The 71,881-nt window shown below is 47.8% G+C and overlaps 1 long non-coding RNA gene across 2 annotated transcripts; it reads left to right on the forward strand.

Annotated features, from left to right (window-relative positions):
* Positions 1-13,504: 13,504 nt before the first annotated feature.
* On the forward strand, positions 13,505-41,303 carry LOC118555917 (uncharacterized). Of its 2 annotated transcripts, none has more exons than XR_013443928.1 (3): positions 13,505-13,764; positions 21,839-21,962; positions 40,258-41,303. It is a non-coding gene; the product is annotated as an uncharacterized LOC118555917 (long non-coding RNA). The 2 variants fall into 2 exon arrangements; XR_004927219.2 differs by lacking the exon at positions 40,258-41,303 and adding an exon at positions 31,989-32,014.
* Positions 41,304-71,881: the final 30,578 nt, after the last annotated feature.

Genomic DNA, 71,881 nt, shown 5'->3' on the forward strand with positions numbered 1-71,881 from the left:
GTACAGCGTCCAGGGCCCAGCACCCTTTCCTGCCTCTCCCCACCTCGCACCCCTTTTGCTGGTGATGTTCCACTCACAGCACATCCCATACTTGTCCCCTGAGCCCGATTCCAGAAATGCCTCTTCCTCCTGCCCTCGCCGGCTGAGCCTTAGCCATCCTCATGGCTCCACTCAAGCTGGGAGACTGTCCCAGCCCCTCCAGCTGGCTGAGTGGCTGTCCTCAGCCCCCACGGCCCTCGGGGCATGTGGTCCCAGCACCCCACAGATACCGAAACTTTATTAAGCTTAAATCAGCCGCATGATCTGATTCTAGGGATGTTTCTAATGGCTGATAATTTGCACATGAGAAGGAAGAGTATAATGGATTCTAGCTAGGCTCTCATACTCAACAAAATAAACTTGGGTGTACAAACCTGATAGAATCTAGCCAGCTCTCAATTTTCTGTTGAAATAGCAGACAAGTCACACAGCCTCTCCGGACTTCAGTTTCTTTGTCGGTAAATCAAAGGATTTGAACAGGATCTGTGGGAAGCCCAGATGAGGGACCTTGGTCCTACTACTGCGGTGAGGGAAGCCTAGCAGGTAAGGCTCCAGGTCCCCCAACATACATCCTTCGGTCAGGGAAATTCTACTCTTATTTGTTTTATCAGTGGGGCTTCTACATAAGGGATCATTTGAACAGAAGACCTTGCGGCTAGTGAAAACTAAGAAAACCACTTACCCTATGTCAGTGCTAAGTGGGGGCATTTGGGGAGGACCCAGGGTGTCTCTCCTCACCCCTCCAACCTCGCTTGTGGCCTCAAAGAGTGAGGCTCCTTGAATATAAGCAGGCAGTGTTAAGTCGGGCATCTCTCAGTCCAATAAGGAGCCCGAAGAAGCTTCTCTTTCCTTGTGACCTTTGAGAATCCCCGGGGACCTCAGGCACCAAAGGCTAGGCTGGGCAGAAAAGTTCAGGCTGTCAGCCGAGCATCTGGGTTGGCGAGGCTGTAATTACAGAGAGCGCAGGGAGCCGGCAGGGCACCAGGGAGGAAGGGCAGGGGCTCCGTGGCACTAGGAGGACGTCACTCGGAGCCCACGGCAACCTCCAGCGCCATCAGCTGCTACCTCTCGGGGGCTGGTCACCAGGGGACTAGGGAAGACACCAAAGTGCCCCCCATTTGTACAGACCCCCCATTTGTACAGAACCCAACGGAGCCATTTTCGGGCACTCACAGGTGCAAATACCTTGTTCCAGGTACAAATGGGCGTGTTCAGGGTGGAGTGAGGGATGTGGGAGAAGCGCAGCCTCTTCCTGGAAGGGGGACCCCCACCTCCTGGGCATGAGTCACAGCCTTCCTGCTCTCTCCTGGCCGTGTCTGTGGCACACCTGGGACCGACCACACAACACATTCCCTGGGTCTGGAAGGGCGTAGGCGAGAGAATCAGACATGCTCGGATTTAAACCCCAGCCCTACCACTCTGCCGGATCTGAAACCTTTGTGAGGCAAGTGCACCTCTTTGATCCTCAGGGCGCTGGCCCCGTAAGATGAGACTGGGTCAGATGAACTGTCTGCACTTCAGTTTTCTCATCATAAAAGGGGAAATATAAACGATACCAATATCCCTGTTTGTAAGAAGATAATACATGGAAAGAAAACCCTTAGGACATGCCTGATTCCAATAAGTTAAATTATGAGGCTGCTGATCTGAGCCTTCTCCACCGATGTTGACCAGTGGTGTGGCGTGTTCTTCTCCCGTCGAGACCCCCCCGAGTTCAGCCCGGTGCTGGGACCCTGAAAAGCTGTCTGTCCTCATTCCCTATTTTCCCCTTTCCTCTCTCCCTTCTGCCCTGTCACCCACGGGCGGACAGCCTGGGGTGCTCCCCCACGTGCATTTGTAGACTTTCTGGAACAACCCTCCCCACAGGCCTCCTTGAGGACCCTGGGGTCGGAACAGCACCAGACTCCAACACAAACTCAACATCAAGTTTGAGCAGCCGCTTGGTGAGAGCCAGGCCACCTCTCAAGGCAGCCCACGGGGTCAGCCAGACCTCCACCGTGCCTAAAGCCATGGGCTGTGTGGCACCCAGGGAGGATGCACTGAGCCGCCCTCCAGAACCTTCCTGAGCGCTTTCCTTTCCTTCCTGGTGGGTCAGGGCTAGGCTCTCGATCTAGGCGCCGGGGTTGGGCCAGGGTGTAGCGCCTAGATCGAGAGCCTAGCCCTGACCCACCAGGAAGGAAAGGAAAGCCGGCTTCCCCGTTGGCAGCTCCGGGGTCCGAAGCCCCAGCTGTTTGCAGGGCAATGCCCACAAAGCCTTGGGATACTGCTAAGCGTACATAGACCCTGAGCTGGCCTTTCCCAGGCTTTCCTCTGAAAACACACCTGTCATCTTTACCAAGCTTTTCTATGAGCCAGGTGACGTGCAAAGATCATGCCGTGCAGAGCTGTCACCTTTATTCTAGTTGGTTTGTTTATAGTCCAAAGGCTGAGGGAGGATGGCGGGGGGGTGGCGGCCAGAAGGAGGGGCCTGGTTAGATGCAAATGCTAGACTACACTGCCCCCAGGGCAGGGCCGCTCAGGAAAGAGAGGGCCTGGGCCACTTCCCTCCTGGAGCTTCCGGCATATTAAAAAACAAGAAAGACCAAAGCAGAGTTTCAAAACCTGTTTTATTTTAGTGTTTACTTTCGAGAAAACCCTCTTGACACGTGGCGCACAAATACAATGCAGCATAATTGTGTAGTTTGCAACGCAGTTACAGGATTTATTTTAAAAATTGCTTATCAGTCGATAGGGCGCTGTATTCAGCATAATATAGTCAATGGGGTGCAACTCTAAAATAGTATAACGAACATTTCTTCCAGGTCGGCCAGGACAGCTTTGTGGTTGCATATCCAGTCTTGTAGATAATATGCAGGTCTCCAGCCGGGGGCCTCTCGGAAAGGCCCTACTATGGTGCCAGGATGCTGGCTGAGAGGGATGATGGGGAGGGAGTCGGGACCCAAGGGCATGTGGGTTTCATGAGATCAGAAGGACACCTGGGAAGGTGAGCTAGCCCACGCACCACCCACCCCAGAAACTGCCCCACACCACTTGTTTTCCTGAGGCTGCTACCTCCCCCGTGGCTCAGCTGTGTGATCTGGACCAGTTGCTTGCTCTCTCTGTGCCCTGGACTTCCTCAACTGGGATCAATAAGAGTCTATGAGTGCATACTATTTTGGGGTTGTTGTGAGCACCAGATGACATAATACAAAAGAGTGCTTGGAACAGCACCTGGTAATAGTTACTATTACTAGGTTTAGCCGGGAGTGCGGGCCTATTATTGCCAAATCTCACTTTGTTAAGAGGAGCCAAAAATCCAGGATTTTCATGTGAATTTTTTGAATTTTGAAGCACTGGCTCTTTTTTAAGCACTGTGCAGGTTAAACAGAATAGGTCTGCCGCCGGATGGGCCCACATCTGGTCTGCGGCCTTGGGTTTCACACCCGCCTCCCTTGGGCTGCGATCAGGAGCCCCCCACTGCTCCCGCCCGCCTCACCTCAGCATGTGTCTGCAGGAGAAGGGACTCCAAGTGGGGAAGGCAGCGGTGAGGAGGGAGGGAAAATGGAAAGCCCGTGCATCTGGATGGCGATTTCTCCCGTTCAAAACGTTGATCGGCCAGCCCGAGTGATGTATTGAGTTCGTTTCTGTGGGTAATTGTTTAAATGTTATAGCAGCTTTAACATGTTGTCTGTTAAAACGTATTGGTGAGGCAGCCATTCCAAACTTGTAATGTGGGTAATATTTAGATGATTTACTAGGTGAGCTGCAGTTTCTGATTCAATCAGAGTTGCATTTGATTCAATAGGTGATGCATCTAATCCGACTGGGAGCCCATCGAATCCAGAGGTGATGTGTTTGATTCACGGGCTGATGTACCTGATTTAGAAGGTGATGGATCTAGTCCATGCTGAAGGATTCCAATTCTCCCACGCCGGGTATTTGCTTCAGAGCGTGATGTATGAGTTTTAATAATCAGACACGCTTTGGGGATGGTGAGGGCACCAGCTCCTCCCGCTGCCTGGCATGTCTGTGGCTGCAGCCGGCTCCTTGCAGAGGCTGTAGGACCCGAGGGGCCAAGGAGGGGCAGAACCCTATTCCCCAGGTGTGACCCGAGCCTCCACACGTCCCGTCTCTGCCATTCTTCTAAGATCCATAGATGATCTTCTGCCTATCTGTCTAATTGTCGAGAGGTCCACAGTTAGAACCATTGTGTTGACAATCTGGTTCCTCGCTTGTGGGGGGCCTTCGGGGATGCACCTGTCAATTGAGAGATTCTCATCCTCTGTAGGTCCTGCCTGAGCCTTGCCCGACAATTCATGGGGTCCCGGTGCAGCCTTCCTGAGCCAGCCATGTCTCTGGTCAATGTTTAAGGGACTGGATTTTCATGCTCCAATTAGGGACGTAGGGAAGGGTTCTCCTGAACTACATTTCAGTCCCTACCCCATTACCCTTCCTTCCCTACCGTGATTGGCAATGACCTCCCGAGAGAGGAGATGCTTCTGTTGCATTCTCTCTTCCCAGAATGCCTTCTCACTCTTCCTCGGCATGGCAGAAAGCTGTGCCTCCTGTCCAGAGTCCCTGCCTTCTGTAACCCCACCTAACAGAAGCCGCTCCAGCCCCACGCCCCAGCTCGGCCCCAGACAAGGCCTGCCCTCATTTTCCATGTCTCCTGGCCACATCTCTGTGAAAACACTTGTCACATAAGTTGCCTTTGGCAGAGAGGTCTGTCTCTTCCTCACGCTGCTGTCCCCAGCACCCGGCTCGGCACCTGACGGATGGCTGACATGGAACCTTCGAGGAGGGGTTAGAGTGAATCGTTAATGATAATCAATAATAATAATAATAATAATAATAATAATAGCTCACATGTATTGAGCTCCAGGTATGTTCTAAGTGCAGACAGGCCTGAGATGTTACAGATCCCTGCCATATATGATAAGAACTATCATTACCTCCATTTGCGCAGCTGGAGAAACAGAGGCTCAGTGAGGTAAATGATCTCCCCAGGGTTACACATCAGCAGAAGTGGATTGGAAGCTAGGTCTCTTGGATCCAAAAACCAAGCTCTTAACTGTCACATCATTATCTGGCTTCCCAGGACCAGACAAGCTGCTCCCTCCCAGCCCAGCACAGGGAGACTGGGGTCCTTGGAGATGTAGAGATACCCTCAGGGAGACAGAGCCATGACATGAGGCACAACAACCTGATCGGTAAACTGAGGCACGGGGGCATTAGAAGAAGGAGAAATTAAGGAAGGCTTCCTGGAGGAAGAGAAGAAGAGAAGTGTGGCCATCAGCTCTGCTGATGTTCATTCTCAGCTGCTCTTGGCCCAGTGCTTGGTCCTCAGGCTCCCCGAAGCATGGGTGAGTCAGTGAGGCTGAATTGGCAGCAACTAGTCTTTCGGGTAATGGCTCCCCCCACCAGAGCTCTGTGTGGTCAAAAGCTGGGCCTGGGCTGGTGCTACAGACAGGGGTCTCACCCCCGCCCAGAAGAGACTAGCCAGCTCACCATCTTCCGGGAGGGAGACGTTGAGCCTGAGCTCAGGTGAGCCCTGGATATTCCTGTGATACCGGGGATGGTCCTGATCCCACTTCTCCTCCCCAAGCATGTAACCCGTAGCTCTTCTTCCCTCACTCTTGTCACTGTCTTGCTTCCCCAGAACCCTGGTCCGCCTTCAGGGGGGAGGTCCTCTGTAGCATGCTCTTACCAGGGCAGCAGAGTTTCCAGAAGATAGCTTTGGCGGTGTACACGCTGCCCAGGATCAGGTAGAGGGGAATGCCACAGGGGGAGGGGCCCAAGGCAGGGATCTGCTTCAAAGGGACCTGGACCACACAGCCTGTCCTCCTGAGTCCGCCCTCCAGGCTGTGGCCCAGGAGTCTGCATGTAACAAGCCCTCCACTGGAGTGGGACAGTGACCACGCTGGGCCGTGTGGGGGGCACCTGGCAGGGGGCAGCCGGGGCCTGGGCCATCCCCCCAGTTCTCTGCTATGCCTACTGTTCAGCTCCCCTGTTCTCTCCATCCAGAATCCCAAGAAAGCAAATCTGCTGGTTCCGGGCAGTGTATGGATCGGTCCCTCTGGGGAAAGAGGACGCTGCAGGTACCACCGGCTGAAGGTCAGAGCTCAGGGGGGCCATAATGCACGCCTGGCCACATGCTGGGTGCCCGGTACGCCCACGTCCTTGATCCCGTCTGATGACCTCAGTCCTGAATCCCGGCCCCATTTTACAGGGACCAAACTGAGGCTTGGAGAAGTCAGGGGGCTTACCCAGGGCCGGATAGCAAGTACTTGGAGAAATGAAGGCGGAAGTGATATCCACCCTCTCCTTCCGTGTCTCTCTCCATCTCTCTCTAATGGCGGGTCACCAGGCCCCCTGACAGGCTGGTGTGGGAGATAGTTGGCTCAAGTACATCTTCGTGTCCTCTGGTCTCACCACCCAGGCAGAGGTTGCCGATGGGCCAGACAGGCTGAGTCCGTGGAGGCTGCATGCTGAACAGCTGCCACTCCAAGAGGCCACCGTGGCCCCGACTGCCCATAGTTTCCCAGGCTGTGGCCGAAAGTGGGGGGTCCCCAGACCCAGACAAAGGAATAGCTCAACCTTGCAAATGACTTCGAAAATGGGGCTGCGGGGATTCCCCTTGGCTGACACGCTCTGCCCTGGCCCAGGCCTCATCCCCCAGACACGTCCCCCGGCCCCTGTCGGCCAGCTGTTTCTCCCACCGCTGCCCACACCCAAGCCCTAACCACACAGACGTGGCTACTCAGCCCAGAATTCCCCGTCACACCCCTTCCCATGCAGGGAGGGGCAGGCGGCAGGGACAGGGGCAGCAGGGACTGTGGGGGCTGACTCAGCACTGACATCAGACATGGATCACAGACCCTCCCTGGGCACCCCCGGTGGGCCAAGCCCCGCATGAGCCGAGCAAGGTGTTCACGAGGGACTTGCCCGCCATTCCTATCTCAGATGAGACCTCAAGCCCAACACCGAGGGTGTCAATGCTAATGAGGGGCATTGGGCCATCTATGCAGAACCTGTGAGGGGCGACCACAAAAGACACAGCGCCCGTTGGCCTAGCGGTCTTCCATTTGGGTGCCCTGGGGACTCAGGGAGACATTCCCAAGAACACACAGGCACAGACAGCCCTGAAGACATCTTTCCAGCCCCTCTCTTTTGGCATTCTTTCCAAAACTAAAGTGTCTGAGCACACACTGGTGGTTTCCAGTTTTCCCACTAGAACAAAGAAAGGCCTTGCGCATCCCAAACCCTGGCTGTGGGGCATCTCCCTGGGGTATAAAATCCTCAGGGCACCAAATGCAGGACTACAAGGAAGAGCCCAGTAAAAATCCAAGCCAGGGATATTTCATACAAGTGACAAACCACCACAAACCACCTCCTGCCTACCTACCTGTCTATCTTGGGATAAGAATGCAGGGGTTTATGGGGCGCCTGGGTGGCTCAGTCAGTTAAGTCAGGTCATGATCCCAGCGTCCTGGGATCGAGCCCCGCATCCGGCTTCCCGCTCAGTGGGAAGCCTGCTTCTCCCTGTTCCTCTGCTGCTCCCGCCTGCCTGTGTTCTCTCTCTCAAATAAATAAATAAAATCTAAAATTAAAAAAAAAAAGAATGCAGGGGTTTCCAGTACATATTAACTTTTATATTATGTTAATATAATATTTTCACTTTTTCAAGTGAAATCAGAATTTTCCTTTTTTAGAAAAAGTTTTGATTTAAGTCTTTGATTTTGCCAAGTTAAGTTAAACAGTAGCTATGTTGCATACATCGGATGACCGAAACCAGCAACTTCAGGGTCTTGGTGAAAAGTATTTAAAGTGCGTATGTCATGTTCAGTGCACCAGAAATCTCATCCTTTGGAACTGTTTAAACTTATGATGTAAAATTTTAGATGTCAATCTTAAATGTTTAGTAGTAAAAGCATTTAAAATGCTTAAAGATGCTTGAAAGGCTACATAGTTTTCCAAAATCCTTTTAGGAAGTAGTCAAACAAGATAGTTTGAAGACCATTCTCTTCGTCCACCCCCTCCTCTAAAGCACAGAGGAGGACCAATCGGCAGAGACTGGAGCAGAGAACGTCCAACGTTGTCAGCAAGACTGCTCCTCTGCTCACTCTCAGGCAGGGAGAGAGGGGGACTTCGGGAGGACCATGCTTACAGAACAGGCGTGATTCCCATGAGAAGACAGTGAACTCACCCTTCTGGCCAGAGGCTCACTGAGCTACAGAAATCTGAGAGATGGTGACACCAATAACTGGGGACCCTCAGGAAGGGACTCCTTGAGAGAGCCTGACCTGAAGCACCAGAGAGAGAGACACTGGGTGGATCCCTGAAGCTTGCCTGGAGAAGTCTGAAGGCAAGTGGCTGGATGACCACAGCCTGATGCGGGAGACTGAGAAGGTGACAGTGGGTACAAGCTATGCTTCACCCAAGGTGAAGAAAGGACAGGCAATTGTCTGGGGGCCACGTGGACCTACGGCAGGCAGCAGGTTGGGTTCTGTCTTGACAGGATCTCCAGCCAAGCCGGCTTCCTGACAGAGCTAAGGCAACTCCAGCAGAGAGAGATTGGAGGTGGCCCATAGGGTGCGCCACAGAACGGAGGTCGAGCAGGGCTGGCCATAAGCTGTCGGCTAGGGATGGTGTCTCCCATGCCAAGTAAGGGCACAGCCCGCGAACCCTAGGAGGACCCACAAATGCTCGTTAGAAGGAAATGAGCCAGTATTTGTGTGCGTGCCAGGATCCCCAGTGCCAGATGGCAATAGGCCAGGAGAGAAAGACTTCTGTCCTCTGTCACCCCTCTTCCTCTGCTCCAACCCCAAGACCCCAGAAGCTGCACATGGAAGCTAAACACAGCCTCTTCCCCTGAGATGGGGCTCAGCTGGGACAGGGAGACCTTAAATTGGGTGAGAGGGTGAAACTCTTGGATTAGACGGGACTGGACTTTTTTTCTTTTTAAGATTTTTATTTATTTTTTTATTTGAGAAAGAGAGAGAGAGGGAGAGAGAAATTGAGCATGAGTGGGGGGGAGGGGCAGAGGGAGAGGGAGAAGCAGGTTCCCCACTCAGCAGGGAGCCAGACATGGTGCTCAATCCCAGGACCCTGGGATCATGACCTGAGCTGAAGGCAGAAGCTTAACCGACTGAGTCACCCAGGTGCCCCTGGCCTGGACATATTTTGAAGTTGTTTGGTAATCACAGAAAGTGACAATGAAATCCACCAAAGCTGAGATGCTGCCCAGGGCACGGGCAGGACAGACAGAGGTAAACTGTGCAGGCCTGTTTGATCTTTTGCTCTGCTAGCCTCCCATCGAGTCCGACCTTACGAGGCAGCCAGAGGGGGCCATCAAAGCCTGGCTGCTCCTGGACGGACTGCAGAGAAAGCACCATGGGAGACAAGACCCTGTGAGTGACGTCAGCCGCAGGATCAGGCCAGGGGGTCAGCATGGGAGGAGGATGGTGGGGCGGGGGAGAGCAGTCTGCCCCATCTCCGTTCTTCTCTCCAGAGCCAGCACACACACACACACACACACACACACACACACGCGCGCATCCATACCATCCTGGGCACACGCACACTACGGGTGGTGCTTGGTTCGGCTATCAAGGTCTGGGGGAAGAAGCAAAGCCAAGTATGGTTTGTATCGTAGGCCCTCACTCGCCAGACATATCCATTTTTAGAAAGGCATCCAGGGATGGGGAGGAAAGTAGCCTGGGCGCATCTCATCCCCCCTGGAAGGCTGGGGCCCAGGTGGCTGGTGAGTCTTGCCTCTGACCCTCTCCCTCGAGCACGTGAACCCTGAAACTTCGTGCCCCCTCAGCACTCTCTTCCCCCCCGACAGAGGAGGCCACTGCAGGTCAAGAGCATTTAGGGTCATGTGGTCTCATTGGCCTGGCGACACCCAGTGGCCCATGATCCCGTGGGTCCCCTAGGGTCCTGCTCTGTCCCCTCATCTGTCCGCCATATGGAAGGAATGCCCGCTCCCTTAATCAGGACTAAATGCGTTCTAGGCAGGAGAGTCTCCGATAGGGAAGGGCAGCTGATCAAGTGACCAGCACTGTCTCTGCATTTGACCTTCTCCTGGGTTCGCTCCCTTTCCCACAGCTTGTCAACCCCAGGGGAATGCTGTTCTGATTGCTCTGAGTCTATGCCTAAACAAAAGCACCTGGGTTGTCTGGAATGATCCTGGTGCTCACTCCAGATTGCTGAAGCAATGATCTTGCAGGCACCAAGGGCCCCGAATCTGCCAGTGGGGAGGGCCTGTGGCTGAGCTCAGGTGTCCTCAGTCACAGGGTCTCAAGGGCTCCAGGTCCTAGGAGCTGATGTCCCCAGACAGCTCTGGTAAATGCTGGCCCCCGAGGCCAGTCTGCCTTGTACTAAAGTGGTCTGATTGCTGCCCCCAGTGATAAGGTTCCTCTCTTGCTTGTTCTATAAGAAGGAAGGATCCTCAGGAAGGGCCGACTTGCCACATGGCAGTGAACACCTCCCCAGCCCAGGACACCACCCCACGGGCACAGTGGGAGAACGGGGACCCAAGCCTTTGCTGGCCTTAAAATTTCCCCTTTCCCATAAAACCTCTGGCTTAGCCCCTGTATTGTGACATCTGGCCCCACCCTGGTGCATGAGAGGTGGTGCCCGCCAACAGGCCGATGGTATTAGTCAGCTCAGGCTGCCATAACAAGACACCACGGGCTGGGTGCGTCACACTGCAGAAGTTCATTTTCTCACAGTCCTGGAGGCTAGAAGTCCAAGATCAGGGTGCCGGCAGAGCTGGTTGCTGGTGAGAGCCCTCTTCCTGGCTGGCTGACAGCCACCTTCTCGGTGTGTCCTCACATGGTCTCTTCTCCATGGCGGGTGGAGAGAGTGGTCTCTGGCATCTTTTCTTATAAGGACACCAGCCCATTGCATTAGGCCCTACCCTTGTGACGTCATTAATCCTTAATTACTTCCTTACAGGCCCATTTCTAAATATCATCACATTGAGGATTAAGGCTTCGAAGTATGAATTTGAGGGAAAGGAGGGCTCAGTTTGGTCCGTAATACCAACCTTGCCTTGGTTCCCGTGACTGCAAGTCCCCAAAGTGTTCCTTACCCACTAGGGGAGAGTGGCAGAAAGAACAGGAGAGACAGCCTCAGGCTGTCGGTGGAGCCCTGCGCCTCCCCAAGGGTTCACAGGCCTTTTCCCAGCCCTCTTGGGCTCCCAGGGGAAGCAGATGCTGCTTCCAGAATTTTCTCACCTCCGTTTATTCCTTAGACACCTCCCCAGCGTCTGGTCTGAAGTTCACACCTGTGCCCCATGCCCATTACCAGGAATTGCCTCACCATTCCTGGCAAGAGCCCGAACTCTCCTCAGGCAGCACTGCTGGGCCTTCTGGGCTTCACATGACCGTTGGATGTCGACAGGACACTGGGCCATTGCAGGCGGGTGACAGAAGACAAAATTCAGCGGTGGCCAGGCAGGCACGGGACAGAGAGAGAGAGGGGATGCGAGTCGGGGAGGTTTCCAAAGACAGTTCTTCGGGCCGGCGTGGTGGGCAGAGATCTCAGGCTTCCCTTTGTTTACATCTGTCCCGTTGCAGGCAGAGGGCACGTGTGATGTTTTCACCTTCCCGGATGTGAGAGATGGTCGTTCCCTGTACACCAGCGTCCCGGGTGCAGTCTGAGCATCTAAGACACAGAAGGGTGGAGGGTGAGCGCTAAGAGGGGCACCAGGGAAGGACTGAAATATGTTGCCTGCCCTTAAGGAGCTGATCACCTAGAGGGAGAGTCAGATACGGAACTGACCAACCATCTCACGACGTGGAAAGTGCCTGATCAAGTTACAGTACTGGATGCTTGGGGATCCCAGAGAAGGACCGATTCATTCTGCCTTGGGGAAGGGCGCAAAGAAGATCTTTCGCGTTTTGGATAAGGAAACTGAGGCCCAGAGAATATCAAGAGAGAAAAGGTGATTTTTTTTTTCCCCCAAGGTCAGTGGCAAAACCTGAGAGAGACCCCGGGGCCCTGACACTCAGGCCAGCGCCTCTGTCTGTTTCTCAGGGACCAGTTTGTGCCGTGGACTGCCTCCTACACTTTGATAACCCCGACGCTCAGCGTCCCAAGAGATGCTGGTAGGGGCTCTGCTGGGCGCTGGGCCGAGGCTCTGAAATGCTGGAAGGGTACCGAGCAGCGGTGCCCTCCCTGTACTCTGCCACCTGGACAGTGTTGCAGGCGTCCGGGGCGAGGGCAAGGAGTCCACCTGCTCTGGCCTCCTGGCCCCGGGAAGTGTCCTCCCTCCTGGGCTCATCTGAGCAGCTGTTGCTTGCTCCGCCTGGCTCGGATAAACAGGCAGATGTCCTCGGGGCGACCTCCCTGACTCAGAGAGTTTGGGAACTGAGGTATTCAGCCCCTGGGTGGGAGATTGGGGGGGTAGGAGGCAAGGACAGGACTTGTGCTGCTGACTCACTCTTCTCAATGCCTCTGTTCCGATTCTCGGGGAGGCAGGAAAGACCTGGGAAATGAAGGAGCTGTCTGCACAGGATGGGATCCAGGACAGAAGAAGGGCGTATTGTCCTTCCTCCCACCCTTGCTCTCCCTTGGCTCCTCCAAGATGGCCATGGGCCTGGGGCAATTTCTCGCATTCGTGACACAGCAAACCTTGCAAGGTCTTCGGGTGGTAGAGCAGATGGGACGAGGAGGGAGATGATCCTATGACACCAGACAGAGGCAGAGCCAGGTGGAGAGAGGTTGCCGCACGTATTTTCTGGGTGACAGATAAATTATAAATATGCAAAATGAGGATGACAGCAGAAAAGCAACTTTCCTGGACAATAGAGCGTGAAGGGGCATTAGACATCATTTTGTCCCACCCTACCCGAGGGCTGGCTTCATGGGTGTGCGGCCTGTGAGGACACACACAGCCCCACACTAGGAAGGGTCCCGCTCTGGGGTTAACGATCTGCTGTTGCCATCTTGAAATTCGTAGGCATTTTTTTAACCAGAGGCCCCCATTTTCATTGTGTGCTATGCCCCAAAGATTAGGTACCCGGTCCTGCCCCTGGCCTTCCCAGTGAATAAAGGAGCCCAGGGAGGGAAAATGCTGCTCAGGGTCACACTGCTCATTTTTACTGTCAAACCAGGGTAAACAGCCAGTCCAGAGTTCTCCACCAGTCTCACTCTGCTGTCTCTGTTCAGGGCCTCCTCACACCGAGGGTCCTGTGCTCTGTCGCCTCGCCTGCTCCAGGTGGGCGCCTGGGGGGAGGTTGGGGGGTCCGAGGTGGCCCAGCCTGGGCCTAGTGTTCGTTGACAGGCCTGCAGCTCCGGGTACCCGAGAACTCAGGCAATGAGGATGGGATCTCAGGTCTGCCCTTTCTGCCTCTGAACCTCCCTCTGAGCATCTCTGATCATTGTACCTATTGTGAGCAATATCGCAAGAACTAGAGAGAACGTACGTCGGGAGCCCCGCCATGCCAGCTCCCCTGGGCTTTCAGTAGCACGTGGCCTGGCATCTGGCCTAGTGCACATGCTCGATAAAGCTTTCCGGGGCTGATTTTGTCTCTAGCTCTGCTTGTCCTGGCCTAAGATTGTGGCTGGAGACAGCCCTGCTGTCACCCCTAACACTGCCCTCTAGTACCTGCTGTTCAAACTAAGGTCTGGGGGCCAGCAGCAGCTGCCTCCCCTAGGAACTCCTCAGAAATGCTGACTCTCAGGCCCCACCCCAGACCTACTGAATCAGACTCTGCACTTCACCAGGATTCCCAGGTGAGTCACATGGGAACGAACCGTTTGCGAAGCAGTGTGATTTCTGGTGCATACAGCTGGGCCTCTCTTGCCCTGCCCCGGGGGGAAGCGGGGGTGAGTCACTTCCTAGTCCCGGCCAGAATTACTCTTAAAAAGGCAGAGCCCTGGCCTCCGGGATGGATTGGACCAGAGTCCGAGTCACTTCCCGGAGGCTTGCAGAGTGGCCGGGGTGGGCCGTGTGAGGAGGCATTAGTGAGACGGGCATCGACAGGGGGAAGGAGCGGCGGTCGGGAAGCCACCGGAGACACTGCAGTGATCCCAGCAATCGGGGGCCAGGAGCGTGGGGACAAGGGGCTGAGTTATGGAGTTCTACCTGATGTGGAATCCAGCAGACCTAGCAAGCAGGTAGACGTGACAGGTGACATGGGAGAAGGAAGGATGGAGGACAACTCTGAGATCCTGGATTGAGATCATTGATAGAGACACGGTTGGCCAGAAGGACGAGGATAAGGGGCAGACGATCAAGGGAAAGGATGCATACTTTTCGTTTTGGACGCAGTGATTTGGGTGCCAGTAGGACATTAGTAAAGGTTTTCTGTAAGAAGAGTGGGCTTGTTGTGGTAATTCAGTCACTTCTCTTTGCAGTACTCCTCATTCTGGAGGTAAATACTGCCTCCTCTTGACTAAATGGCCCAGAGCATTCGCTGGGTTTGAGTGCTGAGGGGCTCTGGAGCTAAAAGGGTGTGGGTTCAAATTCTGGCTCTCCCACTCTGGAGCTGTTTTCTTGGGCAAGTTAATAAACCTCTCTGAGCCTCAGTTTTTACCCTTGTAGGATTACCTATTTCAGACAGTTGCAGTGAGGATTAAATGAATTAATACATGTGAAGTGTCTCGAACCACGCCTGTTACATAGTGAACATTCAATAAATACTATCCATTCTATAACCGCCTGTTTACTTTGAAACTGTGAGGTCCTTGGGGGCAGGGACCTCAACGGAAATCGCCTTTGTGTTGTGTAACGCTTTGCACAAAGCAGGTATACAATATGGTCTGCAGAAACCATAACATATGCTGTTCATTAAAGGTGGCCCCGTGGGCCAGTGTGGTAGCTGTGCACGGCCGAATACAGATGTTGTATCCCTTTACAAATGTTCATGCCTTCCTCTCTCCCTTTTTTCTAATCATAACTTAATGACTTGTAGGTAATGAGAATCTGCGCTCATTCGTTTCTCAGCCCAAGCTCATCTATGGGCCACTCTGATAACCAAGCCTGGCTTTGGGGGTAAATCCCCTCTCCCCAAAGATCAGTACTGACCCCCTGAGTTGGGGGAGACCTGTCCTCTGAAGATTCTTGCTTTCACTTGACGAAGATTACCTGTGTGCCTGTCAATAATAATGACAATCACTTCCATTTCTGAGTTTGAGTAAGACTAAGACTTTCCTCGCTCTAGAGCTCAGGCTCATCAGGGAGAAAGACAAGAAAGCAGAGTATTATTAAAAAAAAAAAAGTGTGATTGGTGTATGTGACAGTAGAGGTAGACACGGGGTGCTGGGGGGTCACGAGAGAGAGAGGCACCCCAGTCTGATCATTTGAGATCTGGCTCCTCTGTGAGAGGACCAAAACAAAATCGCACCCCTGCGTGAATATCTATCCTTCCCACAACACTGTAAGGCTTTTCTCCTTCACTATCACGCTGGGCTTGGTGACAACAGGGCCTGGGAGCCAAATGAGGGCAGAAACCAGGCCCCAAGCACAAATCCCTTGACGGAATTCAAGGCCAGGCATAAATCTAAGTCAGACAATGACTTCGGCCCGTTTTCCTAGGAGCAGAGCTTGCGATAAGGATTGAGTACAGCTGATTTATCAAGGGGGTGGTGCTCCTCAAGGAAAACTGATAAGGGAGAGAGGAAGGAAAATTAAAGAAGGAAAAGAGAGGAGAAAAGTCTGGCTTTTGCCAGATCCTTGGGGTCAGAGGATGAAGAAACCTTGCCCAGGCAAGGCACTCCCTCAGTCAGCTCAGTGGAGAAGGTGGGCAGCTGTGAGCTGTCAATAGCCCACAGAGCATCTGGGTGGGCAAACAGGCCCAGTAAAGGGAACCTGGGCGTCAACATTCTAGGCACAGGCAGGTTGGGGTCAAAGTACCAGCATCGGGTCCACTTTCCCCCACGATCACTGTAGCCTATCTGTGACCGCCTTTGTGAACTGGAGTGGGCTGACTGGCTCCTTTAAGAACCTCAGTCTGGGCTTGGTGTGGAGCTTGCTGGTGACCAACCTCTTCAAGTCTTTTCCACAAGTGCTGCTACCAAGCACATCTCCCTCATTCTGCTGGTGCATCTGGAATTTGCCTACGAAACATGACTTTGGGTGGTAGGGACAAGATGGTTTGCCCACACAATTTGGTATGAACACTGGGTGTCTGGGGCATTGTTTATACATTGCTGCTCACAAATTATCAGCCACGAACTTGAGTGTGCAAGAGGAGAAGGCTAATTGTTTTCAACCACCAAGGCAACCTGGCCTCTTCTGGCAATTGTGAGTCATCCCGTATTACTTCAATAAATTCCTTTTCTGCTTAACTCATCCAGAATCCGTTTCTGTTGTTTGCATCTAGGAGTCCTGATGGATATAGACAGTAAATCTGCTCCCAATTTTCACATTTTAAGTAGCGGAGTGGCAAAAAGCATTATAAATTTGTGCATGGGCCAGATTCGTTCCTTGAAACTAATTCCTAGAAGCAGAATTGCTGGATCAGAAGGTCTGCAAAAGTGTAAGGCTTTGGGTTTCTATTGCCAAATTGTCCAGGAGCCTCTGGTGTTCCTGAGAGGAGAGGAACCTGCACCAGGAGTGATGGGCACTGAGCTCGGAGCTGCACGTACAACAGCCCTACCAGTCACTTCACCTCTCAAGGTGGGTGGCATTATAACCATCTCACAGACGAGGAATCCAAGGGCAGATTGTGTCACTTATCCCAAGTCACAGCATGGTAAGTAGCAAAGCTACTTGAGATTTGAACCCAGACATGCAGGATATTCTATTTGCTCCTCTAGACCCACACCACTCTCTTCCACAGGGAGGCCCAACTTATGGCCCACATCCTGGCCCCCCTGCCTTTAGCTCCTGTTGGCTTCATGCAACGGGAGGCACAAGTAGGAGTTGAGAGAATGGGGAAGGGGGAGGTCACAGTATCGATTTGCAGCTTCCTCCAGGCAGGCTACCTTGGTTGACTGAGCCCCCCAACCAAGAGAGCAACCCAACCTCTCTTTGGGTTTGGGAAACTTCTCCCTCTACTGGCCTCCTTCTGGTCTAAGGACCAGAAGAGCTCTCTACTGTTGCACATGGGTTTCTGCCCCATCCCTTGTCAGCTTCCCTTGACTCCACCAGCCTCTGTGTAAATAGTCCCTGCATCAGGGCCTCCACCATTCTCTTTTGGGATTCGGACATTGGACTAGGTCCGAGCTGGAGTTTTCCCATCAGGTCATGTCATACACACGTACCTTTAAGACATCAGCCCAATGACGCTGATTCTTGCACACATGCATGCATCCCATGATGGGTGCTTACAGATTCCACCAATCAGCTCTGTGGAGGTCAGACTATACTCAAAAGAGCACTGGAATGAGAGTCAAGACTCCTGGCTTGCTGTGTAGCCTTGGGCAAGTCCTTCAAGCTCTTCAGCTCTTCGGATTTCTGTTTCCTCATCTGAAAAATGAAAAGCTGGACTAGGAAGTTTCAAGGGTCAGAATACCCAGGAGGAAGAGGACAGACAATTGGATGCAACAGATATTAAATTCACATGTGCACTTTACACATATGTGCACGCTCATGTGTGCAGTTCTGTGAGGAGAAAAGGGAGCCCCTTTGCAAGCCAGAGTGCTGGGACCTTTTATTCACATGTATTTAGAACCTTTGCTGTTTGTACTTGGCCAGCTTTGGATGGCAAAACGGTCTATTCTCTGTGGAAATTTTGACTTATTTTTCCAGCTGGTCTGCCAGTTGCCAAGAAATGTCATCTGAATATCATTATTTAATCGAAGATTAGTCCCCGCCTGTGACATAGGCTGCAACTATTATCTTCTTTGGTTCTTTACATAAGCACACATTCTCTTCACAGACTTGACCTTGCATTAGTGGAGGTAAATGCTGCCTCCTCTATGACCAAATGGCCCAGAGCATAGCAAAGTCATCCACTGGGACTATGGCCGTCTGTAGGTGTGGGAGTATGTGTGTGAGTAGGAGGATACATAGTGAGTGTGAGGAAAGTACCTTTGAAGTCATTCCTTGCAGGGATCCAGAGAGGGAACTTTCCTTGATCATTGGTCATATCAACATGGCCTCCCACCCTACCAGCTGATTTCCAGTGTTTGTTTTCAGATTAGACCATGTGTGAAACAAAATCCAGCCAAGCCTGCTGGGAGGTATGGGGATGGACCAGACAAAATTTGCAACCCAATCATATTGCAGATCTCTTGGGTAAAGCAAAAGAGAGGAGGGCAGGGAGGGCATGAGTTCAAGCTGTAAATGTTGGCTTGGGTGTTGGAAAACTGTAGACTGCATGACCTTAGAAGGCCCCCACTTAGCCCTGGAATGTCTCCAACCTTCTTAAGCTCCATGTGACATCCAAGCTAGCTTCTCATTTACTGCTTTCAGGGCTCCCTAGGACAATTTTCTCACTGGCCTTGGTTCAGCCAGCTGAGGTGATAACACTTTATTTTGGTTTTCTTATCAGGTTGCTTCCAATGAAGCGGGGCCTTGACCTATCCTCAGAGTAGAGCTCATTACAGGGTCAGGATTTGCTCTCTTTTTCATCAAGGCCCTTTAGATTCTTCTTTATTTTCCAGCCTCTTGGCCTCTGTCTGGTCCAAGGGCCAAGCTGTGGCCAAAGATCTAACACCATCACTCCCAAATCACTGGCTAAGTGATCATCCGCCAGGAAAGAGGAGTCTGGGGACAAGCCCCTGGGCCTAAAGGGCAACTTGACTCTTTCCATACACTGTGGTGGGGGCAAGAAAGGTCATTGGCTTCATTTTTAAGAGTTGGGGGCACTGAAAAACTGAACCTAACAACCAGAAATTCTCACATAGATCTTACTTATACCTCTCCACTTTCATTCTCTAAGCTTTTTCTCTTTCCAAAGCCAGTCCATGGACATGTCAGCTCAAGGACAAAAAGAACCATAACCAACAGGATGATCATGTCCATGCCTCCAGCACTTTCCCAGTGCCTGGCATGTCATAGACACACGAATGTACTTTTTGAAATAATGAATGAGCGCGTGAATGGGTGCGTGGTGTGGGTGGATGGATGAAGATGGCTCCCAGAATAAATCCTCAAGAAAGTCTTCTTTAGAAAGGGTAGACTGGGGAGAAGGCCCCCACCTGCAGTCGTTACAATATAACAGATATAAATGTTTCCCATACTAGTGAGGACCCAGCCTCTAAATCAAATTGGAAATCTCTTTTCGGGTTCCTCTGGGTGGAAAAATGAGAGCCGAAGAAGATGGAGACGCAAATGGGGAAGAACAGACCAAGATGAAGGTCAGACCTCAATCTCCATTTGAGCTATATGTACATATCAGTCTTTTTCCCAGTCTGCTCAGCACATCCCTCACCCTGGCACTCCCCCAGGTAATGATGGAGGCAGATGACTAGATGGAGAAGATAACCAGAAGCCCAACCAGATTTTTTTTTTTTTTTTTTTTGGTCCAGTTGCTAAGTGTAGAGTGACTCATAAGAACTCCAGACAAGGATGACGATGGAAAAGGAGTCTAGCAGATCACGGGAGGGGTTGGGGGAAGGAGGGGGACCCTTGAGGTTGGGAGAGAATGGGAAACATGTTTTGTAAGATTTCCAAGATTTTTGGGGGCTGTTGTTAAGGACTTTTTCATAAGACCTGTTATCCTGCTGGGGTTTACATCACTATTTGATCTAAGCCCCAATAGGACGACTACATCTGCTACTAAGCTGTGTTGTAAATGTCTTTAATTTTTATATTTCATCTGAAGGGAGTTGTTAAAGTGAGTTTACAGGGTGATGGCTCTTTGAATAAAGGCCATCAATACTGGAGCAGAGCTCTGTATGACACTTAATTTTCACTCTAATAAGCCCTCCTAAAACATTACAAGATTTAGGAGGGTTTTTCCCTTTTTTCTTTTTCTTTCCCTTTAACTTCCCTTCCCTCTTTGCATTATTCCTCTCCTCTCAATCTCTTGCACTCTCCTTTCTTGCTTTTCTTAAAGGACATATTTGAAAAGAACATTTTTGCCCAGATGACACCACTTCTCTTTTCACCGCCAGCCAGATGTGCTCTTGACTTCTGAACAGGAGAAATGTTTCTTTGAAGTTTTTCAAAGACTTTGCTTTTATTTAGAATTTTTTCCCCTTTTCTCCTCTCCCTCATGTTTAACTGGTTGGGAAGCCCCAGGAGGGGTTTTCACATGGGCCTCTTTTCTTTTCCTGGGGCATAAAAGGAGTGGGATCAGAGGCACTGTGTTCCCAAAGAGCCTTCTATTTTCTGCCCCAATGATTCCAAGTAGTTTCTGGTGGAGCCGCTGTCCCTAGGAGCAAAAAGAAGATGGCTTTCGATTCGCTCTGGAACCAGATTTTTTTTTTTTTTTTGGTTAATACAACAGTTCTGTCTGGAGTGCAGGGGTGGAAAGTACCCCCATCCTCTTCCTGAATATCTTCCTGCCCTTCATAAAGGTGGGCAAAAAGAGCTCCTCTCTTGCCTGGCCATGGTGTAGTCATGATAGCTCAGGTGCTCTAGCATTGGCCTGAAATTTTGTGAAAACTGGGGGGCACATCAGAAAAAGATAGATTGGCACCCAAGAAATAGACCAGAAGCCCCTCTGAAAGCAAAGAGAAAGCCTTATTCATCTTCATCTCCCCCTAGCACCAGACCCCCTCATGCCACCCAATAAGTTTGGGCTTGTTAGGGTTTTTCAAGGAGGCTTGGGAAGGAGCTAGTTCTTCAGGAGGTGGCAGTGATAGAAAGCTGGAAGATTTCATTTGAAGAATAAACATGACATGTTAGTGCAAAGAGTTTGGAGTATGAAGTCCTGGTTAAAGTTCTAATTATGTACTGACTAAATATATTTCTCCCCAACTAAACGTAAGTTCCAGAAATGTGGCATCCCCAGGGCCTAGAGGAATGCTTGGGACTTGGTGGGCACAGAGTGATTACTTGCTACCTGTGTCTGTGTGTTTGTCTGACAGCAGCCCAGATTCTTTTGGAGGGAAGGGTGTTCAAGACTCAGAAGGAAGACTTTCAAAATAGTTAGTGGGGGTTCTCAGAAGACTTCTCACTCCATAAAAATATTTTTATTTCTAAAAACCTCTGAGATTGTTGAGGAAAATAAATATATTTGGATTTGGGGATTTTGTTTTTGTTTTATACATTAGGGACACCTGGCTGGCTCAGTCGGAAGAGCATGCAACTCTTCATCTCAGGGTCATGAGTTTGAGCCCCATGTTGGGTGTAGAGATTACTTAAAAATAAAATCCTTAAAATCTCTCTCTATGTATGTATATCTATCTATCTCTCTCTCTATCTATCTATCATCTATCTATCTTCATTAAAACCCAAGGGTGTATGTGTATGTATGTGTATGCATGTACATGACCTGGTTTCTGCTTGCCTTACATGAGGTGTGTTCACTACTACAGATAGTCACAGTCAGGGACTCCTTTGACTAACTTTTAAAGACTAAACCTCTAAGGTAGAACCACTTGGGTTGAAAGTATACCACCCCTTGTGCCTGGAATTATAATACCACCTCTAAAAGTGACTGGGTATGTTACAAAAATTATTCTCCAGTCTCTTCCTCCTACCAATTTACCTCCATGTTCTAGGGGCAACTCAGGTATGTGATTTCTTAATTTCTGCCTCTGGGTGAAATGCAGAAATTGCCCTATTATAACTAAAAAATGGAAGGCTCACCAAATATTCCACGTTTTCCCCTACTTTCCCAGCCTCCTTTATAGATATTTAGTTAGATGTGATTAGTTTAGGGCAACAGACTCTGAGTGGAAGTGATGTTGATGTCAGATCAGTTAAAGGTCTTTGCTCTGCCTGCATCCGTCTCTTCCTCTTCTTTAGCATTCAGGAGGCCACATGCTCCATAGTGCAGCTGAAAGATAACAGAGCCTCTTTCAACCTGGGTCCCTGAGTGACTGAGTACAATCGAGCCCCCTGCCAATCAGTCTTGGATGTAAAACATGAGGTAAGTAAAATTTTGTTATGTTAAAAACAGAGATTTCAAGATTAATTTGTTATTGCAGCATGACCCAGCATATCCTAACTAATATGCCTTTGAAAGTCTGGCCAAACTGTCAAACCAAAAAGGCCTATGGTTCTGCTTCCTCAGTGGCTCTCACATCTGTTCCCCTCCATTTCTATTGCCAAGATTCTGCCAAGACCCCCAGCCTCTCACCCACACAGTTACAACATTCCACCACCCGGAAGCTCCAGCCTTTCTCACTCTACTCCTCCCCCCTCCCTCGTTTCCAAATGTTACGTCCTTAGACATGGCTTAGTATCATATCACACCCTTGCTTAAAATAGCTTCCATCAGCTACAAAACAAAGTCTAAACACTGAAGCCAGCCCCACAAAATCCTCCCTAATGAAAACGTAATCCTATCTTTCCAACTTCTTTTCTCAGACCCCCGTTCTCAGCTCCAGTTTGCATTAAATGACTGTTCACGATCTCTTGCTGCACATTCTCACTTCCATCCACTGCCATTTTTCCTCCCAGCTCTTCCCTCCTCATCCCATACCCCAACTCTTCCTAGCCAATAAAGGCTCCAGGACCAAGTCCTCCACGACACTTTCTAGCTTTTTAGCCCCCTCACATAGAAGTGATCTTGCCCATCTCTGAACTCCCAAATTCCTGGTCTTCTCTGGTGGCTGTTAACTCCTTCCACAGAGCATCACTGGGTTTCTCTGAGGAAGTCTAGGAGTCTTTTATTTGTACCATTCTCATTGAATTCACAGAAACTAACCCAGTTCCTACCCACAGTAGCTTAAGAAACTGCTGAAAGAATACACAAAGAATGAGCCAATATCTCAGAGACCTAGTAGGAATGAAGCATATTATTCTACTGCGTCTGCTAGCTTATTGAGTATTTAAATCTGTTATCTTGAGAATATTCTGATCTCGTAACTTTAGAGTGAGTCTCCGGAATTCACATTTTATGAGAACACAAGGGGATTCTGATGCAAAAGATCTGCAAACCACATTTAGAGAAACACTGAGGTGTATGAACCTGTGCATGTGTGTTTGTGAATGCTCTTGGTATATGAGTGAAATGCATTGATAGTTTGGGTCATTGGTGTGCAATCCTTTCCAGGGATGGCAAATACGTTTTATCTCACTTGTCAACACCAATACATTCGTAGAGGCTGTCCGGAGGACTGTTTTATGTAGGTCTCTGGGGCCACATCTGGCCTGCACAGGAAAAAGTCCTGTGATTGATGGATGATGTCTGCTGTAGGACCGAGAGGGGAAAGTGGCGGCCTGTGTGCCAGGTGTCTGCCATCACAGCCAGCCCCTTCTTTTGGAGACACGGAGCCAGAACTTGGGAGATGGAGATCAAAGGATCATCAGAGTCTTAATCCAGCCTGCAACCAGAACTGACGTCACCATTGACTTCCTCAGGTGACTTTGTGGCAAAAAGAAATAAAATCAAGATGTTTGGTAAAAGGCATAGCTAAACAAGAAGCTACGAAGTCATCGTAGTGTATACTTTTTGTTTACATCCATGGCCTCCATTGCCCCCCATTCGATGGTACTTTGATTTTCCTTTTGGGAAGCCATTCTCCCCATTCCCATTCCATGTGGGTGGGAGTGACCATGCTCCCTATTGCAGGGTGGGCCATGACTGGCTTACGCCAAGCAGCATATCCTACCTCCCCAGGATATGAGAGAAAGGACGACCCAAGAGTTACGGGAGCTAACAGAAGACCTTCTCCCTTCTCCTTGAGAAGAGGTCATGAAGGCGTGCAGTTGGAAATGGCTAGAACACTTTCGTTACCATGAAATGAGAAACTGCAGCCTGAGTATGAAGCCAGTGTCACCAAAGGCAAACCAGTGACAAGGTCCTGGATGACATCATCTGGGCCACTGGACCAAGTCTGACCCAGCATCAGTCCTACCACTGGACTCTTCAGTTACATGAACAAGACAGTTTTTTTCATTGTCCAACTGGTTTTTTAATCATTTGCCATCAAACAAATCCTATCAGTTCTTTGAAAGGAAAATGGAGTTTCAGGGGTATCTGGGCCTCGTATATGCTGGAAACAAAGTGGCCCAGACTCAAGGCCCAGCCTGGGGTCCATGTGTACCCTAACCATGGGCACATGACCTACCTTTGTTCCTTTGGTGCTTCTGCTGCCATTACGCCCTCATGTGAGCCTTTCATTTCAGGAGGAAAGGAAGCAGAGAGGAGTCAATCCCACACGCGGTTTGCTCTGGGCTGCTAGCCTTGATTTCTGCTTTTAGCACCCAGACCTCACCAGGGGCACAGGCAGTGATGCGTGAGCCTTAGATAGTTATACTGCTAAAGGTCTTTGAAGGCCAGAATCACTGAACATTGGTATTTGGATTCTTTTGAACTTAGGAGCATGTTATTAAACATATAAGATAAAAAACCAATAACCACCGGGCGCCTGGGTGGCTCAGTCGTTAAGCATCTGCCTTCGGCTCAGGTCATCGTCCCAGGGTCCTGGGATCGAGCCCCACATTGGGCTCCCTGCTCTGCGGGGAGCCTGCTTCTCCCTCTCCCACTCCCCCTGCTTGTGTTCCTGCTCTCGCTATGTCTCTCTGTCAAATAAATAAATAAAATCTATAAAAAAAATAATAAAAAAAAATCAATAACCACAGAATTATCTGGAGTAAAAGTAGTTGGTTCCCACATTAGCATATAGATGTACAACAATTACTTTCCTATGATTGAACTTATGTTTATGTATTTTAACAGATCCCATTGTAGGGTTTTTGTAATTAGGATATTTTATTCATCGTTCATTTTTCCTCAGTCCCAGCTAAAAAGGAAGAATATATTTCCACTCAACGTCAGTTTGGGGTTGATTCAAAATCTCATTTACAGAAGACACTGTGAATGAAAAACCACTGAGATGTAAGGACACAGGCCTCTGCGGTGGGCTTTTTTCTTCTTCTTCTTTTCACTGGTTATCATTTGTCTTCTAAATTAAAGGTGAAATTGATGAGAATTAGACTGTCTGCAAGCTGGAAAGGCAATCGCTTAAATAATGACATTCAAATAGATCACTTAGTATCATGTAAATGTCAAGTGCTGGTCATTTTTCAAAACACCACCTTTGCTCAACTGGGTCAAATGCAGGGACACGCTGTGGCCAGCTTTTGTGGGCAGCACCCTCCCTCTTACTTTCTGAGTGTGTGCATGTGTGAAAGGGGAGTGGGAGGAAATCAGCACAAGAGAGCTTTCACTTCTTAAAATGTTAATTTCTTCAGTTCACAAAAAAGAAAATGTCGATTAAGAAAAAAAACAAAACAAAAAACAAGATGAGTGCCAAACAATTTCTATCCTCCCTCTCAGAATTTAGTTTTTAGGTCTATAAACCAAGCTGTGCCCTTTTCCTTTCTCCACCAAAATCATGCCATCTGGTTTCCTACCTTATGAAATATTATCGACCCACTTGAAATGAAAGTGGGCTGTAAATTAATGCATGCAACATTGTCTCCCATCGGATGGATGGCTGGAGCTGGAAAGCCACAGCTTTTAGAATGTTAAATATTTATTGGTTATCATTTCAACCAAAATATGAACTTGCACGAAGAAGAACATGATGCAGATCACACTGAAAAGGTTTGCCTCGCTTCCTGTGCCTTTGGAGAAACGAGAAAAATAGGGCCCGTGCGGATGTGCACCTTGTCTAGGAGCTTAAAAATGCTCCCGGAAGAGAAATGAAGAGCCCTACAGCAAATGACTGGGAAGAGCAGCCGGTGTCCCAGAGGACTGTTTCCCATGTTTCCGACTTGAGAAATGAGCGCCTCATTTAGACTGTTGCTTTTCCACCCTTGCATCTGGCTGAGTTCCTCAGGCTCTCAACCCCACCCCCAGTCATGGAAGTGAAAGTCGCCCACCAAGTATTCTTCTAAAAGACATTGCTGTGGATCATTTATTGCAGATAATAATTGTTTTATCTTTGTTATCATTGTAGTTGGAATTTTAAATCCCTGAAGCTAAATATTTGAGATTTGTTGTTAACTACAGATCTTTCAGCAATTAGAGATTTGTAAAAGCTCGAAGATATTTTTGAACATAAAGCAGTATTGTAGGGGATGGAAATGAATTCTCTTTCGGACTTCATTACCATGAGGGAGGGAATTTACCTCCCAAGTCTTGGAAAGGAACACAAAATAATTCGGTTTTCATGGCCAAAGATATTAAGAAGAAAAATCAATAAATTCACAAGGTAATTTGCAATTAAAAGGTGGGCCAGTGGGTTTACAGACCCCTGCAAAGGGACAATATATCAAAGATGTCCCTGAGACATCAGCTGGGTTCCAGAAGGAGTGGCGCTGTACATAAAGACACACTCCACTACGATGGTTTCTGTCTGAAAGGCTTCAAAACCTTTGAAACCAGCGTGGAATAATCACTTATATCCTCACCTTAACCTTAAAAAAAAAAAAAGTTAAGGTGACTTACAAAGATATGAAAGGTGTTCCAAGATTAAATAACCCATATGCATGTCTTAAAATTTGAGATGAAGAGAGACTAAGCTTAAGGAAATAGGATGGAATCAAGATGTAACCACATACACTAAATGTCTGCCGTTAAGGATTTAAGGTTGAACTATTAGTGGTTCATGAATTTGGCTCTGAGCTACCTAGCAGCCACCATGAAGAGGGGAATGTGAAAGTTCATGAGATTTAGTGTCTGTAAAGCAAAAACAAACCAGTTGTTCAAGGAAGCAACATAGCCATTTCTGTGCTCAGATCAATCAAATATCTGTCCTTAAGGGTCCTTGTAAAGAAATCAATTCCATCTTCTGCAGCATCTCTGATGATAGCAATAAGTTTCATAATCTGTCTCTAATGAGAAGAGGAGGCCGAATTTTGCCCAATGACACACAAGTAACTGGGCTTCCAAAGAAGCTTTGAAGGTCTTCTCTGTCAGTTAGGGTAGGGGAATCAGGTCTAGTCCTTCTGAGAATTACAATCCATACACACTCTTCTGCAAAGTACACATGCAGTTGGACAGACAGACTGTGTTCTCCAATAACAGTATTTTGAAAGTCAGGAATTTCTGTAGGGTGGACACACATTGCCTCCAGGGTGTGTCCTTTATAGAATGGCATGCTAGCCTTCACCAAAATGGCGGCTATGATCTTGTGGAGGCTCCAATACCCCGTTATTGATTAATGGGTTAAATTGGCCTGACTGTTATGGTGATAAGATTATTTTGTTGTCAGCCAAACCTCTAAGGACTTTCTTTTTCATGCCATGAGATGAAAAGGTCGTTCTGAGAATAAATTTGGTAACGGAAATGCATCTATTTCTTGTCTGCCAGAACCCTTCCCTTCTTCTGGCATAGTGGGCCACCCCATTTAGAAAGTTGTTCCTTCTCTTTCCTTAAATCATGTATTTGTAGTCGGGGTCTAAAATCATAGTACTCTCACCCCTTGGCCACAAATGATTTGCCTACAAGTGGCACATGATCTGAAGGAGGCGGATCAGAATTCATTTCTGGGATGTCTCAAACTGGAGCCTGGAAAAGAGTTTCAGGCCCTGTTTGGTGGTGGAATTGTTAGGTGTGGGCTCCCTTGGGAATGTCTCATACACATTGTCCTGTTTGGTTAGATGATAGTTTGTGTTCACATAGCTTATTCTCAAGGATTCTACAAATAATAAAATGGAAAAGAGGGTGAATTCCAGGCTTGTGAGCTTTAGCTTGGGCCTCACATTCTACTATTTCCAGCCCCAGACTGACATCTAACACAGCTTTACTGTGTCACACTCAGAATCGCAAGGCTCCTTGACCTTGAAATATTTCTAGCAAGTGTTTAATCAAGGCTGTTTGGCAGCTTATATGATTTAGAACCAGTTATATCTGAATCAACAGTCAAACTAGTGTTTTCATAGTCATTGTAAATTGGGACAATCTCCCCTTAAAGAACCATATCTCTCCAACTTTCAATTACAAAGGAAGAATGGGAGACCAGATTTTTGTGTCAGGTAGCATGAGTTGATTTGAACGTGGCGATTCATGCATGAAGAACCTAGTCTGTAATCCAAGCAAACACATTTTTAACTTGTTTAAATGGAGGTTAGTAACTCAGAGCTGGAGCTCTGTCATAATGTTCCATATTTCATTGATTCCAAATGCTGTTTTTCCAGCATTTTAACACCCCTGATAACAGAATGTGATTGAAACTGGATGGGGTACTGTAGTCGGCAGCATTTTTCTTTCTTAATAATAAAAGTTTACAATCAATGACATTTTTTATTTGATAAAATATGGCATTTAACCGGGAGGGCACATTTTCGTTGTCACAGTATTTTCCAATAGGTTACTTCCTTTTCTTCTCACAAAAGCTCTGTGATGCCGGATGACTTCGGAAAGGCCCAGACATGGGCCTTAAGGTCCCCAGCTGTTGTTGGCAGAGTTCAGCTTAGACCTTGGTGCTCTGGAGTCCCATGCAGGGTTCTGCCCATTGGATCAGATTCAGCAGCTCCAGATGAGAAACATACACAACCAAATAGATTTGGTTTCCTTATTTTCAGGCATTTTTAATAAAATTGGTGGGGAGGGTTGGAGCGAGTAATTGATGACACAAAGGAATCAGTCTCTGTACCTCGGAATGACCAGATGTTTGATAATAATTTGGGGCATGTATCCCCCACCAGGGCCCAACCTCACTGTTGTCTTTCAGAATCTTTGTTGAACACCAGGACAAGAAAGGAGATTGGTGAGACTCATTCTATGGTGGACACTGCTGCTTGATCCAGCTTTCTTTTCCATTAATTCTGTATATCCTTCATTCAGAATGGTCCAGACAGCCTCTGCCAATCAAATGCAGCCCAGGAAGTGAAACCCCTTTGCTGCCCTCGACCTTTAGCATAGAGTTCAATTCCCTTAATCCCTTCTGACCTGGACACAACCTCCCTTTCCCATTTTACCTCCTACCATTTCTCCATTCCATGCCACAGACAATGGAAATGCTCACTGGCTCCAAAAATATGCTAAATTTTCTGTCACTCTGCCCCCAGGAACTCCTTATTTCTCTTTTGCACTTTCACTTCATTCACAGCCCCGTCTGGAAAAAGTCTTCTCCATCAGAAGTGAGCTGGTTGGGTCCTGAACTCCCATAGCACTCTATCTTCTACTACTTTTGCACTGGATATAAATTTGTTCCACAATATGAGGGCACAAAAAACATCACGTTTGATTCTATTTTTTCCCCCCAGCAAGCTCTGCGAACGACCACTAAGGGATGTGCCTCTGGACCAGTAGGTCCTGTAAGAGTAGGCATTGATACAGGGGTTGAGGGCAAGGAGTCCAGGAGCCAGAACAAGAAGGATGAAATCCTGGCCCTGCTACTTAACCATCCATAAAGACCTTGGACAAGAGACTTAACTTCTTACAAAAAGGGGATGATAATGAGGCTTATGTCAGAGGGATTTGGTGGGGATTCATTTAGAGAACTTAGCCAGTGCTTGACACATAGTAAAGCTCAGTAGATGTCATTTATGAGTAGTACCGGCCTTCCCTCCTGCTCTGAGTTGGGCTCTCTAAGAATTTAAGGACTCAAGGAAAGAAGAGGCGTGCCTGGTCCTTCATCTTTGGTGGCTGTCGCCATCATCACAGTCCTTCCTACTGCGGGCAGCCTCCAGAGGTGCACCCTGCAGAGCTAAGTGCAGACACAACCCACTCCCACCCAGGCTCCCAGGGCACGGGAGCTTAATAATCAACCCGGATCCCCATGGGCTGCCCTTTCAGAAGCCCTGCCACCTGGCCCAGGGAGGATGGCAGGGAGTGGGCAGTTCCTGGCCTTCAGACCATCAGCCCTAGTCATCCCCTCCCCACCTCCCAGGCTTTCTGTCCAAAGTCCAGCCCCGACACCCCCCATCAGGCAAGTCCCTCTGAAGTCCCCGATGACCCTGTGTGGGGATTACACTGTAGCCAAAGGTTTGGGGGATGGCTGGGAAAAATTAGGTTTTCATTCTTTTGTGCCTCCCCTAAGAGCAAAAATGAATATCCCATTCGATCATCCTGGCACATCCGTGTCCCACTTTGGATTTTTGTGCTTCTCTCCGCTACCAGAAGGTAAACTCGTTGGGGGTCGTATCTATGTCAGATTCACTCTGTTTTCCCTCTGTGTTATGCCCAGAATCCTATATTAGCAGCAGAAGAATATCCATCCAGGGATGCCTATTTCCCTTTTTCTGCAACCACCCCCCACCCGAAGCCACTGGGTTAACATGTTGCCAATACATGCCACCAGACTAGCTTCCAGGTCCCTCAAACCAGCCTTAAGTCCAAGCAGTGTCACCTGCCATCAGTCCCCCGCCCCTTCCTCACCTCCACTTAATGAGCAGATAAGGAAAGAAAATTAAAGTGAAAAAAATTAAACAGCTTTAGCTAAGATCAATAGAATTCTATAAAGCTCTGGGCAGTGGTATTGAGTGAGCCCAGAGTAATCCCCTGCATATTGCATGTTAAGTTAACTTGTAAGAGAAATATGCTCTTGCTCAGCCTCACACCTTCCTTTCCATTGTGAATGAGGAAGCAGGGAACACAAATTAAAATAATGTTGATTTAGTTTTTAAAGGGAGTGCCCAGGAGCATTTTCTGCATGGCCAACTGAAAACTCCAGCCTTGGCTGCCCAGGCTCCCCCTCCGCACAATACAAAGAGAATATTTGATCCCCAGAGCTCAGCCCACAGGGGGGGATTTTTATTTTGTTTGGGGTTTTTTATTTCCTGTATGCTTTCCTCTGGATTTCACAATTTTAAATGGCAACTTGCAAATTCCTTTTCCGGCAAAAGATCTCTCCTCCAGTGCAGCAGGATTCCCTGGAATCCTTAGTCCTAACACATAGCGGTGCGTGATCCAGACACGTCTCACGCGGGAAGCAGGTAGAGGAAAGTTGATGGCACATGGCAGGCACAGCGTGGGTCAGGGGGCTTTTCATCGGCTTAGGTTCCCCTAGGTGATGGAGAGCTGAGAAAACCAGGTCTTCAGGGTTGCTCCTGGCAATTCAGCTACCTCCTTGAGTGCTACGGAGACCATGCTTCAACTTCAACCAGGGTGGGCACTAGAAGCCATTCAAGCCCAAGAATTCAAGATCCATCCTTGTGAAATAGGAGCAGCCAAGGTCATGGTGAAGGGCATCAGGGCATGAAACGGGGGCAGGGCATGCAGGCCGACCTGTCCTTTAACCCCCGGCTCCCCCACTAATTGGTCGTAGAAACTTCATCAAGTTATTTTACCTCTCTAAACCTCAGCCTCCCATTTTTAAAACAGAAATCGTCATGCCTCCCACGCAGGATGGCGTTGAAGATTCAGGGGAATACAGCGTGTGAAGGAAGAATGCCTGGCATGGTGTAAATCCTCAGTAGATGTCACCTTCCTTCTAAGGGGTGCCCTGCGAGCCTGGGAAGGGGCGAGAGCACAGGGATTGTGGACTCTATTCTGAATTCATCTCTGAATCTCCAACACTTAATACATTAAATACAAATAGCTGGGTGACTGAATCACTACATGACTAAAACAGTAGAGCTAATCCTGTCTTGCTACTTTGTGACATTTTTTCATATTATAAAATTAACTCAGATGCCTGGGTGGCTCAGTCAGTTAAGCGTCTGCCTCCGGCTCAGGTCATGATCCCAGGGTCCTGGGATCGAGCCCCGCGTCGGGCTCCCTCCTCAGTGGGGAGCCTGCTTCTCCCTCTGCCTGCCGTTCCCCCTGCTTGTGTGCTCTCTCTCTCTCTGTCAAATAAATGAGTAAAAATCTTTAAAAAAAAAAAAAAAAAGATTAAGTCACGTTGAATGTAGAGTACTTAGAAAACCTAGATAATCAAAGAGAAGAAATAAAAATCACCTATAACCTTGCCGGCCAGAAATAGCTCCCATTACCTTTTGGGTGTATGGCCTTCTGGGTACTTACCAGCTTGTTGACAGAGATAGAAATATTTGTCAAAGCAAAATGGGACCATCTTGAAACACTTCTCATGTAACCTGTTTTGTTTATTTAAAGATGGATCAAGAACATCATTCCATGTCACTCAAGTCCTTCTACTAGTTGAGTTTTTAAAAGCTGAATAATATTCCATTGATTCAATATATCTGAATTTGTGTAAGTGGACCCCTTCTTGGATATTCAGGTTATTTGCCATGTGTCCCTTCTCTGAATGACACTGTGGTGAACCCCTTAGACATCTGTCCTGGTGACTGGATTTGAATATTATCTGAACATTAATCCCCAGAAATGGAACTACTTTTCCCTGGAAAGGTCTAAGGTCGACCAGAAGGGAATGTAAAATAGTGCCATGGTGGGAGCGTACCCCACACAGCATCTCCCCAGGTAGCTGACTTCCCCTCCCGAGCACGTGGGACCCCAAGTCCCGGCGCAGGCTGGGCACCAGAGCTACGGTTGACCTGAGGGGTGGCCCAGGGCCGGCCCATGGAAGGGGAGATGGGGGGGGCGGGGGGCGGGGAGCAAGGCCAGAAGGAGGCCAGGTGCCCTCACCTCCGGCCGTTTTGACTCCAGGCAAGTATTTTAATCATATTGAAGTTCCAGGAACTCTGTAAAAGAAGGATAGTGATATTTTTCCATCAACTTTGGGGGCTGTTATGAGGAGCTCATGAAAGGCTATCTGTGAAAATGTTTTGCAAACAGCAAATGAAATTAGGGAGGAGTTGCTCTATGGGCAGCTCTGGAAAATTGAGCAGTTTTCCCAAATCTCCAGAGACAATTTTCTCGGTGTGTGGCTTTGAGCTTTTGTTTGAAATGATACGAATTCCCAGAACATCAGACACACCCATGGCCAAATTCGAGCACAGAACACACCCAAGCCCGGGGTGCTGGGAATCCTGCCCCCTTTCTAGTCGGGGTTATTCACCCTGAGGCCACCTTCCTTCCACCCGTGCGATCAGCTGCCTGTGTGTGGAAACTACAAACACCACATCACCAGCCCGCAAAGCAACAGCCTGGAACCTTCATCCATCCGTCTCACCCCATGCTCTGACGGAGGGAAAGAGGAAGAAGATACAGGCACGCTGGCCAATCTATCCAAGTCTCTGAGGCACACGGGGACATTTCCTGATACCAGTTTTGTTCCTGTGAGACCTTCAGGGGAGATAGCTAAGGCTGGCTTCCCTTCCAGCAGCCTGGCACAGTGTCTGCCACCAGGTCGCCTCCAGAGCACAGTCTTGTGGTAGAAGGGCTGGGAGGAGGGTCAGAGGAACCAAAGACCAGCCGCCGCGAAGTACAATGGCTCTCTCCTGGTCCATCGGGGCCCTGCGCTCCGGTTTGGGCCAGAGCCCAATGTGCTTGGCTCTAAAGAATTCTGTTCTGCCAATGCAGAGGGGGCTCGGCCCTCGTGAGGGCATAGCAGGGCTGCTGATGGGGACAATGCATCCATTTACGAGTCAGTAGAGAGCATGTTCTGGATGGCGGGGCCAGCGCTAAGCACTGGGGATGCAAAGGTGCGAGAGACAGCATCCGCCTCAACGAGTGTTAGAGCGGTCATAGTCAGGGCTTTTGCCCCCCCGCCGGATGTGGCACCTCGGGCAAGTCCGTCAACTTTGCTAAGATTCTGGAAAGTGGGAATATGGAAGGCAGTTTACCTCGCAGAGCGGTCGTGCGGATGAAATAAGATGATATTAAAGTAACTGAATATATTCCATGGATAGCCTTATTCTTCCCAGCCCATGCGTTTTGCACCCCTGCTCCCGGATGGTATCTGGGGCTGAGCCCAGAGCATCGCCAGTCACTGGTCGGCACTAGAAAAGTCTCCTCCTCAGAAATGGATAAAGTGCAGACCACTCTAATATTAAAATTTCAATTTCTCATCCAGTTCAAAGCCCCTGTCTTTCCCCAGCTCAGGCCTACTGAGCCTCAGTAGCCTGAAGCTGGGAGGTGGGGGGTTTTCTTCACTCTCGGAGTCCCTCCGCCACCCGCCTCACCCCTCCAGAGCTGCAGCAGGGACCTGGAAGGGAAGGGAAAGGGCCAAATCGGATTAGGGAATGAGCTGGTGCTGTCCAGAGATCTCCATGGCAGATGTCTGAACCCCGACCTGTCCTCCATGAGCACTCCAGTGCCTTTCTCCAGAGCCCCACACCGGGACCTCTTGCTCAGCATGGCCCACAGACTCTCAGGCTGGCCCTCAGTACCACCTCCATGGTTTCACCTCCTCTCCCCACGTCTCCTCGAGCGACTGTCCACTTAGCTGGTGGGAAACTCAGCATCCTCACCTCTCAAACCCTGGAGGGGTGCATAGGCCACCTCAGGCCTTTCTCCTCACTCTACCAGCTTTTCCCCTTCGGACTTTTCCCTTCTTGGTGCTTCCACCTGGCGGGGGATGCCAAATTTTCTAAAGAATTCTCTCACTATGTCCCCTCCCAGAGAAGCTCAGGAAGGGTCAGGATGTTTCTTCAGTCCAACAATCAATAAATGATATGTCAACTCCCCTCTGGCAAACAGCCACAAACTTGGGGTTCTCCCACCGGGAAATGTATGCCCCTCCCCAACAGCCAATTTTTTTCAAAGAGCTCTTCATTCGCCCCGATGACACTGATGATAGCTGACACCGGCCCTTATTGTGAGCTGGGCACCGTTCTCGGGGTTCCATACACAGAGCTGCCTAGCCTCTCTACAGTGATTTACTTAATCCTCACAGCATCCCTGTGAGGTAGATGCTATCGTCACCCCTGTTTTACAGATGAGCAAATGGAAGAACAGAGAGGTGACGTAACTTGGCCCAAGTCTCCCAGTTGGTATGTGGCCAAGTGGGGATTCAAAGTCAGGCTGCCTGGCTCCAGCTTCTAGCCAGATTTCTAGTTACGGATTTCTAGTGCCTGTCTTCTTCTTATATAGAAGAGAGGCAAAGAATGGAATAGGGTGTCAGAAAAGATTGTTGTCATCTCAGCACATGCTGCAAATGTGTTGACCACCAATCTTTGGAATGTAAGGGTAGTTATCATCCCTTGTTTTCAGTTTTCAGCTAACCAAAGGTCCATAGACAATAGTAGTCAAATTCCCATTAACCAACCATTACACATATAGATCTCTTAGAAATGTGCCCACGATTCATTTACAATAAATAGAAGCTTCAAGGCTCAGAAGCTCCTGGTTTTAGAAGGACAGGATAAAGAGCATTGTAATGCTGTGTAAGTGCTGTGTGCTTGGTTTCATGTCGTGAATTCCAGAAATATTTACTGGACACTTAATACAGGCTGTTAGAGGCTGAGGATATAGGTGATCAGAATGGATAAGGTCCCTGCCCTGTGGGAAATTCCCGCAATTGGACAGGAAAGCGTTCCCCAGAAAGAAGATATTTCTGTTACTTTTTGCTGTACAACAAACTACCCCAAACTTAGTGGCTCGAGATGACAACAACGGTTACCTGCTTATGATTCTACAACTTGAAGAGAGCTCAGGCAGGATAACTCAACTCTGTCCCATGTGTATCAGCTGGGGTCTCTCAAGCTGCTGCTCTCAGGTGGGGAAACATCCATGAAGGTGTTGTCCACATGGCTTGTTGTTGGTGCCGAATGAGAGCCGGTATGCCTTGATTTTCCTCCACGGGGCCTTTCTTCCTCCAGTAGTCTGCATTGGCTTCCTTACCAAATAGTAGCCAATTTCCCAGAGGAAGGTCCCAAGGGGACCACTTGTGCAAGCGCTTATCCAGTGTCTGCTTACATCATGCTTTCGAATGTCTCATTGGCCAAACAAGCCACATGGCCAAGCCCAGAGTCCATAGGGGAGGGGACCACACAGGAAAGAGGTTTCCTGGGGGCCATTGATGGAACAGTCTACCACAGAAGGCTTCATGGGGTGTCTGAACCCACCGATAGCCTCTCCCAGGTAACTAGATCTGGCTATGTTCCTACCCACCCCTCTAGAAGCACCCACCCTCCCTCTAGAAGTCCCAACCCAGAAGGTGGCACTGGAGAGAGAACACCAGGACAGGAGGGAAGGAGCAAGCACCTCCTTCTATCATATCAGAAATTTACCCTCTGTATTATCATCTCTGTGGCATCAATACCAAGAGGCATCAAGCCCAAGCAGGGTCCCCATCTCAAAAAAAACCCCACTCCCCTCTACCTCGCTATTATACCTTCATTCTTTGAAGGGGATAAATTCATGTCTGACTGGAATAGAGACATGTTTACTTAATATGAACCAGAGCCCTGCTGTGTGTGATTCGGTTTGTAATACGCAATTATAATAGGGTCTTTCCAAACCACTGTTGGCCAAGTAGAACTTGAGGGCAGTTCCCACAGAGTTAGTCAAATGAGCTGAAGCAAAGTCTCAGAGCGAAGAAGAGCATCCTTCTCATGGGTTGGTCAAAAACATTCCAGCTGCTGTGAAGGGAAGTCCTCAGTAGATGGCAGGATGTAGAGCTAACAGAGGGCTGGGACTGCGGCTGATGGGGAGCAGCGTGCAGGCTGACTGTACGGGGCAGCTGAGCTACGGCACCCCCCTCCCTGGTCCCTACCCTTTTCTCTTTTCCCTAATCCCAGCGATTTTTCTAGCGGGATAGAAGCCAGAAAATCTTGTTCTTAATCGTGACTTTCTCCTCTGTCTTTTGTCCATAGGGGTTCAGCCTTTGGAACTCAAAGGCTTTTGAGAGGTCCCCCTTCTCTCCGCTTTCTCCTATCACATTCTTTCCCGAGGGAATGAATCCAGAATGACTAGCCTAATTGAAGGGGGCAAAGGGCCAGAGGAATTATCACAGGGAGAAAATTCTGTTGACATTTTCTAAAAATTCTTATCCCATCACATAAGTATGCATAACCTGACCGTACAGTGAAACTTATATTGGTCTCACCCCATTGAGTGGGTTCAACCTTGACTAACAAACCCCTGTATTGTCTTTATTGTCTTTGTAAATTGAAGAACCTCTCCAGGCATTTTTATAGAGAGAGTGGGCTGTGTAGGAGGCACTTGACTCTTGGAGTCAAGATTCTGGCATCCAGAAAGGAAAAACGAGGTAACTCCCCTTACAAACATTGTCCATTGGCAAGTGCAGCTTTCGCAGGATAGGGAATGACATGATCAAAATTGGATTCAGGGAAGATTAATCTTCCATAGTAGGCTGGCTTGGGGGTGGGAGGTCTAACAATAATACCCACAAATTATAACAGCATCAAGGGTGAACCTGTAGTAGGCATTTGATGTGATCAAGTGCGAGGCAAAGTATTGTTTTCCAAAGTGTGCAGGTAAGGGAACGGAAGTTAAAGAGATCCAGACATTTGCCCAAGTATGAACCTGCAAACAGGTGGTAGATTCAAGATCAAATTCAGATCCATCTGACTCGAAAGCCCCATGTCTGTCTGTTCAGAGACTATTACAGTAGTACAGATAAGAGATGTCAAGGCCAGAACTAGGGCAGGGAGGCGCATACAGAGAAGGAATCAGGGCACCAGGTGACCTGTGTCAGGAGGAAGTAGGAGAACAGTGTCGGGGACCTGAACTTGGGGCAAACTGAGCAGAGGCACTTCGGAGTCCTACCCGCCTGGACCACCCACCATGGGCATTAACTTGGGTTGTGCTGTGAGCCCAGAGACAATGATGGAAGGTGGCTGCTCCAAGGAGGCAGTCGGACCAGGAAGAGCACAATTCAATCCAGTTTTACTGGTGGAAACTTGATCATTCTGTTTTGTTTCAGGAAACTGATGAATCCTACACATTTAACTGGCCAGAAATGATGAGTAACTATCCACTTATTTAAATCCATGTCTTCATTCATGCATTCTTTTATCAAGAAATCGGGGTGGGAGTGTATGGCATAAACAGAAAATAGGAAATCCTAGGAAAGTCATTAGTTACTATTTCATAGTAGTAGCCCAGACCTGCTAGAACCTGCTAGCCACCTGAAGCTAGACCCAACTCATCCCTTTCCTTTGGTTTCCACCACTGAGCATAGCGCCTCGCACTCAGCAGGAGCTTTGAGATAAGGATGTTGACAGTGTCATCCATGAGACATCACACCTTAGACCTTGGAGGGTCATGGGTCATTGAGCAAGTTATTGAACGTCTTGGTGCTTCTGTTTCTTTATCTGAAGGATGGAGATAGTAACGGGACTTACCCCACTGGATCGTTCGAGTTTAATGTAAAGTTTATATAAAATAAAGTCAATAAGTTTTATGTAAAGGACGTAAAGCAGTGCACTCCAAAAGTGTTAGTTGTTGTTGTTGTTGTTGTTATTATTACTACAGCACCTGCCTCCCATTCAGAGCAAATACCTTACCTTGCATCTGCCACAGGGTCCCAGCGTTGGTGCATGGGGACGAGTGGGTACTAGACACAGGGCTTTGTTAGACAAAAGCTTCAGTTCACTGATCTGAAGAAGCTCATGGTTCTTCGCACCTGCTTGCTTCTACCTTTTCAGCATCCCCTCCTATGATGCTGTTTGGCTCTGTGCCTAGAGTGGGTCTGTGTTTGTGCCTGGGGCCTTCCTCTTTGAAAATGTCTCCATTTTAGCAGGGCACCTCCTCTCCTCCTGGGAGACCCTCGCTGATCCTTGCTTTGATCCCCTCAGCTATGTTGAGAAATGCTATTTTGGCTTCTGCTTCCAACCTCTCCCTTTAAGGGGGCCCATAGAGGGTCCAAGAAAGGGCTCTGACTCCCCAGGAAGGCAAGTGGTGTGGTAGCTCTGACTGACATTTGCGGGGAGAGCCCTGGAAGCACCCTCTCTTGCACCCCCAGTGGTCACCCCTCCCCTTTAGAATTTCCTGCCGGCAATGACTTGACCTCTTGCTTTGGAGAAAGCCATGGTCACGTGGTACAGGAAGTTTCATCCTCCAGCCTCCTCTCCTGCCTCTCCTCCATCAGTCAACCTCACACTCCCCCATAATCCACACGTCTCCTTCCTCTTTGCTGAGGTCACCCCTTCCGCTCATCCATCAAAATCTTAGAGGGATTTTCTTCGTGGCTCACCTTTGCACACCCCCAGTCTTCCCTCCCTCATCCTCATGCTCCTCTGGTTCACTTCCATTGGATGCAAACATACAGCGTTGGTGCTCTATGAAGAGGCTGCCCTTGACCGCACTGACCCTTGGAGCCTGCATCCCGCGGCGTTATGTCCTCTTCCGTTTCAAACCTTTGGACCTAGAAGTGGTTATTTCCTTCAGGGATGACTTTCCTCTCTCCCATTTCCACCTCATGGCTCTACTGAAAATGCTCTCAAAGGTCCTCAGAAAAACCCTAACCTCCAACCCAATGACTATTTCCTAATCCTTAACCCTCCAGGCCTCTCAGGGGTATGTGTCCCCACTGAACACACACTCCCCTGCAAAGCCTGCCCTCCGATGGGTCGCCTGGTGCCTCACACCCCTGCCCCTGCTACCCCTCCGAAGGCTCTTTGTGTTCTTCGTGGGCTCATTCCGCACGCAGCCCAGGACTCTCTTGACGCGATCACGTCAGCAAATCTCCGATCTGTAGCAGCCCCCAGGACCCTCCCACTTGGCATCGGACTGTATCAAACCGAGAAGTTTCAAACTACATGATTTGGCCCCAGCCCAACCGGCTTTCCCTCTTAGCGTCTGTACCTCTCTCAGTAACACTTCGGTGTTAGAGGAACTGGGGCTCGTAGTCTGGATGCCCTCTCTGAATTCCAGGTCCCTGAGATGGACAGGTTCCTCCCTCAGGGCCTCTTTCCTTTTCCCATCACCGCCACCCAACCAGAGCCTCCACGCTTACCCCTGGATGATCACAAACCGACCTCCCCCTTCTCAGACTGCCCCAGGTGTGCCCCAGTTAGACATAACCCTGCCTTGGGCGGTTACTGAGGGGCTTCAGGCATTCAGGTCCCATTTCCCCCAGACTAGGGGCCTCTACCGCTTTGCAGAACTTTCTAAGGGCAGGGACCGCATTGATTTTGCCAGCACTGAATGGAGAGGTGTGCGTGTTAACGTGGGTGACCATCTTCAGGGCCAGCCCCCCCACCACGATGCTCTGTTTATTCCCCCAGTGATCCCAAAGTTCTCAGTGCAAAATAAAAATATTATATTTTTCTGAATGGTCCTCTTTTTTTTTTTTTTTTGCTATAGAAAAAAGAATACTTTCAAAAGCAAAAAAATGAAAGTTGGAAAGGTCTTAGTTTTGCTGCCATTAGCTAAAAAAAAAAAAAAAAGACTGATTTAAAGACAAAATGTGCCCATGAGTCCGTAGGAGGTGATTAAGCAGTCACGCTCCTCGCCCTCGGGGAGGTCATTACCTTGAAGAATGCAGCAGTCTTTGCCGTTCCTATTAATGGTATATATTGACCTATCTATTTTTGAAATCCCTTTTCTAAAGGATGCAGCACGTCCCCCAAGGCCACCAAACACTGCGTGGCCCAACCCAACCTCAGTGATCAAGGTGATGACCCGTGGGCTACCCAGAAAGCCTGATGCCTGGCTCGTACTTGACCTCACAGGGGTAAACAGTGAGACTCAGTCTGGAGGGACCAAACATCACAGAGGGTGAAAACACAGGTGGCAGTGACTTCAAGAGGAGACAGCAGACCCCAGGCAAAGGGCTCAGCAGGTGCCATGGGCTCGAGATGATTCAGAAGACTCCGAGGTGTCAGTGGACCGGAGGCGGTGTGGCTGGAAGCAAGCCCCGCTCTGAGACTTGGTAGCTGAGAGCCTTTGGGTAAATCATTTGCCCCTGAATCTTAGTTTCCTCATCTAAAAAAAAAAAACACCTCCCTTGTTGAGCTACGCAGGATTGAAATACCACCAAACAGGATTATTTTGTGCTGGGCGTAATTCCAAACATCTACATCCATTAAATCATTTAATCCTCTCAACAAACTTCTGAAACAAGTAATATTATTGTGTCCATTTCAGACTGGAAGGAAATGAGGAATGAAGGGGTAAGTAACTTGCCCAAGGTCACCCAGCTAATTGATAACGGATCCAGGAAGCGTCGGCATAGTGGAACAGCTGCCCCAAAGGTTTGAGTTAGAAGACCAGCTTGCGGGAGATGACAGAGCAATGACATCTGTGACACTTCTCTGGTCTGCGGAAAGGCAAGGACCATCCTGTCAAGTGCTGAAATCAAATTGTTCTGTTTTTTCTTTTCCCTTCATGGGATTGAGTCTGGTATGAGTGTGTGTATGTATGATTGTGTTAAATGTGAGAGTGTGTGTGTGATGGGAACAAGGAGGCTCAGGGATGGGGTGACCACCCCACACATCTCTGGTCTCCCCATATTCACCGCCCCCTGCCCCTCTGCCTTCAGACATGCGCAGGTGAGCAGAGCCTTGGGAAGATTTGGCTTCTTCCTGATCCCTCGTCTTACTATCACCCCATTTCTCCTCCTCCAAATGAGCTCCAGGTTGATCTGTTTCATACTCTGGGCGTCCAGTTTAGGTCCTTAGGCAGGAAGGACTTCTACTGCTTTATAAAAACTTTAAAAATTGCCAGTGGATGCATATTCTGTGCCCAAGGATATTTTAGACCAACTAGACTTTCCAGAAGGGCTGAGCTGTGAACGGTTGGAGGTTAGAGCCTCTGATGAAAAAAACCTAAACATAATAATAAAATAGATACCTTCATTCATTTGCAAGCATTTATGAAGTGCCAAGACTCAAATTTGCCAGGATGCTGTCCTGCCTCCCCAGGGGCTCACAGCATAGTAGGAAGACAACACATGAAGAGTTGTGGTGTGAGGCAAAGAAGGAATGTGTTGGGAAGACCACCAGGAGGGGGCTACGGAAGACTTGCACCCATTAACCAGCACAGAAACTGCTAGAACACGTGCCTTGATCATTTGCTTGTGCAGCAGCCCTGCTAGAAATAAATCCCACAGCCAACTTCACTTACCTTAAGACTCTAGAAATTCTCCACTCAAGCTTTGCCAGGATTGATCCAATTGGTTACTCTGTTTCCCTAATACCAACACAAAGCGTGAAAACTGGGTATCAGCCCTTAATTTACATTTTTCACCATCAAGGTACTGGACTTGGTATTGGATTCATATCGATATAGATACACACAGCATGAGACACACTGAGGTTTCCCTTCCAGTCAGAGCAACCATGAGAGATGGGGGCAGATGATGAGCTGAAGAGTCAAAGGTAGTTTCTTCGCTTTGAAGGAGCCAGGGGTTGGTGAGGTGGGGAGTCCTTTTTTTCTTCTTCTTTCCTTATTTTAAGGTGGAGCCCCGTGATGAGACCAGTGCCTTAATAAGGACAGGAAGAGACCATGCCACATGAGGGCACAGCAAGAAGGTTACTGCCCGCGAGCTGGCAAAAGGGCCCTCACCAAACACTGAAGTTGCTGGCGCCCTAACCTTGGACTTCCCAGCCACCAGAACTGTGAGAAATGTCTGGTTTTGAGCCACCCAGCCTATGGTGTTTTAAAACAGAAGCCTGTGGGGGCCCCTGGGTGGCTCAGTCAGTTAAGCATCCGACTCGGTTTCCGCTCAGGTCATGATCTCACCTGTCGTGGGACCGAGCCCCACATTGGGCTCTGTGCTCGGCTCAGAGTCTGCTTCAGATTCTCTGTCCCTCTCCCTCCTCTCTCAAATAAATAAATTTTAAAAAAATAAAATAAATAAAAATAAAAATAGAAGCCTGTAGAAGGGGTAGGAAATTTCCCCAGATAAGAGGGTCTGATAGGTAAGGAGCTTGGAAAGTGGGCATCTTCCGTAGTCATGCCTGTTTGTAGTACCCCATCGAGTCAGTAAGCCTCTACCTTTGCTGGCCCTTGAGAGCTGAGTTTCTTTGAGTGAAACAGACTTGCGGGGTCAAAAAACTTGGTCCCTTGTGAGAATAGATCAGAACTGAACTCCCTCAGGGGACAGCGCTGGCCTAGCTTGGACACATAGTGGTAGGAGGGGGAGGACAGGCAGTGCCTCCGGTGGAAGAGAGAAAACATATCCCAGGACTCCTGCCTGAAGGTGCCCCCTTGCCCTCCCGCCTCCCCCGCCCCCCCGCCCTGTAACCAACAGCACTCCATTTACAACAAAATATGAATCAAGAAAGAGTGTTGGGCACACATGGTAATGAAAATCCATGATTCAACTGTGCGTTCATAATTATTTCATAAATAAATGGCTTCTGGAGAGCTGCATCTGTCTCTCGCCACCGAGAGAATGTCTTTCATTAAAGTACCCGGGACTGCACGGAGCTGGCCTGAGAGCCCCACTCGTGGCCTCCTCCTTCTCTCCATCACTGTCCACCAATAGGTTTTTGTGGTTCAGAAAGAGCTGCAAGCCCCACACTTCTCCACAAGACTGATGGCTCGTCAATAACATTAGCCAGCATTATGGGCCGCATCGGGGTAGAGCAGAATCAATACGGCCAAGTAAAAAGTCTAATAAGTTGACATGGCCATCCTCAGCAGGGCTCACATTACAAGAAATGAGTTTTCTTAAGGAATCAGTGTCAGGGTTGCTTAGGTGCTGCACACCCAGATGTCCTGACGAAGATTTATAGCTTTGTGTTTACTTGGTGGAGCATGGTCGGTGGGGAAAAACGAAATGGTAACTGGGGTTAACTAGAGAAGAAATCGGGGACTTGGGCCATACTGCTGGCAGTGATGCGGTCCGTGGCTGGGGGAGTCTTCGTGTGACGGCAACCCCCATGAGCGGGCTGCTCCCCGTCCTGTCTCCCAGGGTGGGGTCCTGCTAAATGATGGGTGGGAAGTACTTCGAGGGGCCCCTGGCACCGGGCACGGCCACAGTCACCTCAGGGTGCCTTCACTGATGCCCCCCCTCCTGTCCTCTCACCCCGGGTCACCCACAGCCAGAGCTGAGGGGAAGATGCTGCCCACATTTCACTTTTATGAAAGGATATGCTCATCTTTTCTCATTTGGCTGGTCATCGGAGGGAATCCCTGTTCAATCGGGTCAGGTGACAGCATTATCCGGGGCCTTCACATAGGCTCAGCCGCTGTTGCAAGAAGCTTGCAGAGCCAGGTTCCTCCACAGATGTGCCATCGTCTTCTTAAGGGGACAGCCCAACGGTACAAAGCCGTGGAGAGAGTTCCAGTAGTCACGGGAGCGCACTCACCCAATTAATCTTACCTTTCATGAGCTCACACAGGCCTTTCCACCTCAGGTCCACAAGCACGGACCAAGGGCCAAGTGAACAGATGGGTAATTCAAGGGAATAAGAAATGGTCTCTGTTCCCCAAATTGCTGGGGGAGTAAAGGGAAGACACAGGCTAGTGCAAAAAAAAAAGAAAGAAAGAAAGAAAGAAAGAAAGAAAGAAAGAAAGAAAGAAAGAAAGAAAGAAAGAAAGAAAAGAAAGGCTATGATATGAGACAGGCTGAGATACAGCCTCATTCATTCATTCATATACAAACCAAATGTGCTGAGGACCTACTATGTGCTTGGTGCTGTTTGAGGTGCAGGACCACAGCAGTGACTAAAACAGACAACGTGCCTGCTCTGAGGGAGCTTCCATCCCTGTGGGAGCAGCAGATAATGAGCAGTTCCACAAGGGAACACATCGTTTCAGGAAAATGCTATAAAGAAAAGTAAGACGGGGGACAGAGGTAGTGTTGGATACGGATGGGAAGCTGCTGCCTCAAAGGGGGGTGGTCGGTGAGTGCCTCACTGAGGAGGCACATGTGAGCAAAAACATGAAAGTAGGCAGAGAAGACAAAGCGCAAAGGTCTTGAGACAGGTGTGTTCTTGGTGTGTTCAAGGAAGAGCCCGGAGGCGTGTGGCCGGGCCCGAGGCAAGGAGAGGGGGCCAGAGGCCAGGGCCTGTAGTGTCTCGTGAGAAGGAAAGACTGTGGATTTCTTTCTGCATATGGCAGGACGCTGTTAGAGGGATTTGAGTGGGGACTGACATACACAAATTTTCATTTTATCAAGTTCCCTCTGGCTGCTTTGTGAGAATAGTCTGCGAGAATGAATTCAGGGAGACAAGTTGGACTGAGGAGCAGAAAAAATGATAAGAAATAGGATCATGGAAATATCTGAAGGAAGAGCCAAAGATTTGTTTATGGAGTGGATGAGGGATGTGAAAGAGCTACATCAAGGATGATGAGGCCAGTGTTTTTAGCCTGAGCAACTGACCAAAGCTGGTTTCTTTTCCTCCAACGGGAAGCAGGTTTGAGCAGGTGAAATCAAGAGATCGTTCGGTGCACGTTGAGTTTGAGGTGCCTATTAGCATCCAAGCAAAGATTAGAGAGGGTGACTGTGGAGTCAAGCCTGGGGCTTGGCAAGACCTGCAGAAATAAATTTGAAGCCACCTCATACTGAAGCTATTAATGTCCTAATTCTGGATGGGATCCCTGAGGGAGAGAGTGTAGAGAGAGCGGAGAAGAATGGCACCAAGGACTCCAGCATCCAGACGACAGAAGGGTATGGAGGGTCTGGCAGAGAAGACTGAGGAGCATGGCCAATGTGGTCATGAAGGCTTGAACGAAGTGTTGTGAGATCATTCAGGAGGGCAGTTAATTCTACCTGGAGGTAGTTGGAGTGGAATATAAACCTTGAAGGATGAGACAATTGCAACAGTTGGGTGAGTTGGGTGGGGGTGGGAGGAGAAAATGTTGTCAGGACAGGAGGGTGGAGGGTCAGGTCAGGGAGAACACCAGGAAGAGACTGTGAGGAAAAGGGCAGGATGTCCAGATAGGCTGGTATGTGGAATTCACGGGAAGTGAAGAGGAGAGCCCAGAATAGCAGTTTGGAGAGATCCCGGGTGAACATGAATGACTATATGTGATGGAGAAGTGATGGCAAGTGATGCCCAAACCATGTCAGCAGCCATCAGAAAACAGAGAAACCATATACCCCCGTCTACTTGAGGGTATCCATGAGCAACCTGAGCTAACACTGGGGTGAATATCGCCCACCCTCACCCCTGCCTTCCCCACCATTTAACGGTAACCATTATGGCAGATGTTTCTGGGACTCCTACAAGTCTAAGCTCTTGAACACAGAAGGAAAAATTAAATTTCCAATTCATGGAATGATTCATATTTCTCTATTTGTGCACATTCCCTTCAACAAAACTGAGCTAAAGCCTCTTAAAAAAAAAGAACCCTGTGCATTTGCCTGATGATTCACCTCATGAAACAAATACTAACACTTTGTTTTTACTTTCCCTGAAATATCTACATTGATTTTGTTGTACATTCATCTTATGTTGTATTTTGAAGACCCAGTGATTGTCAGTTCTGCAATAGCTTTGGCCAAAAGCAATAATGTTCTGACCCATGAGAAGACCTTGTTGTGTCCTTTGGGGGAAACAAAGGCTTATGGAACAAAGTCCCCAGGGGACTTAAAATCCATCAGGGGAGAAAACACATGAAATAAGGTGCAATCGATGCTCTAGAAAGAAGAGCCTCAGAGTAGGGAGAGATCACAGACCAGGGGGATGGGAAAGGCAAAGAACTCCAAAGAGCCAGCATTTGGAAAGCAGGAGTGAATGATGGAAATAATAATAACACCATTTGTTGAGAGTTCATTCAGGTCAGGAATTGTGGTAAGTACTTTACAGGAAAAAAAAATGTAAATCCTCCAACTACTCTGAAGTAACTACTATTTGCATTTACCTTCATTTTAGAGAAGCAGAACAGAAGGTTAAGTTCTTGCCTATAGATGGGTGGTCATAATAGGGGGAGTCAGGTTTCTACTGCACGTGCTTCTGCCCCCCAAACCCAAATCATTTGCCCTCCAGCTTCCCATAGAACTGGATGGAGTCAGGGCACATGGGGATGCAGGGAAAGAACAAACAACTTGGAAGGACCTTCGGGGCTGGAGGGCCTTGGGCATTGGCTCTTTCTTAAACCATGAGGTGGAACCATGACCACTCTCCACCACACTGGTGTGGAGTAGGGACTATAAATAAGCCCAAGGCAGAACTTTAATAGGCTGAAAACGTCCAGAACCCCCCAACCAGGACTGTCCCTGACCCATACAGAGCCTTTGTGTGAAAGACGAAGACACATTCTCCCCTCCTCAAGACTATTTCCATCAGTCAAAATTCTTCAGACAACTCTAATTCGGTTAGAAAGAGACCCTTGAATGCCAAGTACCGGAGAATTGTGGTGATGAATATGCACCTCCATGATGCCCACGAGGGGAATGGCGCCTCCTAGAGCACCCTCGTGCAGAGCGCAGCATTCGACATCTGGTAAAATTTGCAAAAAGTACAAGATTTTTATGATCAGTTAAGCTAATCTCTTTGTCCACCCTGACTTCACTCCCCCTTGCCTCTGGGGTAGTGTTGGAATAGACGTGAGCACTGGGGGGTTGGGCTAATGGGGAGTTGAGCTGCAGATGCGTTAGTCTGGGTGAAACAACATGATGTATGTATGTGGTTCTCAGTCACTGCCATGGCCGCTGAGGTTACTCCTGGCTTTCCTGGGATAGAAATGGCTTCCAGGAATATTCCTCCTACCCACTCTGCCCACTCACCTGGTGTCCTGAGGCAAAGAGGCAGGGCCAGAGGTGTATTAAGGCATGAACATGTCCCAGAATGCTGAGTACCAGGAGTATGTGGGTAAAAGGAGAAGCAAGTTTTTAAATACACAGAGGCAGAAGCCAGCATGTGGAAAATCTTCCACATCTTACAGCTAAGGAAAATGAGCCCTGACTTCGTGGCTCTTCACCCCATTGTGAAATGGTTTTCCTAAGATCCATCTTGGCACTCTCTGGAATCCTGTGTCTGAAAATTTTGAGTGAGTTAAAGTTTTGTTTTTTGGGATTGAAGCAACTATTCATTGGCCTGGAATCAGTGCGAGACCAAGGAGGACGGCCAGTATGAGGCGTCTTTGATCCAATAAACATTCACAGATATCCTCCATGTGCAAAGCCACTCGTCTCCTGAGAAAAGGCCATAGGCAACTTCAATAAAATAAGAATAAGAGAAAAAAACATCTTGCAGCTAATATATGAAATAGACTTTATATGAGATTTCCTCAATTTGGCGATAATCCTAAAAATGAACATGATCTTAAGTGAATTTTGAATCTGAAGGAAACTTTTAGAAGGTATTGGCTTTTCCCTCATATGAATAATGCTACAACATACATCTTGGCTCATGTGATTATTATTTAACATTGTAGAAACTTTAACCAATAAGAAAGATATGGGGGGGCGCCTGGGTGACTCAGTCATTAAGTGTCTGCCTTTGGCTCAGGTCATGATCCCAGGGTCCTGGGATCGAGCCCTGAGTTGGGCTCCCTGCTTAGCAGGAAACCTGCTTCTCCCTCTCCCACTCCCCCTGCTTGTGTTCCCCTCTCTCACTGTCTCTCTCTCTGTGAAATAAATAAATAAAACCTTAAAAAGAAAGAAAGATATGGAACAGAATAAGAAGTATAATTATTAAAAAAAAAGAGGAGCGCCTGGGTAGCTCAGTTGGCTAAGCGTGCAACTCTTGATTTCGGCTCAGGTCAAACAGTCGAAAGATCGAGCCCTGCGTGGAGCCTTGTGCCAGGCTCTGCACTCAGCCGGGAGTCTGCTTGAGGTTCTCTCTCTCTCTCTCTCTGTCCCTCCCCTCCCTCAAATAATAAATAAATAAGTCTTTAGAAACAAAGAGAATGATTATTATTCATAGATGTCAAAATTATAAAACCAGACAATGTAAGCAAATCAATTGAAAATCTCCTAGAATCAATACAGGAAAGTAGCTAAATGACCATATTTTAAAAATATTTCAGTATAACAAAAGAAAGGAAAAGAAGATACTATTCACCATAACAACCTAAGCAAAAAAATAACTAAGAAAATCTCTAGCAATATATATGAAGAAACCACAGGAAGAAAACAACAGATCTTCACTACAGTTTATGGCGGAAAACTTAAAGAAAGGAAATCTTCTTTTGGGTGGGAGGTAGGCAGACTACCGTAGGGCAGGTAATGCCTCCGAATCAGCATCTAGGCTGGTTGTGATTTCAACAAAAACTCAGGTGGGCTTTTCAGACCCACCTAGAAGAATGGCTAGGTAAAGATAACTAACTTTTTACAAGTAAGGGTGGAGTTCTGCTGCCAGATATCAAAACATCTCAAGTGAGAGACTTAGACAAGAAACAGTGAACAGACCAGTGGAATAGATCTTGAAACAGACCTAGTGCACGGATGTTAATATATGATGGAGCATCACACACCCACCCCTGCAATAAACAAAGAAATCGAAGTTAAAACATATTTTTACTAACCAGATTTGTAAAAATTAAAAAAGGAAATAGATAAAAGACATCAAAATTTCACGTACAAGGGTCTTCATCGCAGTACGCTAACAGCAAAGAAGCAGCGAGCAACTAGAGCGGGAATGTTCCATAGAGGACCAGCTAACTCTATCATGTTACGAACACACTACAGCATTGCACACCTATGACAAACATAATACACCAGTTTTCTACCAGTTTCTTCTTAAAGATGTGCTCCCTGGGTGCAAGAAGATTGCAATTTTGCTATGGAAATAAGTTGCACCCATAGAAAGAGAAGTAACAGCTCAAACTAATACGTGGCTCAGCTCTAAATGCTATCAAGGTTTCAGAGAAGGAGCATTCCTGAGCTCTTTGGCAATATGCAGAAACACACACACACACGCACACACACACACTGCAAGAGCTTCACTTCTCTTCTTGCTTGCACCATCCTAGGATTTTGCCTTCATTCTGTGAGGGAAGATGGGCTGGAGAGAAAAAGAAAACACATGACCTTTCCACTTAATCCTTACCAAGCATAGGGACTCCGTAGGCTCTAGAACGACTTCTGTCCTGCTGGGAAGCTTAGCCCTAGGACAGAAGCTAGAAGACAAGGACAAAGCTCTCATTACCTAGATAAGCAACTGAAGGCCATACAGGTATTAAGAAGCACGAGTCCTGTTAGAATCTGTCTGAAACAAGCTTAAAATTGAGACCAAACTCCTGAGAGCCAAGGGGTTGATCTCATGAATATATTCCCTTCTAGTTCGGCTTTTCAAACTTAAACCCAGTTGGTCTGGTTTTGTTTGAGTTTTTAAGGTCAACATCCATGACCAAGATTCAGTGATCCAAATGAGAAAAACAAGAAAGTTCTTTGATAATTGTTTATTGAAGACAACTAAATTAAGATGGATGAGCAGGTCACAGTTGCTTGCTTTTCTATAGTGGGAAGAAAACAACATATATATGTGAGTCCTGAACATTATCTGGATATTTCTACCTTCTTGACTCAGCAGAGGTATCAGAACCACTCAGCTCTGATTCAGGTTCTATCCCTTCTAGCTCTCCCCCAAAACAAACAGAAGGAACAGGATCTTGCCCCAAAGAAGGCATAACTCCAGCATCTTCATGGAGCTTTTGAATCTCTTTACCTGAATGATAAAGGAAAGGGCACTTTGCCCATCTACAAATCCCATTATGATTTGGAGAGGAAAAAATATGACAGGAGACATGCAATATATTTAATTCAACCATTTCGGCCTTCTAGGGGGTGAGAGAATTCATCATGAATGAGGTTTTAGTGGAAAGGCCACATTGTGGCACTTACTTGAGTCTGTCATGGGTTCTGTTAGGATTAAGCTGACACAGGGAAAAGCCATTCTGTACTGCATAATAAACAAAGGGTGTCCTGCTTAGGTGGACAAATTGTTCTTCACAGAGCCATAGGTTGAGGCCACAGCATGGACCAAACCCAAAGTTGGAAGAGAGAATACAATTGCTACTTCAGAAATTACCACAAACTGGTGGCTTAAACCAGTCCAAATTTATTACCTGGAGATTCTGCAGGTCAGAAGTCTGACAGGGTCCCCCTGGACTAAAATCAAGAAGTCAGCAGGGCTGTATTGGTCACCGGAAGCTCTGGGTGAAAATCTGCTTCCAGGCTTATTCAGGTTGTTGGCGGAATTCAGGTCCATGACATTGTAGGAATGAAGTCCCCATTCCCTTGCTAGCCTTCACCCAGGGGTCATTCTCAGCTTTTAGGGGATACCTGCATTTCTTGGCTCCTGCCCTGCTTTCTCCATCTTCCGCCATCTTCAAAGCCAGCAATGGCTAAGCTCTACTCATGTGTCACATCCCTCTGATCTCTCCTCTTCCTTATCTGTCCTCTGCCGTCCTCTTCCACCACATCTCTCTGACTCCAGCTAGAGAAATTTCTCTGCTTTTATGAGCTCAAGATTGGGCCACCTGGATAATCCAGGCTACTCTCTCTATTTTAAGATTAGCTGATTAGTAAACTTAATTACATCCTTAATGCCCCTTCACAGCAGTGCCTAGGTTAGTATTTGATTGAATACTCAGGGGACAGGCATCTTGGGGACATCTATAGAATTCTGCTTATCACAGAGGATTTGGTAGATGAAATGGACGCCAGCAACATGGCGGCCATCCAGAGCCATGGAACTGCATTTGGCCAACAGATTTCAAGAGTGGTGATGTCAGATATTCATCCTGTTTCCTGCTCTTTGCTGTGACCCTCTGTTATTCCCTATTGTTCACAGCCTGATACAAAGTGCTGCCTTGGGTAGCTGCATAGGCCCTGTGTCCACACTATGAGGTGTGCCCATTTACGATAAAGTAAGCACTACCTAGTGCTACCCCAAGCAGACATTCCTGAGATCTAATTGACTATAATCATCATCATCATCATCATCATCATTACCAGCATCATAAAGATAATTGTATCACTCACTTGCTTACTATTATCAGACATTACGTTGGTGCTTTACATGTGAAATTTATTAAATCTCTTTCTCTCTCTTTTTTTCTTTTTGTTGCAAATGAGACACAAATAAGTTAACCAAATTGCCCAGGTTCAGTAGCTAGGACAAGGACGGCTGCAACCGGGTCACACAGTCACCATGGCTGTAAGGGAGTCTGGGACACTGAGTATCCAGCAAAGGGGAAGACTATCCCCCTGATCAACATGGGCCAGTGGTTCTCAGAGTGTCTTGAGGGTCTCCTTTTCAGAGGTTCTATGAGGCCTCCCTTTCCAACCCCATCTCTGTATGAGATTGAATTTCCAACTCAAACAACATATCACACCAGACTGAATACAGAAGCAGATATGAGAATCCAGCTGTTTTTTATTAAGCCAGATGTTAAACAGGTTTACAAAAACACAAAATAATACTTCGCCAGTTTTTTGTTTGGGAAAACATAGTTGGTTCATACTAACATATAATGGGCTTATTATTGTTATTTTTAAATGAAATGAATATTTTTCAAATTCTCAGTTTTAAGTTTTACACGCGAAACATTGATAGGTTTACCCAACGTACACAAAAGGTCTTCAGTGTCCTCAGTAATTTTTAAAGGTGTAAAGAGGTCCTGAAACCTAAATGTTAGGTTTGGAATCAAATTCAGCAAATGATGACCGTTGGGACCAATCTGTCCCCACTGACTTTTTTTGTGACTAAAGTGCTTGGGTTTTGTTTTTTGTTGTTGCTGTTGTTTAACAAAGCAGTGCCCATTCATGCCTGGATGGTCCACGGCTACCTCTGTGCATGGTAGCAGAAACGAGCCCCAAGCCTATGGTGTTTCCTATCAGGCCCTTTAACAACAAGAAAATTGTCAACCCTGACTTAGAAAATCATGATTGATCACCTGGGACCCGGCATATTACCAACCCGGACAAACTCTGGATCCCATTAACTGTGAACAAGGCAGACCCAACTGCTGTCCTCATGAAGCTTATGTCTCTACTGGGGTTTGGGAATGGAGGGATGAACATAAACGCTAAATAAGTCGGTGTTGTATTGGCGGCAGCCAGGATGGTCCTAACGCAGTACCTACTCGGGAACTGCTCAACAGTATTTATTGAAGATCTACCTGAATGAATAAAGTCAACGTGTGTGTGTGTGAGAGAGAGAGATGAGAAATGTGGAAATCACACTGCTTAAATCATTATAGTTTTATAATATGCTTTGATATTCGTTAGATCAAGGCATTGCTCCTTTTTCAAAGTTGCCTCGCCTACTTTTACATATATCCTCTTCTTGATGAACTTTAAGAATTTATGTTTTCAAGTTCCTTTTAAAAATGCCTCAAGTCATTTAACCAATCCTGTTTGCTGCTTAGATGGTTTTCATTTTTTTCTAATATAAATAATAAGAGACATAGCCATCTCTTATTATCGCCTTAGGACGAGCCCATAGGGTTGGAGACACTGAATCAGATGGAATGTACATTGTTCAGGCCGTTGATCCTAACAGTCTAGCAGAAAAGCTCCTTCCAATGGGCAGAAGCAACTTCAGGGCGTCCCTCCTTGCTGCTGGTGGAGCATAAACGTGCCACCCCAAACACAGTGTGCTCGGCGGGAGAACCCCTCCTCCGGTACGTGTTGTCATAACCGAGCATGAGGAAATGGGTTTATTTTGTCTTATTCCCAAACCTGTATTTTTTTTTCTGTAGAAAATTTCACGAGGCCAGTCAGAAATCATTTCCTCTAACTGGAAGCATTAGCCACAGCAGATGACGACATTGCACCGATGACAATGACAGTGACCATTAACAAGAAGTTCTCCGGGAAAGATTCCGACTTCATTTCGTTTCTCGTCTCAGTATTTCCAGACATTTGATGGAGGGTGGGGGTTGTTGAGGGAGCGGGGAGGGCCCTGATCACCAGTTTCTGGAACACCTTTTGGGGAATACCTAGGGGGTTATGTTGATTCTTGTCCTGAGGAGCTTGGAGTCAGTAACCCGCGAGCTCTCGTCCCGCTCTGACGTGTGGAGTTTTCTATCACGCCTCTCATTCCAGTTCCAACTCCTGCCAGCAGCGGTCTGCGAGTCCTTTTACAGTCTCTCTGTAACTTGGAGCCACTATGAGGAGGCTCTCTGCTGCCAGGATTCCACAACGATTTCTACAGCATTCACTTAATGGCGCAATCTTTGCCACCCCAGGGTGTGACTGGCTCCCCACCTCCATGTTGGATTGACAGAAGGGAATGTATCTTACTCTCAAATATCAATGGCCCTTTTTGACTAACTGAGCGGTCAGGCCTATTTTAAATGGCTACTCTCCTTCAACCACACCGGCCCAGGGGGAGCCTAACCTCGGCCTCGTGTTGAGAGGCAAAATATTTAACAACCAACATGCCCAGCAGTGACGATGAGAATGGAGGCCAGCCCCAAACCCCCGACCAGCCATCCTGGTGCGTCAGAGCGAAGACGAGCCCTGCCTCCGGCCCCCTTCTGGCCCCTGGGCAAGGGCTTCCTTCACTCCTCTTTTGGGGAAGTTGAATATGGTTTCTCACATTACGTACCCACGATTTCCCAGAGTCTTTGCAGTTCATTGCAAGTAAAAAGCCATCCTTCTGGAGATAATTCTATCTGGAAATATCCTTTGGAGAAGGCCTCAGAGCAGTGCGGGCTAGTCTTCTCTGCCTCAACAGGGAGAAAATGCACAGGGCACAGAGATCAGCCTGGGGCAGGAGCAAGAGACCTGGATTTTCAACGCAGCTCCAGGCCTGACGGATGAGTTTTCTGTGTGGGCGTGGCTAGGCTGTAGTCCTTGGTGATTCAAACACTAATCTGGATGTCCCTGTAAGATTATTTTGTAGATGTGATTAAAGTCTGTGATCAGTTCACTTGAAGTAAGCAAGATTATCCTAAATCGCCCGGGTGGGCCTGATTCAATCAGTTGAAGGGAGGCTTCCCTGAAGAAGAAATTCTGCCTGTGGACTGCAGCTTCCACCCATGTCTGGGAGTTCCAGTTGTCCCCCGGGCTTCAGACTTGTCTAGCCAGCCAGTGCATAGTCACAGGGGTCAAGTCCTTGCAATACATGTATACGTATATCAGCACCTACATCTATACATCCATATTTGTATCTGCATGTGAAAGGATAGGTGAGACCAGAACTCGTCCAGGCCAAGATTCGCAGGTGCCTGCCTATTCCAAGGAAGCCCCTCTCATCATGGGACTTTCAGAGCTGGTTCTTGATTCACTAGGGAGGACACATGTTCGGTTGTCCTTGTGGAGATGCCAAGAAACAACACAGACAAGCAGGGAATAGAAAAATGAGCAATTTCTTTTCTTTCTTTCTTTCTTTCTTTCTTTCTTTCTTTCTTTCTTTTCTTTCTTTCTTTCTTTCTTTCTTCTTTCTTTCTTAGAGAGACTCTCTCTTTCTGTCTCTCATCTCCTGTGTAACTACTCTAAGCCTGGCACTGTGTTCTAGCAAGAATACAGTGGTGAATGAAGGAAAGGGGCCCTCTTGGAGCTTGTAGTCTAGCGGGGATTGCAGACATGTAACTGGGGGATCACACTTGAATACACAGGCACATTGATGGGGTCTGAGCATGCTGCTAAGGAGGCAGCCAGGAGGGGCACCGAGCTCAAGCAAGAGGGATCAGGGAAGACCTCATGCAGGATGGGCTATGGAAGCCAAGACCAGGAGCCAGCCAAGCGAGGCTTGCCGGGGAAGAAAGTTCTAAACACGGGGAAGAATATGCACAAAGCCTACAGGAGCAAAAAAGAGCCAGGGAGAGCCTGAGAACTTAACTCAGAGTGCAAGCTATAGAGATTGAAAAAAACCCAGTAGACCCTTTTGCAAAGACTGTTTAGGAGTTTTACACTTTATCCGAAGGGGGACCCATTGAATCTTTTCTAAGCAGGACAGTGATGTGGTAAGACCTGTCTTTAAAATCTCAGCCTGACAATAGCATGGTCAGAGATGCCAAATCAGGACTGAGAAAGAGGACTGGAGGCTGCACACAGCTACGGTCAAGGGTCCTTTCACCCCGAGGGTGACAGGGGAAGAGCCCTGCACGGACCCTGTTAGCTGCTGAACCCCATTCCCCAGGGAGGCTCAGCATCTCAATCCCTCTCTCTCTCTCTCTCTCTCTCAGCCAGCCCTCCCTGAGCCCCCATCCTCCTTGGAGTAGGCTGATGTTCAAGCACCTCTCTGGGTTCTGCTAAGGCAACTGAAAGATACCTGGGAGGGAGGGTAGAGGGGAGCCAGCATTTACCGGGTGTAGATACCCTGCGCTGGGTGCTCAGATTAAGCCATTCTATGGTGTTCCTTTCCTTCCATCCTCCCAGGAACCCAGCGAGTACCTATCATCCCTCTCTCCAGGTGCAGGCAAGTTGCTCAAGGGGACAAGTCAGCCGACTGGGAATGCGTCTGCCCTCAACTGTGTTCTTCCCACCACTGCAAGCAGGCACTCTCTCTCCCGAGTCGTCATTAGGGAGACCAGGGATGCGCCCTCCACAGCTGAAGCACGGGAGCAAGGATGGGGCTTTGCTCCTCCACAGTGGGGACCAAGATGCCCGAACCCAGCACCCACGCCCTTAGCCACAAAACCACCTGCTCTGGGGGGCAGGTCCGCGGGGTGGGGGGGTTATGGCCTCTTTCCATCTGTTGGGTCTCAGTGAGAGGTAAGAATCTGTCTTGAAGGAAATCTCCAGGCTCCATGCTTTTCTCCTGTAAGATTTCCTAAATCTGAGGGATCACATTGGTTTGGGGTAGGTAGAGCTCTTGTATCTTTTATTGTCCTTCATGATGTGACCAACCTCCTTGGTCCTACTGATTTGAGGGTTAGTAGAGGAAACTCGTGCATGAGACTATTGCTGTTATTGCTGATTATTTATATTACAATCTATGGACTTCAAAGTAACAGGGTCGGAGTGAGCAGTAGCTGAACTCTCCAGATATTTCTTCAACAATCCCTTTCTGGTACTGGGTCATTTATTTGGTGCACACGGACATTTGTGGGAAGAGCCAGATCACGAAACCTAGAATAAGCCTTTGTGTCCAAGGTCAGGCCCTGAGCAGGAATGGCCATCTCCAGGTCATATTCTTTCAAGCGAAGAATCAGTGTGGCCAAGAAAGGGTTGGGTGAGCATTTGGGAGCAGGGAGCCTTGCTGGTCCCCCCGCCTCGCCTCCCGAAGGCCCACAGCTGAACCTCAGGCTGGCCCCTCCCAGGATGGCCTGGTGTTAATTATGATGCAATCCCCCAGCCATGCAGCCTCAGCAACAATTTCGGGAGTCAGGGTCCATGTGCAAGGCCATTAACACTAAACATGTTTTAATCCATAATTGTGTGAGATTTATTTAATTTAGGGGCTTTATTTATAGTTCGATTGGAATTGTAATGTATTCTCGGCCCTCCGCACTGGGATCTGTCAATTTTTACGGCATCTTTTAATTGTGTTCTTCCAGGCCAGGTGCAAGCAGTTTTCCAAAGCAGCCTGATCAGAGGAGACCTCCCGTTCTGTGATGGGGGAGGGCAGTGGCCTCGCACAAACTCGAGCCCGGGCCACCATGAGGGCAGGGACACTGGGTTCCCTGTGCCTGTGGGAGCCACAGCCCCCCCATTGCAGCTCCACCACAGCCTGTGGGCTGAGAAGGAGCTTCTGAACATCATTCTACTCACACCCTTCCATCCCTTTGTCCTTTGTTTACTTAGCAGACACCGACTGAGCACCTACTGTGCACCAAGCCCTGTGCTTAGTATAAGAATGTACAAATGAGGAAGCCGGTGACCCAGCCTCTGAGGACCCTTTGCCTGGAACTGATGGTCGCCAGAATTTGCTGAGCCCCTACCTAGCACTGCACTCAGCTCCCCACCGGAGCGATAAAGAAGGACATGACCTCAGCCTTCGGGTTCAGGAGATTTGGTCACAATGAATTGATCTGAGAGTAATTGGAATGACTATACTTTGGTTGGGAGTAATAGGGAGGAGAGCAAGTTCGTCAATACGGTGACTGGATCCAAACACCTCTAGGTCCCTCCTGCTCTCTGAGTTGAATGGCTTGGGCTGGTGAGGAAGGTTTTATTTAAATGTGAATATTTCTTAGCCTTGTTTCTTCTCAAGTGTTGGTAATTTTCAAACACCGTGGGGGTACTTTTGCAACCCTTTATGCATCTTTAAGCACCCTGTTTTTCCGAGTCATTTTCTTCCCGTCATACACTGCCACGAGCTATGAGTGTTGGAGGAAAGCACCAGAAATCGAAGTAAAAAAAAGTGGAGAAATGAAATGAGACTCTGCTGGCTGGGGTCGCGTGCTGAGGAACCACTAATTCCGGTAGGTGGAGGAGAGCGGAGCTCCAGCCCTGTGCTAAGACCAGGCCCTGGAGGACGCTGTGGTCCTCACTCAGGGGGCCCCGAAACCTCGAACAATGCTTAGCGTGCATGAGTTATCAATGACCAGTGGGTGAATAAATAATGTGAGTGTGAAAAAGATAACACCTAGGGACAGGGCTTTACTGGTTAGAAAACAAATAAGCTTGGTCAGGAAACAAAGGGAAAAACCCTACATTTTCCGAGTACCTACCATGTGCCAGGCATTGTGGTAAGTGGTTTTAGTTACAAGTCGGTACGTCCTCAAAACTGTGAGGTGAGGTGTTCGTCCCACCTTACAGAGGAGGGCGCTGAAACAGGGCATTTCAGTGACTTGCTTGGGGTCATCCGTGACGAGAGAAAGGCTTGCGGGGAGAAACTCCAGTGGGAGCAGGGGGGCCTGAAGCCAATAAAGCAAGTCACTATTTTCCAGAGAGTCCCACACCTGAGGTAGGTGAAGGCCAGTCTCCAGGGAGTCTTTGATCCCTCAGATTCTAGAGGTTCTAGAGAACCTCCCAGCCTCTCTAGAGAGTCTTTAGAGAGGCTTTTGCTTTCTTAGGTCCATAAAAATGGGTGAGGAGTTATTTATGAGACAATGGAGAGTGGGCACCTGGGTGGCTCAGTCAGTTAAGCGCCCGCCTTCGGCTCAGGTCATGATCTCAGGGTCCTGGGATGGAGTCCCGCATTGGGCTCCCTGCTTGGCGGGGAGTCTGCTTCTCCCTCTCCCTCTACCCCTCCCCTCTGCTTGTGTTCCCTCTGTCTCTCAAATAAATAGGTCTTGAAAGAAAGAAAGAACGAAAGAAAGAAGGAAGGAAGGAAGGAAGGAAGGAAGGAAGGAAGGAAAGAAACAAACAGTGGAGAGTCCGTACCTTGATAGGTGGCCGGGAGCACACTGGGAAGGGCCCGAGCGCCATTCTAAGGGGAGTCAGCTTCATGTGAGAGGAGGCTGAGTCCTGAGGACCTGGATATGGCGCCCTAGGACGTGGCCCTGGCAGATGGGAGTCCGGAGAGCCGTGAAGAGCCTGCAGGGATGGGCCAGGTGGAGGTCAAAGGGAGTGGGAGGGAAGGAGAGGGATAAGTCAAGGGAAGGAATAGAAGCAAGCGCTGGTACTGATGTGATTTGGGGGAGAAAGAGACAGAGAAGAGCGCTTCGTGCTGGGCAGTCAGCTCAACTGGGAAGTGTGGGAGGCAGAGAAGCAAGGGCCTCCCGCCCGGCCCTGAAAAGCCAGGAGGACGCTCACACGAGGGAGATGGCGAGCAGGCAGGTGGAAAGGCGGCCGCAGCCCAGGGCCGGGCTGCTGAGCGTGCTGCACTGGCCGGAGCTGCTGCCCGAATGTAGCAGGTGAACGTGTGAGGTCGGATGACGATCTCTACGGAAGAAAGGGCAGGAAGAACGGGACCAAGGAGATGCCCCTAAAGGCCGCTGAGAAATAATGGTTGGAGGAAGGAGGCCAGGGAAGAGAAATCTCAGTGGAGTGAAGACAGAAGTTCTGCGGATGGTGGGGTCCATGGCAGACGCCGCCGCTGTCCGGGGGGACGTGGAAGAGACCAGTCGAGTAGGTGGGAGGGAGGACACTGGTGGTCTTGGCAGAGTGACAGGGTGGTAAGTCAAGGGCTGAAGTGGGGAAGGCTGAGAAGCGAACAGATGACAGGCTGAGGGGGTGGGGGCTGAGCATCCGAGAACACGGACCCCAAACCACCTCCAGGCCTTGGGTTAGTGAACACCCCGGCACTAGCAGCCAGTTCTGCCCGGGCCCGTCTGCAAAGCCTCTGAGGTCAATGTGCTTTGCAATCCGTTGGTCAACCTGCTTTTTGGCGTCAGAATTCTTTTCAGTCTGTGAACTGAATCCTAAAGGCCCTAAAAGTCATGAGCAGATATGAATGAAGGACGGGAACCTTAAAACTTTCGGGGAAGCCAGGAAACTGGGCTGAAATTAATTTCCTTAGGAGAGGGAAAATAATTCTATCGCAAATGGGCACAAGTATTTGGATAATGTGACTAGAAAATAATGGATTCCTTATTTTCATTAAATTTGTTAAAACATGTATCTAGGGGCGCCTGGGTGGCTCAGTCAATTAAGTATCTGCCTGCGGCTCAGGTCATGATCCCAGGGTCCTGGGATCGAGCCCCGTGTCGGGCTCCCTGCTCAGCGGGAAGCCTGCTTCTCCCTCTGGCCTGCTGCTCTCCCTGCTTGGGCTCGCTCTCTCTCTACAAATAAATAAATAAAATCTTTAAAAAAAAACCAAAACACGTAACTTTTTTAGAAATGAACCCACCTAAAAACAAAGTTGATGCACACACACACACACCCCATACACACATACACACACACACATACTTACGCACATACATACACATGCACGCACATACACACACACACACACTTTACAACTTCTTATTGTCTAAATCTGCCAGAGTGTTTTTCAAAAACCATTCTCTCCCAGTGGAAGTCTTTCCTGATCAATTTTAACATTCTGAGTTTTTTTTTAAAGGTAAGATCAATATAAATAATCTCTCTAACATACACACAACAGAGATTGTGAAGAACTTCCTGATTTGGCCCCAAGGGTCCTGCCCAAGCAAACTTTATACTCCGATAGTGCTGTGGGGACCTTAGGGCAGAGCTTGGGAGAGCCACAGGGTAAGGAAGACCTAGCAGAAGGGAGATGATTCTTTAAAAATTATATAGTTGGATGAATTGTACATATGAAGATGGATTTTTTAAAGTGCGTGTCTTTTTAATTTCTTCTTATTATTATTATTATTTTGGTCTGTTTCTATGTTGGGGAATTCTCCATCACATGAATCTTGAATCTTGGAGAGAGCATTGTATCAGTCAGATCAAGCCAAGTAATGCCCTGCTAACAGATAACACCCTCTCCAATCTTAGTGGCTTACAAAGCTTTAATTCCTGCTAATGCTGCGTGTTAATTATGGCCCTGGCTCTGCTCTGCATCGTCTTCACTCCTTGGATCTGGACTGACGCAGCAGTCCCCATCTAGAGCAGTGCTGTTCTTGAGGCAGAGGGAAAATATATGGCAAAGCACACCCTGGCTCCTGACGCATCCACCTGTAAATGATCCACATCATTTCTGCTCCTATTTCATTGGCGAAAACAAGCAACACAGTCAAAACCGGATGTCAGAGAGGCAGAGAAGTGCAATCCTTTCCCCAGGCTGGGGCAGAAGTATTTGGGAACAAAAATGTGGTTATTGTAGGCAGAACCTTCCTTCCCGCTGTAAGAAAAGAGCGTCCTAACAGGAATGACCTAGGACTGGCCCATCCGATTCAGCCACGGCACTCCGTGAATTCAGAGCTGACTATGCACGGGAACAGGGTCAATGCCGAGGTTGCTCTAGGTCTATGCTGCGGGAGCACCGGCTGGAGCAACCAAAGCCCAGCCTGGCAACATCACCCACGTCCTCACAGCACTAATGCTGGGATCCGATTTTAGTTGTTGGCCTATTTTTTTTACCTACCATCTTGCATTCCTGTCAGCTTCCTAGACTAGTGATGCAGTCTTCTTAGCAATTCTGTGAGCCACCCAGCCATATCTGAGAGATATTTCCACATAAACAAGTCAGAGTCTTCCTCTGTTGCTTTCAGTTAAGAACCTGACTGATACGGTAAGGCTTTCAGCACCCCACCCACCCACCCACTCCCCAAATTTCCTCAGTTTAGTTTCTAATCACCATGCGTGATTGTTGCCCAAGGCCCTGTGATCCCTGCACAGAGGAAAGTCTGGCAGTGTATCAGGGCATCTTCTATTCAAAGATGTTAGATAGGAAAGCCCAGTTCAGTCTTCGGTTCTGTGCGCTCCGGAGATGGAGAGACACTGCATACCAAACAATACATGTGGAAAGGGCTTTGCTAGCGGGTGGGCCCCAGGTGATCTTGAGTTGGGAAGTAGCCCGAAAGGCTGCGAAGTTTCTCTGCAGTGACTACATGTCCGGTTTGCTCAGGACAGTCCCAGGTTCCTACTCTTGTGGACCTGTTAATGCCTATTGACTACTTTTAGTGCCCTCTTTCTTTCTTTCTTTCTTTTCTTTTCTTTTTTTTTTTCCCTCTTTCACTCTAAAATATATCCAAGCTTAGACAATAAATTATATGGACACTCCAACCAAAATGGAAATGGTCCTGGACCAGAAGTCAGAAGATCTTTATTTATTTATTTTTAAAGATTGATTTATTTATTTGAGAGAGACAGAGAGAGAATGGGGGGGAAGGGGCAGTGGGAGAGAGAGACTCTCAAGCAGACTCCCCACTGAGCATGGAGCCCAACGCAGGGCTGGATGTCCCCACCCTGAGATCATGACCTGAGCCAAAATCAAGAGTCGGACCCTTAACCGACTGAGCCACCCAGGCGCCCCAGAAGATTTTACTTTAATCACAATCTAGCGCTAATGAGTGGAGCAACCAATAAACTTTCGATACCTCAGCTTCCTCATCTACAAAGTGGGGGAGTTTTTAGATCAGGGTTTGGCAAATTGTGTTCTGGTTTTCAAGACAGTATTTCACAGCCCCGTGCAAGTGGACAAAGAGGAGGCCAAATAGGGGAAGATCTGACACCCCCAGAGACCTCTACTCTATTTGTTTCTGGTCTTGGGGTTGTACCTCACATTGTAATCAGAAGAAGTGTTCTTGTCATAAGAAATAAACACACACGCATGCACACACACATACACACACCCGCTACCTTGACCCTTCTTCCCACTTCTGACACAATTTTCTTTCCTTTGTCACAAAACTTCCTAATAAAGTCCGTGCTCATCCTCGTCCATGTACTTCTGCAGTCCCGGAGCACCTGCAGGGACCGGTGTCTTTATCCATCTCTCTCTCGGCATTCATAGTCTCTGTCTATCTGTCCGTCTGTCTTTCTCTTGCTCTATTTCTCTTTCTCTCTTCATCTTGGTGCTATTTTCTTCTCATATCCAACTGCTCAATCTACTTTATATATCAGAGTCCAGTCCTGGACAGAGATGGTTTAAATAACGAATTACTATCTTTGCTCTGTACCAGATCTCCTCATGGGCACATCTGCCACCCTATACACGGACTGCCTTTGCTTGGTCAGTCTCGGGTCATAGTTTGGCAAAAGTCAACCCAGCATGGCTTCATGGAGTAGGGGCTGAGGGCAAAGCAGTTTTAACTAGCAAGGAGTCCTGGGCTTGGTCGGCACTGGGTTGCATAAATCAAAAACATGCCCTGTTTGCACCAAAGTATTAACTTCCCCAATCACCGAATCCAATGAATGCTTTCTAATTTCCACCTTACCCGATTTCTCTGGAGGGTTTCATATGGCCAACCAGTCACTCGTTGACACTTCTAACTTCCCTACCTTCCCTACCACGAGTCTGGTTATCTCCTTACCACTCCTGTCAATCTCCCTTGCTGGACTGTCTTAGTTGTCCTCTCCTAGTTTTCCTGTCCCTCCCTTTCCAGTCTCTTCTGGAAACACACTTCTATCTCTTCTATCAAAACACACTGCTATCAATAAGGCAGAGAGTATTTAAACCTTAAGATGAATGTTTGTCAATGTGTTTCCTCTGTAGGGTTTTCTTTTAAGCCTTGTCATTTGGATGTGAAGGACGCTGCCTTCTTTTAAGGACATAGCTGTAAAAGCAAACAAGTAAAGGACATATCATTTAGAACCCAGGGGTGAGAGGGTGCGAGAGGCAGATTTCACTCCCTCTGAAAGCAGATTACCAGGGGACTGATCTCTACTTCCTGTTCTTTAAAACAAATTAATATCAAGTAAAATTGACTTTTTCTCTGTGGACAGTTCTATAAAATTCAGTACATATATAGATCTGCGTTACCACCACCGCAAACAGGAAACAGTGCATTTCCTTCTCTCCCAAACGCTCTCCCACTCCCTCTCCATTGCCATGCCCCCCCTTACCCCCGCCCCCTGTGCCCTAGCAGCCCCCATCTGCTCTCCATGGCCACAGTTGTGTCTTCCAGACAATGTCATATGAATAGAATCATGCAGAGTGCAGCCTTATGTCATAGTTGTCTAATGTAGTACATCCACATCCACCGAAAACACTGTGAGACAATGCTATCGTTTTTGCTTCAAATTACAAAAAAATTAACAGCAGAAAAATAATGTATTATATTTGCCCATATATTTATCATTTCTGTTGTCTTTCTTTCTTTCTTTCTTTCTTGAGGATCCAACTTTCTTTTTGGTACCATTTCCCTTCTTTCTAAGGAATTTCCTTTCCCAGTTCTCTTGGAACATGAATGCTGGACAAAAAATTGAGAATTCCTTCATCTGAGAATGTCTTTAATTCACCTTCATCCCTGACGAATATTTTTCCTGGACTTAGAATTCTGGGTTGACAGTTCTTTTCTTTCAGCACTTTTAAGATGTTCTACTTTCTTCTGGCTTTCTTGGTTTCTGCTGAAAAAAGTCATTCCAATGGTTCCCCTATATGTAATGCTCCATATGTCTCAGGTTTTTTTTTTCTTTTTGAGATTTTCTTTTATTTTTTTTGATCTGTAGAATCCAGTAATTAGATTATGCTGTGCCTGGGTGTTCATTTCTTTGACTTGATCACCTTTGGGTTTAATGAGCCTTTTGAATCTGTAGGTTTGTGTCTTTTTGCCAAACTGAGGCAGTTTTCAGCCATTAGTATTTCAAATACTTTTTCCTCTCTGTGATCTTTCTGGAGCTTTCCAACCTTGCCTTTTCAGTCCTTGGGCTGGAAAGCTGTTGTTCTGCAGGGACTCTGCTTACCTCCAGGACCAAAAGGTGAGAGGGCCAATGGAGATAAAAGGGGTTTCCCCGCCCTTGAGACAGCAGCTCTTATCAGGGCACAGAGTCTGGCTCCTGTAGGTCCCCGTCATTCCTGCTCTTGTCACCACCACTTGGGTTTGAGGCCAGCACTAGAAAATGGGGGGGGGGGGGGCAAGAATAGGCAATTTCGCCTACTTTTTTTGACCATTTGCTGTTTTCTTCCCCACTTTTTGACCACAGGGTTTCTGGAGATGCCTTCGTCCAGCCCTGATGCCCACTCATGGGTTTCAGATTTCGATGAATTCAGGCCAGCTGGGGCATACAGGAGGGAGGAAAAATGGTAAAGTAAGGCCATTTCAGTAGCACTCCGAATCCTGGTCTTTCTTCTCCAAGCTTCTGTTAGACTACTTACTTTTCAGAGCCCACAAATAGCTGACCCATGCATTCTATCCAGGTGTGTGACCGCAGCCTCCTTCGCCTCATCATAAGGCTGGCTTTGACTTTGGTATTTAGCAAAGGGCTCCATCCCCCAACCTTCGTCCCCTATGCCTTCCTCTATTTATTCTGTTAGTAGTGCACTGATCACCTACTAAGGACCACAAGCTGCAGCCTAGAGAAACAACCCATCTTTAAGATGTTTCAAGCACAGTTCCCACATGAGACACAGCTCCTGGATCTCACCCATGTCCTGGCTTTTCCCCCTCTGTACTTAGACTCACAGATCTATGTGAAGTGAGTGGATTCTGTTGCTTCCTTGAAAAAACAAGTCTGCATGTGAGCCTGAAACCATCCCCACATGTGAGCTCTGTGGGTGAGGCGCGGGGCTTCGGAGAGAGTCAGATTTTTCAAACACACAGGTTTGTGGTTTCTGAAAGAACAAAAAGCAGAAAGCATAACATCTTGCAGGATTACTTTCTGCTGAAGACCAAGTGATGCGACATCTGAAAATAATCAAATAAGTGTCTTGTTTTCAGCCTGCAAATGACTTTGTGAAACTTTGGAAGGAAATTCTCCACTTAAGAGAAGAGAAAAAAAAACAAAACAAAACAAGAAAATGGAAATTGAGATCATGAGGAAGAACAAAGATGGGGAATTATGAGAGTGCTTTGAATTGTTAATAGCATTTGTATTTGTAAAAATGAATCTCTCTAAAAACCTGGAAGTGGCCTAATCACTTTAAATCACCTTACATAGCACATACCCAAAACCCCTGATAACCTCCAGCTTCAGTTGCTTATGACCATTTTCTGGAGCATTCCAAAGACCTGAAATTGCCACACAATGCGCAGAACTCTGGATTCAAAATTATTGAAGACTTTGATATTTTTTTTTCCTTATAAACTCTTACATTTGGAAAGAAGTCAAGGTACAGTCTAACCCCAGAGGATCAGAAGATATTGAACTGTTTTTTTTTTTTAATAGTATCAGCCAAGAAAACAGAAATTGAACTGAACATTATAATGAGGAAAGTAAAGAAGGGCAAAGAAAAGGCTGAAGGTGGCGTGTATAAAAGACAAAGTTGAAGGAGAGGGTGCACCTCAGGAGGAAAAGTTCTGCTGGTCAAGGTAAGTCTCAGTAAGGCAGGTTGATGAGGATAATGGGAGGCAAATGAAATTCAACGTCATCAAAAAACCCCTGGCTCAGATAAGGAGAGACTGGAGCAAAGAGAAACTTCCCCGGGGCTGCGGTGGTTAAGGGTGACTTCGCGTTCCTATAGCATTTCATTAATCTACAAGTCAAGTGTTGCTAATATCCAGCGTGGATGACAGACAGTTGTATTTTGTGAATTTCTGGTTTCTAATGATGCATTGAGCTTTATTTTTTACAGCTGTCCTTGTCTTAATCCTGTACTTTTTTTTTTCCCTCCCCCCGGGGTTTAATGGTTTCTAGTTCTATATCGGCATTTTAAGCCACATGCCGCCCATCAGGCCGCAAGCGGCTTCCGAAGGTTATGGCGTTTGGGTCGCCACGAGCGCTCCGGAAGGACGAGTGCTCCCGTGAGCAGCACAGCAAACCCTCTCGTAGGATGGGAACGCGCCAGCGCAGGACCGGGGCGCACGCTAGGAATCGAACCAAATGCCTTTTGCAAACAGCAGCTCAATGAGGATTCCTGCCATGAGGCAAAATGCTTGGAAAGTTACTATGTGCTGGCATCACTGGGTTTGGGGTCAGCATGCTGAAACCGGGACTCATTATGTTCCTACCATGCCAACTTGGTGCAATTAGCCGAACACGATAATTTCCCGAAGCCATATGTTGATCTTTAGGGGAGGAGAGGCTTCGTACGCCTGATGGCTCTGAGCTCTGACTGGCATGTCCCAGCTTCGAGCACATCTCTGTAAATCAGGGTAACGCATGCGCACTGCAATCAAAGGTGAGGTAGGAGAGCCAGCCTGGATAGAGGCAGGAAACAGAGCGGGGCTGTGTACTTGTTGACTCTTGCAGCGACTTGGTTTTCTTCTTCTTCTTCTTTTTTTTTTTCCCAAGGAAGATTTCAGAGAAAGGTCAAGGGAGCACCACTGTGTGCAAGGCTGTTCCTCCCTCCCCCACCCAAAATAAAATCAATGGAAGGACCTAGAACACAATAAGTTATGTTCCAGGGCTTCGTGGCCTGTATTCTCATTGGAGACCTATCAATGTGAACTAGCACTGTTGGGAAATCTCTTCAGCTAGCCCTGTTAATCAATACCTCTGTTCATTATACGTCTCTGATGAATACGGGTAATGATTGGGTGCCCGAGAGTCAGGTGACTAAAAATAACTGCGCCTCACTGAGGGTCGATAGATGTTCCCCCCAGTATTACTGCTGGCAATTCAATATTCGCCGCCGCCCCTCCCGAACGCCCACCGATGCGCTCCTCTCTGGTCTTCCTTGATAGATCAGCTCTGTCCTCAGAGCAGCTTTATTAAATTAGTAGCACTTAATCTACGGTCATATTGTCAACTGACGCGGGGCAACCTCACGAGAGCCACTGGCCGCGACCCAGGCAGTTTTGATTAGCTTTGTGCCAAGAACTGTCTTCATGGGTGCCTCTTTGCTAAACAGGAGGATTTCCACCATTTAGTAACGTTTAAGACAACTTTTTTTTTTTTTTTTTTAAGAAGAAGGAGCTGTTTGAGGGAGAATTCTTGCCAATTACAGACGTGTTATGACAGATGAAAAGATCATAATTATGCTTGGATTCCCTGCAGGAGTGTGTTAATACATCCGTGACATTTAATAACCACATGCGTCAACGGAGGTTGACTTCTCCAAAGTTGTTTAACCTACCGTTTCTTTGCCCTTACCCCCAAACCCAGCTAGGGGTGCTCAGAGGAAATCGAGGAGGGAGAGCCCTCAGGGCTCCCTGGCTGGCAGCCTTGCTGCCCTGGGAGGGCCCCTCAGTCCGTGGCATCCGAGGCCGGCTGGACAGTTCCTCGCTGTGGGCCTGATGACAGCCTGTCCCGCCCCTTGCTGGCCAGAGGCCCAGGGCCGGGGCTGCTGTGGAGTCGGGGTAGCTCCTTTCCCTGGCGATGCGCCGGGCGGTGCAGTGGGTGCGACAAGCTGGGGAGATGGGCAAGTCCAGCGCTAGGGATGGAGAACAGAAAAATGCCAGCTTGGAAAGGAGACTGCAGGAAAAGTTAGTCTGGGGTAACCACCTTTTTAGCTAAGAGGTGGGGGTGATAGTAAACAATGCTGAGTCAAAAGGACCTTCTATATGCTTCTTCCCCTTGTCCCTCAAGCAGGATGACAGGAGGAGGAAATGTCACTGATTAGGACAACTGTCCTTCTGCTAGTTTTATTTCTAGATTATAACAAGCACAGGCTGCAGAAAACCACTGCCCAGGGAATATAAACTGAAACACAAGCATTTAGTCTGAAAACAAAATATATAGTCATCATCCTGTTGGCTATGGTCCACAAATTTCAAAGGGCGGGGGAGTGAAGACAATGTATTTGTAGACAGCTAAGTGGCAAAGATACCTAAGTTCTTCCTTTGGTCTTTCTTTCCTAAAAAGAGCTTGGGCAAAGGGCTTTGGTGGGGGACAGGAATTCTGGAGAGACAGAGAAAAGTCGTCCCTCAAAGGATGGCTTTGGTAAGGAAGACTCTGAGCAATGTTTGCTGGGCTCTGTCGGGACTGGCTAGAATCTTCATAGCTCTGACTCAGCTTCGCCATCTGAGCAAGAGATGGGTTTGATCTTCCTAAGGAGAGTATTCAATAATACCAGGATTCAGTCCAAACAGGAGATTGACTCTGAGTTATACAACAAGTGTGCTTCAATAGGGTGAATTACCATGTGAGCTGAAGTGTTACTAAGTGTATTTCGTAAAGGTCTATTGGAGTTTGTTGAGTTTCTTCAAATCAAGAAGGTAAGAAGAGGTCAGTGACTGATAAATCTTTAATATAAAAATTGTACAAGAATTCTGATACAAATTACAAGAGGTATTTGGACAAAATATGAATAAAATTCCATTTACATCCCCAAACCCTTATGCATTTTATGCAAAAGACATACTGTAGACAGTTATAGTACAGAAAATACAACAAAGGAAATAGCAAATAAAAAACTTTTAATTCCCTTAGACTACTAATCAAAACAAACCAAAAAGCAAAACAAAACAAAACAGAAACAAAACCCTTGTTCAAGGTACATACAGTATTTCTGAAGCTACCGACGTCACGAGTATTACATGGGAGGGATGCAAGCCGTCCCCGTCCCTTGGTGCAGCTACTGTGTGGAGCACAGACTTTGGCTCTGTGACAGGCTTTAGCAGAAGAGACTGGTTTAATGCAGATGAGAACAACATAAACAAAAAGAAAAGCCCAGACCCCCCAAACTCTGGGGGAGGGAGAGGACCTATCTTGGTGAAAATTCCTTTTCCTCAAGATATTTCAATTCCCTTTGGTCACTTTTGCTGTCAAACATGCAGGTCGAGTCAAATGTTTTTGTTATCGAGACACACCGGTGGGCTTGGGGTGGATTAGAAAGTTACGTGTTCTCCCAACTGTGTGAAGGATCTTGCTAGTTCTGGAAGGACTAGCCCTTGATCTGCAGGGGAGAACAGAGAGCTTTCCTTCCCAGAGCCTCAGCTTGCCTCCAGCTTTGAGGAAGGGCCCAGGTGGCCTCAGACCAAAGTCTCCTTTTGGTTCCTTGACCTTCCTTGACCCTCTGACCTCCATGTACCCACATTTAGCTCTCCTGCACTTTGTTTTTTACTGGCACTGGTAGGAAAATGGTAAGATTTCTCTGCAGGGCAGCTGAACCAAAGTTTGCACAGGAAAGAGAGTGCACCATATATTATAAATCTTAGATAGTCATATCAGGTTAATACATAATACTAGAACATCTCATTCGCTTAATTCATGTTATGTAAACCCTGGACAGGGTAGAACACACACATGTTTCTGAAGTGATCAAAATCAGGACGAAGGAGGGAGTGTTCTACCTTCTTGCTTCAGAAAAGATTTTTTTTTTTAAGGGGTAGGTGAGATCAGAAGGAGAGCAAAGGGCGGGAGTGGAAGGATAATGGAAAAGTCAGGGGAGATTAAGATAGGCAATGACAGGAATGGATCACTCTGTACAGAGACATGCAAAAACGCTCCAAATTGAGTACTAGATGAAAAACAAACAAACAAACAAACAAAAAAACAAAAAACAATCAACCTTGGTTTATACATCTCAAGTGAACCTGTTAACTCAGCACATTGTCTGGGAGTTCAGGAGCATCATACCTCGGGAATCAATGCTTCTCCCGGCTACCGCACAGAGTCTCACGGGGCGGGGAAGCTTTGTGTCCTCGCCTGGTAAAGGCAGGCAGGGGGCTCCCCTTGCACGGGGACTACCAAGAGGCCTGGGGGTTTCTCCCCCCTCTTTTGGAAAACACTTGCAGGACCAGGTGAGAGGGGCTCTCCCACATATCCAGGGGCTCCCCAGAGTCACCTCTCAATCCTCGAGTTCCGCAACGGAAGTGGGCGGAGCCGGTTAATAATGGATTGATTCGCTATCTTCGTTGTGCATTGTTTCAACATCACATTTGGCAACAGGAAGCCTTATAAAGTCTTGGTATAGCACTTAGATACTCTCTCTCTTCAAGAAATATATTTTTATACTATCTACTTCTCTCCATTTTTGTTAAAATACCTCTTTCTGCTCTTCCTTCCCTTCAAAGATTTTTTTTTTTAAATGAAACTTAAAAAAAAAAAAAAAACATTAGAAATGTCCTCAAGCATCCCTGTTATTTCAAGGGGGAAAGCTAGTATTAGCAGATTCTGTGCAATTTTGGCAACTGAGTTTTTAATTCATTTAAGATTCTATTAATATGTTTGATAAATGATTGTAATATATACATACTGGTGGAACTTAAACAACATCAAGCCAACTGCTTTTTCTCTGACCCCAAGAATCCTCACTCAAAGTGCTTTTCTTCCCAGTCCTCAGACGGGCTAATGAAATTATTTCGCACAAATTTGTCAACAAAGACCTGTTAAGCTTTCTATGTCTAAGTCTCCTGCTTTTCTCTCTCCAAAAGTCCACATCAAAGATGACACCTGCACGCATCTCCTTTGTTTGACAAATACATTTGCCATGTGACTGTTCACGGGGGGGGGGGGGGGGTATCAGCAACTTCTGTCACACCTGCTACCAGAGGGCGGGGAGGAGGCACGGAGTCCCCCGGCTCCTTAGAGAGGAAGTACAAATCGATCTTGCGCTTCACTTAGTCACTACCTAGCCACTTTCCAACCATTATCAAGCAGTTCAAAACAGTTCACTAAACAAGAACAGCAACCACCACCTACACGTAATTCGGGCTCAAGGTATTTTGGAATACAATATTTTCGTGTGTTCCTCCTTTGTACCTTTTGCCCCCTCGTCACTTGAATCTGTAAAGCTCACTATACTTGTAGTTATCAAAATTCTCCCAAAGCGGAGAATTTACCTTTTACATATAGGGTAGTTCCTGTTTTAGTGATTAAAGTAAAAAGTCCCATCACCTACCCCCCCCCCCCGCTTTTTTTTTAGATTGTCAGTCCAGTCTCACAAAATCAAGGTTAAGCTGTCGTGTTACACTATGGATTCCGAGGTGGTCATTTCAAGGTACTTGCTTGCATTTAGACCCGTGGTTGGCTGCCAAAGCTAAAACAACAACAGCAACTTTTTACCACCATGCACAACCAGTTTGTCTCCAACATATGCACTTTTGGAAGGGAAAGGAAAATATCATAATGCTTTCCTTCCAGAATATGGGGTGATCTA

This window comes from Halichoerus grypus, chromosome 14, assembly GCF_964656455.1.
Source record: "Halichoerus grypus chromosome 14, mHalGry1.hap1.1, whole genome shotgun sequence".
Lineage (NCBI taxonomy): Eukaryota > Metazoa > Chordata > Mammalia > Carnivora > Phocidae > Halichoerus > Halichoerus grypus.